At 45.4% G+C, this 72089-nt stretch overlaps 1 protein-coding gene across 5 annotated transcripts; it reads right to left on the bottom strand.

Moving 5' to 3' along the window:
• Nucleotides 1–3308: 3308 nt before the first annotated feature.
• On the bottom strand, nt 3309–51569 carry LOC139054263 (protein naked cuticle homolog 2-like). Of its 5 annotated transcripts, none has more exons than XM_070530997.1 (8): nt 51205–51569; nt 41824–41936; nt 22627–22705; nt 21085–21209; nt 18686–18781; nt 17207–17467; nt 16211–16395; nt 3309–10790 (listed from the first exon to the last, which is right to left on the bottom strand). In XM_070530997.1, the coding sequence occupies exons 1-8, from the start codon at nt 51227–51229 to the stop codon at nt 10430–10432; spliced, it is 1245 nt and encodes a 414-aa protein (XP_070387098.1). In that variant the 5' UTR covers nt 51230–51569; the 3' UTR covers nt 3309–10429. The 5 variants fall into 5 exon arrangements, with proteins under 5 accessions (XP_070387098.1, XP_070387099.1, XP_070387101.1 ...); XM_070530998.1 differs by having other exon boundaries at nt 41839–41936; nt 51205–51567; XM_070531000.1 differs by lacking the exons at nt 41824–41936; nt 51205–51569 and adding an exon at nt 33385–33617.
• Between the last annotated feature and the right edge of the window lie 20520 nt (nt 51570–72089).

A 72089-nucleotide genomic window follows, 5' to 3' on the forward strand; every position in this document is an offset into this window, starting at 1 on the left:
TGTAGATTATGAATGTGCGAATGTTGGACACAGTCTTGTAACAGTTCGCTTTTTGAACTGTTACTTCAGGAGCGTTCTTTCTAGTAAAAAAAAAAAGTCTTCACAAATCCTACATTGTTTTAAATGCTGTTGTCGGTCATTTGTCAACGTCATCCACAACATTTTTACTGACACCTCATTGATTGGGTAAATTTATAAATTTCGCGAATTAAACATACTCGTGCTCAATAAATGAGAAATATTCAGTGGCCACCATGAACAACACCCATCAAGGTACACTGAATGCTATTCGCGTAGTACTCTCTGATAATTTTTAATTCTTGGCGACTGTCAGTGAAGATAGCAGAATACCGCAGAATTAATGCAAAGTGACATACTGGTCATTGCACATTTGCCAATATTTCACATCGCTTGCCGACAAAGAACTCGAAGATATTTTTGAAAACGGTAAAGAGATAAAAATGTTTACTGGCCTTCCAGTCTGCGTAATCGACCAATATTTTGAATAAACTCTATTATTCAGGCTTATTCTTCGTTCTGCAATAAGTCTGTCTTGTGTGTTCCTTCTTTGTCCCTTGTTTTTGTGCGGTTACTTGATGCATTCCAATAACGACCACCAACTAGCCCGCTTATCCCTGTTAATAAAGTGCCATAAAGCCAATGTACAACGTCGACCGATATTCTGTGCACCAAACAATGGTTTATGAAAATTTTTTGGCTCGATCTGTGCGAGCCACGTCGTGAACATCGCTGCCGAAAACATAATTTTGGAAGCTTGCGGTTTCACCAAACGTTTCATTACGATCACAATTTGGCCGCTAAGCTTGACTAAAAAAATATGGAGGACGCTTAAGCTTCACCTTTAAGAGTGGAATTCAATAGCATTCAAAGATCCACGACTGCGTCTTACACTTCCCATTAACTGCAGCTCATGTAACCTTAATGTTTACCGGGAAACACTGGTGGCGAATGCTATGCACGAAGGCGAGCTTTCTGGTAGAAACGCGGCCTCTTGCGTGGGCCGCGATGCGGTGGAAGCGAGCACCGTCTCGAGGTGTTGCAAGGAACCGGGCACCGCTTTATGGCCTTTGAGATTCACATGTGCCGGCGCATGCAAATCTCGGAGGCCACGGCCACACTATGAATGGCAGAAACGCTGGAAAAGGGGTTTGTGCTTTTCAGAGTTTTCGCATAACAATTGTTTTCTCATATATTCAAATTACAATCTGATGCTATTATGTCTGTAGGTTGTGTGTAAGTTGTACTTTTCCCAACATATCTTACCTCAAAAAATTCAATTAGTTCAGTAATTGCCTTGCGCTACATGGAGGGCCTGCATGGTTGGGTATGCGAGGTTCGAAACTCTTTTTGCTGAAACGACATCTGATGCTGGACACCGACGCTGGATTTTCAGTGACACGAGGCCCTTCACGTTATCGCGTTAATATGAACCTTTACATCCTTGGCTTGCATTCTGCGGCGGCAATAGCCCAATTTTGTTTGGTGTGGCCTCGCAGAAAATGATGTAGCCTGTGTGCAAATTTGAGTGACGATTGCAGTTACCATATGATATTTGTGACCAAGAAGTTTCATGAAAGCAAGCAGGTCATTTGTTAGCGTGCCGCACTATCGTCCTGGTAACCGGACGTGGTGCACGTGTGAAATACATTTAGAATGTCACACACTTAGCGTTTGCCCATTAATCGATGCAGCTGTATCAATAAGGTGCATACTTAATAATTTCGCATGAAAACAACGGAAGACACCGAGTTTGAAGGACACACAGTAAACTCGGTGTCTTCCACTGTTTTCATGCTGAATTAATAAGTATGCATCCTTTCCAACTTTTCCATCTTTCTACCTTACTGCAACAGGGCACAAAATCTAGTGCTAAAAGATGTAACGAAACTGATCAGCTACATGCTGAGCAATCTGTACGACCTTTTCATTCAGCGCAGCTTTCCTCCCTGAACGCCCCACGATCCATGAAATGAGCGCCAGTTCAAATAATCTTTAGCTGGTCCGCATATACGCTAGTGCATAAAACCTTTATAAAACATTAGTAATGCACTGTATAGAACAAGATGGCTTTCATTTTCTTGTGGCCTAGTTACAATTTTGCGTCCAAACAAACCCACACTCCAAAGACACTGACGCTGAAATGAATTGCTTAGGCTTGGATTGCAGGGCTAGGCACTAGCCCACGCACATCTATGACTGTGTGGTTGCCACCGAACATGCACATCCTGCTAAATTTGGCAACTTCATTCAAAATTTAAGTGTTTTGGGGCAAGTTGGCGCAGCGCGATGGTTGGGCGCAATATGGCACAATTAGCACAGCACATCCATCCCTGCAATCACTCAGTTGTTTCAAGAGCAGTGTTGCCAGGCAAAGCTTTATTCTGCAATGCTAATTTTATATTTGAGTACTGTGAAACCAAAAAAATATTGATGCCAAATGCATTGTTAGGCAGACTAGGCCACAATATGCTATTTCTGTGCCAAGTTTGAGCACCGAGAAGCCAGTGGCAAACACTAAGAATTTATTAAGGCTGTCAAAATAAACACGCAGGACGATATATGCACATTTGAAAAGTGCACGCATTTCAGTTGTAATAACATGTCGAAAGCACATCATTTTGAGACGTCACCAAATCAAAATTTAGGAGAGTCAGTCTAATCCACTTCTTAGTATCTCTACTCGGGCAAACAGCTTTTGACAAAGAATTTATAAGCAATGTTAAAACGTTGACTGCACAGAAATGGCAGTCAGTAAATATCACCACAAGAGATTATATACTACAACCAATGAAATGACAATTGCCCACTAAATTTGATTCGAAGTTATAACATTTATTCAGCACACTCAGTACAATGAGGCTTGCTCCCCACTTGTGACTTACAAATGTCCAAAGTGGTGCAATAGCCCTTACTGAGGTCCTTGGTGTGACCAATGCCCTCAATGCAGCATTGACATGACATTTGGCTTGAGGTATGGAATTTTATGTACAAAATAACTTACACACAATCCACAGGTTGAAATTATGGCAGAATAACACAGGTGCATCTAATATCAATGCACCGTCACAGCATGGCATTACAATATCTGTATATGTATATATTTATATAATAGCAAAAATGTCCACACTTTATACACAACAAATGCAAAAAATTTCAGAATGTTTGCCCCGTTCTTATTTCTATGATCCCTGAGACTCCTTGAGCAGTTTATGTACAAGCTGAAAATGTTAACAACCGAGTATTTAGTGCAATCAGGATAAATGTGCAGGGTAGGAAGGAGACTGATATAAAGATAAAAGGAAAATGTTTATGTTTTATTGCCATGAATTTACAGAAGCAAGCAGGCAGGCATTTGAAGGGGTGCATTTAGCAGTGCATAATAAAGGCAATAACCTATTTTATATGAGGGTATATTTAACAACTCATAGTCATTCAGTTAAAAATAAAAGTTTTGCAGTATTTCTGCCTTTTTAAGTAATTTCCACTACTTGGTTATTATACCAATTAAACTAACCAGTAAACTACAAAGCACCCAAGAGTGGAAACCAAGGGAACTGTGCAGCCTTACTGTCTAGCTTCATAGCATACGTTCATGCAGATGCTAATCATTCCTCTGTAAAAGCCGTTTCATGGGCTGCTCCAAATTAGGGGGAATTCACGAGGTTAATTTATAAATATAAATGCCTACCTGAGCAATTGGCAGCAATAGTCTAAAAGACAAATGACTGGTTATTCCTGCACTGCAGAAAGGCTCATCATTGGCAGCTTTCTTCCAATTATGCACTACTTCATTTACTTTTAAGTCAATGAAGAAAAGCAACGGAAGACTGGACAGGTTTAACAAGATCTAGCAAAGCGAGTGTCACAATACACCACTACCGTAACTGCTACAATGTAATTTTTCTATCTTTGTAATAAAAGTTGGCGAATACTTTGACAGTAGTGAAGTATAACCTTAAAAATCCCAGTGATACACTTTCAGGTATAAAAACTGACCCATCAAGTACTCATGTGAAGATTTGAAGAATTACCTTCCACTTCCTAAGTAGTACATATGTTACTGAGTATGACGTCCATGCTCTTTCAGTCCATCTGCATTACTCATGTAATAGAAATAAAAATACCTCAATTTTTCTTCAATTCAAATCAAAACTTAGCAGCACACGGCAATGTGCAATTTGAATGGTATACAACTATAAATGTAATAAACAATTAGGCCACTCTTCACATATAACTGCCACAGCCCGCTGTACGCAACAATGCACCTAATACACATATTAGAAAGAAGTCTGTAAAAACAGATTCTTCAGTGAGGTTTTTTTTTCTTTTTTTCCTCATGTGGGCGATAGGAGTGCAGATATCAACACACATTCGATGCAATATCACCAAATCCTGCACAAAGCACTGAAGCACAGATGTAGTCCACAATGCAGGGCATTAATGCACAACATGTACCGCATATTAAATGATTTCCACTGAGAGAGGAAATGAGTTACATAATATAGTCAGCAGTTTTTAGAATATACAGGGCCAAACTATCTTGTAGAATTATGTTTAGCTTTCTACAACAGAGCATGTCCATCTTACATTTACAAGCTTCTGCATGTGCCAAACAATATAAAAAGAATATGGTCCCTCGAAACATGCTACCTATACATAGGAATGCTTGTAAAATGCTGTACTAAACACGGTCACATAAATAAGGTTTTTCCATCTGCACAAAGGCATAATGAAAAGCTCACAATTATTTGGGTTACTTTAATGTACTACATGCACACAGTATACAAGACTCACTGGTGAAATCCTACTATCTAGTCGCAGCATCTTTTAAGAAATCTCAAAGTCAAGGAAGATTGCCATTATCAAGCAGTGCCAAAGCATAACTAATGTTTTCCCAACTTTTCATCACATGGTTGAAACAAGTTTCCTTGTAAAATTACAAAGCACACACAGTCTGATGAAACACTTCTTTTGAGAACAATTTATATCCATCCATGAAAACTTACATCCATAAAAAAAAAGAAAAACGGTGTTCTATGAAGAATGCATATCCAATAGCCTCTCCTTAAGCTCAATTTTTGGGATAAGCACAAATGTTTTGAAACCTTTGTTTGGTTTCCGGCAGATGCAGCAAACTTGCATCATACCAAATGTGTAATGAACACAGTCCGTTCAAGTTCATTTTAAAGGAAGTCTTCTGTTACAAGCATTGTATCATGCTATAATGATCCAGAATAGCAGACGACAAGTTGGTAGCAGTGACATAATCACAGGGGTGCCTACTGTTGATTCTTTCAGATTAATTTATATTTACCATTTCCTTGCCAATTTGTTTACAACACACAATAGAGCAGACGCAAGCCTACATGTCAAGCAGCATACCGTTTTATAAATGAATTTTCATTATCCCCGCTTGTACACTGCACCCTCTTAAGAGGAAGCTTTAGGTCGGGTGCTCCTACCTAAATACATGTAAAAGGAGAATTCGTTTTCCTCGGCGACCACTGCACCAAATTTCATGAGGTTTGTTGCATTTAAAAGAAAAACTTAAAATCTAGTGACTGTTGGTTTCGAATTTTTGATTTAGGTCGTAGAGTTTTTATTAAAATTGGCAAAATTTGAAAATTTTCAAGAAACAAAAGTTTCAAGTTTACAATTCTATATTTCAGCAACCCAAAATGATAATGCAATTCTGTGAATTGCATCTAATAGAATATCTAAAGCGGACAAAATTGATATGTTACACATGAATGCCAAGAAAATTTTGTTATGTGGAAATACAGCTTTTGTAGAACCCTTGTAAATAACGTAACAAATTCACGTAAGATGTAAAATTACATATTGAATTTGTCCGCTTTCCATAATCTAATAGGTGCCATTCACAGAACTACGATATCTGTTCTTGATGCAGAGCTATGAGTTCGTAAACTTCGTGGTTCTATTTTTTTCAAACTTTCGCATTTTTGAAAATTCTTGCAATGAAATTCAAACCCTAAATCGAAATTCCGCTTCCAACAGTCACTAGAATTTAACTTTCTCTCTCAAATGCAACTAATTTCATTAAAATCGGTCCGGGGGTGATCTCGGAAAATGTTCTTGCGTTTTATATGTACTTGAATAGGCCGCGTCGGAGTTGGGCCCGAGCTAAAGCTTCCTCTTAAGACAAGACAACAGCTCCTAATTTGTGGAAAATGGTCGTCCTACAAGCAGCCTAAACAGTTTCCAGATTTGCTGTGACAGTGGTTGGGTTTTCATTTGATTCATAAAGCACAAAATGAAAGTAAATTTGAAAATCTTCTGCTCAAGTGAAGAGTTTTAAATAGCACAAGTGAAGCCTGATATAAATTTTAATCAGTCAATATTCCAGACATGAAAAAGGTTGGTCAATGATTAATTACAATTATTTGCTTTTGTGATTAAAATATACTAGCACTGTCAGTGTCTCATTTTAAAACGAGATGTTAGAACAGTTCAGAACGCACAACCCGAAACAAAAGCATCAAGGCCATCATCCCAAATACCAAACAGGACTAGCTTTTAAATAGAGAACAGTGTCGTAATGCCCAACAGCAACAAATATTCTAAAACAGAGCGTTCCTCAGCAGGTTATCATCCAGGGTTAGATTAATATCAATTCTCTTTGCTACATGTGCACTAGATCCTCGAAAGGAGTCACTCAAGACTGCAAACTTTGTCAGGAAGCATATCTTCATTTTCTTTTTCTTTGGCTAGGAGGCACAGAAAATAAGTTTTTGGCAGTGGTGTGTTGATGTACCTATATATATCAGTACAAGACCTTGCAATTAGGGCAGGCAGTAACGAAAGCTTGGACTCCAAAGTGCTAAAATTGTCTGCCGTAGCACCTTCAGGTTTTACAAGGCACATATTTACAGGCCCTTTACCAATTACAGTCGAGCCCGCTTACAACGAACTCCTTTTAATACAAAAAGTGCTTACTATAAGGGTTCATTATACCATGTTTGTTTGAATATAAGTAAACCTTTTTGTTTCTTTTTCTTTTTTTATGTTGCCCAAAATGAGCTATTGACCTATATAGTCCTGACCAAAGCATCTTGACCTACATTCATTAACTTAGCAAAAGTACTGAGCTAATAGAGTTCCTCCATCATGCCCACTGGAGATTATCCAGGCTGGCCTTAAGAAATGCTGCATATCCAATGCACTCAATGGCACTGAGGACAACACTGTTTTGGGTGCCAAGGAAGCCTGTGATGCGTCTGACAAGGATGCAGCTTGTAGCATCGACTAGCGAGAATTAGTAGCTGAGCTTACAAAAAAGAAACATGTCATGCTCAAAGTCTTTTGTTTTCCTAAAAAGACATGGGTGGACTTATATTTGAATCACAATTTTTTACTTCTCAGCGAGTTCAATATATATAGTGGTCAACCTGTATTCGTGTACAACCTATTTTCGAGTAAATACGGTAATTGTAAGATCCTTTTATGAAGCTAACAAGGTACAGGTTTAACATTTTGTGCAAAAACATGTATTGCAATTTTTACACAAGCATGATAGTGAGCTGTGCTGTTCGAACTGACCAAGCACGGTGACCAAGTCATCGCAAGTGGTCAGCCTTCTCTGCACTCCTTGCAAATTATTTTGGGCAATGAAAACCTGTCTGTACTAAATGATAAGTGGGGCCGTTATAAGTGAGCTCGACTTTACTGCACCTCCAACTCAAGGTTCACATTCGTCAAAGTTGCTTTCAACAGTACCACACTGCAAATTACCGTATTTACTTGCATAATGATCGCACTCGTGTAATGATCGCACCCCTAAATTTTGTCGTCAAAATGCGATTCTTTTTCTTTCCCGCGTAATGATCACACCCTGAACTTGGCGCAGCGATATGTCATGTGCCAAGTACATTCTTAAGCAGATGTGTCATTTCATTCCTTTCATCACTTTCCGCACTTCGATGAAAAAAAAAAAAAGCTACAACCAAACTTGCCTTGGCTTTATTATTTGTAGGCTCTTTAATGATTATGGTCAAAAACAACTACAAAGGCTTCTTTTAATTCCTCTCGTCTGCACTCGTGGGCACGCAACAATCGCCGGCGACAGCGATAGTAGCCATGTTTACACCGATACGTTAAAAGTGTACTCTATTCATACGCCAACGCTTGTAACACAGCTAAGACATTCACCCACCCTTAGCGGAAACGTGCTGTATTAGGATAGTAGTGAAGACAATTGCTGCAGTTTTCGAAGCATGCATATCGTGTTTATATGTCACTGGCAGCTAAGCATGCCATATCTCTGTGTTTGTCCCCTCAAAGGAGACATGGCTATGTTATTGCCGCGAAGTTCCTGATATTAACAATATTATTCATTACTGATACGGAAGAAATTGTTTCAATGCATGTAATGTACTTGGGAGAAAAAAAAAAAAAAACGCGTTCGGTGTGTTCGGCTTACTCCGCCGGCCGCCATTTTTGTTTTGGTGTCCTGCACTGTCACAGCGGCAGCCACCTGTTTGTTGTCCTGTTGTCCTCTAGCAGCAAATGCGGGATGAAAATAAAATGTTCCTCTTTTCGCGGAAAATTTAACCCGCGTAGTGATCGCACCCCTGAATCTGTGCCTATTTTTTTTACAAAAAACTGCGATCATTATGCGAGTAAATACAGTATGCTTGTCGGCAATTTTCATTCATCTTCATTTTTACAGTACATCAATAATACTGGAAATTAACCTCAGCACTAAACTGGTTAATCAAGGCTGGTAGTCTGCCTTCAGTGTAATTTTTACTACCAGTGAGTGAGCAAAAGCATACATTTACTGCATTATAAACACATTGAGAAATAAAAAATGTTTTTATGCCTAGTACAAGACGTGCACCCCCTGATCTTCATCATCATCATCAGCCTATTTTATGTCTATTGCAGGACGAAGGCCTCTCCCTGCGATCTCCAGTTATCCCTGCCCTGAACACAAATTCTTTGTTCATATTCCATTAACGGCTACACTACCAAATTCAAAAGTGCCTTCTAGTATAATCCAAAGGTAAGCATCCTTGCGGACAGCAAATTTAAGAAATTGTATTGCAAATTATAAAAATCACAGGCTCATTATGTTATTTAATTTGAACTAGTTGAGATCCACTCGAGGCATGGAAACTTGTATTAAATATTCCTGCCAACCAAGTCATCTCGATACACTCGCTCTCAAATTTTTCCCTTTTAATAACACTTTCAGGATTCATGGAAGTGGGCACTAGGCACATGTCCAACAACCATGCTGCAGTTTTTCACTCGTCATGACACTTGGCTATTGCAGAAAGCTGTATGATGTCAACTAGCCAAGCACCTATACATTTATGCAGCATTCCTAGGAATTTTAGTAATTTAATGCTATAAGGACGCGAGCCAAAAGTGGAAAAAAGTACACATATATTGTATGGATTAAAACATTTTAGTACCATCCCTGATATACATGAAGAAAACGTGAGCAACCTGCCATGCATTTTGCTGAGCAAAAATGTAGAAAAGTATGCAAGTGTTGACAGCTGCACCAAATGAAATCCAAGTAGATTATTGCATTTAATCAGATGCACCTATCAGCAAACAATGCAGAGCAAAAGAAATGATGCTAGAGCTATTAATTTCTTATGCCTGCAAAGCTTATCAAAACATGGGCCAGATACACTGGCTCTGCTAATTATGATTAATACCATCACCGGCATCCAACTACTGGCATGTGACAAAATACTTTGAACACACTCTAAAAGCATCAAACTAACAAATACTAAACATTCTCCACAGAACACTTGCATGCAAATTACAATTGCAACGGCCTATTCTGGATGTGTACATGTGGGTGTAAATAAAATATCAGGCAGCATGTATCTTTTACAACCTGTTAACTCATTTAGCTATCTTTCACCTCACTCTTTCTAACTCAAGGAACAAAGTTCCACCCTTTAAGGCCTAGGAAATGGGGTGAACAAACCATCTTCCCAGCCTCATTTCATGGCACGCCCAATTAATTTTTCAGCACAGTAGAAAACCCACAAATATGGGGACAGCTTGCCCTGGCAATGAAACTACCACGGACGAGTTTGTGCTGGAGGCCTGATGGTGTGGAGAACAAACAGGCTAATCTTTCGGTGCAGTGGTCCAGTTAGTGATGAACGCTGTGCACGTATGGGATGCTGTAGATCCAAATGCTTGGCTCCATGATGGCAGAACAGTCTTTCTCACTGTCACTGTGGTCAACAGGGTCAGGATGTGTACATCTGTGGTGCTGTGCAGTGGATGCGTATTGTCAGCTGCTTGCTGCCACTGTGTCTGTGTTTAGAGAAGCAAGAGCCTGCTTTCCCAGTCAGCGCACTACATCATGCTCCCGGCCAGTGTACGTACAGGCAAGAGCCAAAGCATGGGCGCACTGTCAGTCAACGTAGTGATGGTAGTGATGATGCACATGCTCGTGCAGATGGTGGTGCTCATGACGCTGAGCAGGAGGGGGTGGTGGGCCGGTGAGTTGCTCGCGTTCAATCCAGCTGGCCACCTGGCGCATGGCACGCTGGCGCTCCAAGTCTCGCTCTCGGTGCCGGTAGTGGTGGTGCCAGCCGCGGCAGGGTGGCTCTTCTTCATGCGACTTTGAGCGCCTGTGTTGACGCCGCTCACACTGAGGGCTTGCAGATGCACCTCCACACTCGTGGCCTCGGTCTAGTAACTGATAAGGGCATGGTGCTGCTTCTGGCCGAGAGGTGGCCTCAGCTCTGCGGGCTGCTGCCTGCTGCGATCGCCTGCACATTATGAGAGTTCGTATTGACATTGTAAGCCAGTGCATCAGGTTAGTGGCACACAATAAGAACGCAACCACAGATTCGACAAATATTTGGTAGGCAAAAAGCTTTCTTGAAAAGCATTGTTTCACAGCTAAAAAAAAAGCCATCCTGGAATATGATTCAGTCATACAGCCAATGCAATTAGAGTTTAGGCATTCAGTATCTGTGATAATCAAGAACCTCGTATGACAAATTGAAGCAGTGGAAAAAAGTGCAAGGCTTGCAGTGAAAAGCTGCACAAGTTCATGTAGACAGTGATGAAACAAGACTGCAGGAGAGGCTCCTCTCAAAAAGGCATGATAGTTCTGCCCTCTGTTCCTCTGTGCTTCAGAAAATAGTTCCCCGAAAGATTCCAGTGGCACCAAGAGGAGGAGAAAACTGTGAGTTGTTCCATAACAATGAGAACCCTGGAGCCATGCACCAAACACAGAACAGCGAAAATTAGTGGGGATGAAGACAGCTGACAGCTGAATGTATCACTTCAATAGGTGATTATGAGAGGAATCTCACTGATTTCCTACGTACATAGTACCCCTTAGGCAACCCTCCCTCTTGTGTGGGTGCGCATCACAGCTGAATACACACTATGAAAAGCTGAAAGGCTCTACTGACCTCACAGTAAATGTTTATATCACTCGTGCCTATAGGGTGAGGATTTTCATGGCAAGAAAGTGCCTGAGCTAGACAAAGGTGAAGACATGGATACAAAAGGAAGGACAGTGAGTTAGGACAAGGCTATTTGGTAGTGCATGAGTACATTCCCTTTGAGAAGCATTTACTGCTGCATTCTTGACCAGTCACTGGCTACACTATACAGTCTTTGTGGGTAGAAACTTTACCGTAAGCATTTATAAACAATATCTCTCAAGAAACCGAGCAATAATTACAGGATCAAAAGTACCAGCGTGTGTAGTAGAGATCAGATCGAGAGCAAAGCTTCAGTGTGGACTGCACCTAGTGCTAGCAACTACCATCGAATAACACCATGCAAACACGTGTACCAGCATCATCACCACCTGCCAATGCCAAGACGCCGTTTGTTTGCCGTGATGTGGTGATTGGTGTGGACAAGATTACAGTAACATCATTCGCAATAATGGCGAGGCCAATGGAATAATTGCACTGAAACAACGCAGATTGCTTTCAGTGTTGTTGAAGTACTTGCAAGCTACCTTTTTATGTTAGTTTTTATGTTCCGACTGGCTGCTAACGTGTTTCATAGCATATCCACGAGCAGAAATTATGAACAGAAGTGAATTTTGTCCTTGCTCAACAATCAACTGATATCACAAGCAGTTTCACTACACTAATGCTGCAACATGCCTGTACGGTGCATTGTGGGCCCAGAAGTCCCCGTCGCTGCTGGTCTCTGCCCTCGTTAGCCTTTGTATCAGCATTTCAGCTGAACATTAGGCGTTTTTTTTATAGAGTGATTCGAGCTTCATGTGCTGTGTGTCAGCATGCTTTAACAATAGCAAGAGGCATAAAGGCATAGGATTTTACAGCTTTCCAATAGAAAAACAACAGCAGGAAGAATGGATGCAGAATATCAGCAGGGCTGAGAAGAAGCAGATAAGGTGCTTTGTTATGGGCTTTTTCTTGCTTGATTCCAAACAGATGCAAACTTATAATTTTTTGCGATATATAGAGCAGTCGTCGGTTTAAAGAAAGAGAAAAATGCAAAAGACCTTGTCAACACCACACATAGAAAGCTCGCAAGCACTTGATGCTCATTCACTCATTGCGTGCACTGCGTGTTGTGAAGAGAGAGTGGCAGCGTAAGCAGACAGAGAGATCCAGGTGAGGCGAGGCAAGGTGTGGTTCTCAGAGGCTGCGCGTGGTTGACTGTAGTTGCCAGGGGATGGACCAGGTGGTCTGAGTGCGGTGGTGCAAATGCAGTGGCATGAGGGTGGCAGTGAGAGAGGAAGGAAGATGGCGGGTGACCTGAAGTGTCGAATGGTATATGGTGTGCGTGGATGGATGGCGTGCTGGGAGAGTAGCGGAGTACGGTAATAAAGGTTGCGACGGACGTCTCAGCCTGTTATCGTTCGTAACAGTGTTTGCAGACTTGTGGTGGCCTGCATTCTTGTTCTAACTATTTCAAAAGACTTAGCACTTATCACTGCTCTGTCTTTACCCAGACTTTGCACCAATACAGCATTTTTTGGTCTGCATCGTTCAATAAAAGAACTAGAATCATTTACTGGTTTGTACTTGGCAGGCAGCGAAACTCTACCAACCCACAGAAGCTCACTTTCACGATGGCGAGTGTGCTTACGATGGTGGCCTAACTTTTTTTTTTGTACGTGCTGTATAGATAAAAATGTTGAGTGTTCAAGTGAAACAATGCATACTTTAAAAATGCAATCTTGCTGCGAAATTTGAATAAAAACAAGGAGGCAGTGTGCGCTAACTACCCCTTTGAATTTGCTAGAATGGAGATGGATGTCATAGTATATCTCATCGACACATTTTATAAACGATAGAGCTACCTTAATAATACAACTATATTGTATTGACACACAGGTGTTCATACTACCAACATTTTTTTATCCGACATTGTTGCAACGCTTCAGATCTTGCAAAGGGAACCCAATGAAGAGTGCGGCTAATGAAAGCGTGTAAACCGGCGCCAATGCGATCAGAGGTCTACTAGCAAAATGGTGGTTCGTAACCTAGCGAAAACACACGTGCACGTGAGGACAGGTGATATTAGTTCATTGGTGTTTTTCATGGCTCGCTGGCAATGTTCGCATGCCACAGGACACATGCAAATGGTGAATTATTTTTCTGGAGATGTATTTCTTTCGCTTGTCACAAAAGCTGTAAGTTTATACAGGGTGTTTCACGTAACTTGAACCAAGGGTTTTTAAAAAGTGGTCAACAGCTGCTGAACGAAATCTACAGCATATGGTTTGCCGTCATGTGGCGCTCTTCAAGAGTATTCTTTACATTCTGCTTAATTAGTTAGCCAAGGTGAATTATGCAAAATGTTTAGTATTCCCTTTAGGGCCATGTGCGTTTCGTTGCATTGTAGAGAGTGTTCAGAAACGATCAATCCAAATTTTTGTGGCAACATACATGCTGCGTGGCAATTTTTTTCAGTGTTTAAAGAAAGCCCACGAAAAATGAAATAAAACCACGTGACCGCACTCGTGTACTATCGTATTGCAGCACTCTCAACCGTCTATCGAGCCTATCACTTATCAAGGTTGATGGCGCTTCCCTTTCCGTGTGCTACCGCCAAAGATGCTGATGCACTGTGAAGCCGATGCCCAGAGCTGCGGCCGCTCACTTTGCCTAGGTCTGTACACAAGGTTTTTTCGCATGAGGAGCAGTTGAGAGCGCTGCAATATCATAGCGCATGAGTTCAGTCAGATGGTTTTATTACATATTTCGTGGGCTTTCTTTAAATGCTAACAAAATCACCATGAAGCATGTACACTGCCACAAAAAATTGGATCGGTCGTCTCTGATTCCTCTCTACAATGCAATGAAACGCACTTGGCCCTAAAGTGAATAATAAACATTTTGAATAATTCGTCATGGTTAATTAACTAATTAAGTAGAATATAAAAAATATTCTAAGGAACACCACATGACGGAAAGCCATATGCTGTTGGTTTCGTTGAGCTGCAGCTGGCCACCTTTAAAGATCCAAAGTTGCGTGAAACACCCTGTATATGCAGTGCACATGGACTTCATTAAATCGAAACTGCGGAAGAAAACTTTGAATTGAGGGAGAAAATACATGGTTTTCAATGGAACTAAGATTGGGAAATAAAAAGAAAATCTTTGGTGCACTGTGGATTTCATTATTCTGAGGTTTAGTATACTGTGTTTGACTGCAATTAATTCCTTATATGACCTAGGCACAACACACTACAAAGCAAAAGCAGAACTCGCTAAACACCCACGTGTTTGATTACAAAGCAGGTTCATGCAGACCAAACATTACTTGTTAACACCAAGCAAAAAAAAAAAAAAAGTCACAAGATTTCACAATGCATACCTACCAACCTGTGAACTTAAAACTTAGTAAAAATCCTAATGACATGATAAGAGGGAGGGGAGTGTAGCAGGAAGTGTTTTGTAGTTTTTATTGTGATTGCAATTATATGGACACTTGAGGTGCATTTCTGCCGTCGCTGTGATGTTCTGTATAAAGTCCAAGGGCGATAACATTGTCGCTGTATGCTGTATGTGCGAGTGAAAGAGTGCTAGGGTGAGCCGACGATGGCACGTGCAATCTCACACGTGCAAAGGAGGAAAGCAGGGAGGAGGCGCACCATCTTCTGGCAGGCGCAAGGCACCGAAACGGGGAGTTCTACTCCAGCGGCAGCTACGTATGATGTGGCCGTGCAGATCCTATCTTGAAAGCAATCTGCGATGGGAACAGAGTGTGCAGAATGCTGATAGCTTCGTGTGTGCTGTGTACTTGCCGCTCAGGTCGCGCTGAATTGACAGGCAGCATGAAGGTCAATTCACTCACTGCAGCTGCCACGCTTTCTCACTCCAACATTTTGACAGTGAGTGTGTGCGGTCACAGAGCGAGATGTGTGCATGTTTTCTTGCGCACGTGTGGCACCATGTTTGTTAATTTAGTTAGTACGCGAATGTTTGCAAGTTTATACAACTGATAAATCTACTATCCTTACCTCGTATAGCTGTCTACTAATTTGCTATCGCAATCAATGCTTCGCCTTTCGGACAAAACTGAAACATTTCCTTTTCTTTCTTTTCTTTTCTTTTTTCCCTGAGCGCACACAATTTCTGGGATACATATGAACTTTATTTACAATGGTTCACCTTAGGCACAGCACACAAGCATCGGCAAAACAGAAACGGCAGTGACTGAGAAGCAACACATCTTTTACATCACAGTGACTCTTTCAGCAAATTTGCAGTTACTGATTTCAACTGCTTCAGGAACTCGTCTAAATAAGATCCCTTGAACAAGTACCCCTCTGTAACATGGTGTCCTGCACTACCATAAAAGGGAGCACATGTTCTATCACAATTTCTATCTTGTGTGCATTTTTTTGCAATCTTGTTCTGCCCCATCCTTTGAACCTTTAAAACTTTTTTATAACCATCTATTTTTCATAAAAGTTGATGTGACATTTGCAATATTGTAGAAGTCCAAATTTGTAAACTTCACAAGAAGTTAAGGAGAGTTGGCAGGTATGACGATATACTCGCGACAGTGAGTTATTGGTTTAATATAAGTTGCTACCACTTAACTATCATGCATAATGCTTTATACCAAACATGCTACACAAACATGTCCAGACAGCAACTACACTTGAGCTTTAAATTTTCTTGCAAATTTGGGGGTATGATGCATTTAATTTGCCAGTAGTCACACACATCCTTACCTGTTGTCTTCTGCAGCAGATGACTGATGGCAAGCCTTCTCTGTGCTCTCTTTCAGCCATTGTAGCAGCTCATGTCGCTGATGAACACGAGGCTTAACCCTCCGTGAGCGACTTCCCAATGGTGATGGTGGCACTCCACCAGATGGGTGTTTGCACCTGTTTCCTGCCGAGGGAACATTTTCTGCCTGCGAAAACCCAATGAGACTGATATGTACATTTCCATTATTTCAGTCTCAATGCCTGTGCTACTCAAAGCTTAAGATTTTCAAAAAGAAATACCTACCACAATGCTTTGCACTGGCTTCAATTGGCTTGGTTAATGTGCAAGAAACTAGCAGAGTCAGTTTATAACATAGCGGTTCTCTGAACTTTCAATATAACACCCAGGGGCTTGTTTTCAGAGAACATAAGCTTCCTTTTTTTTTCAGTAATACTTATCAGACATGGAATAATATTAGAGTTATGTGCACATGAAACAGAAACTGGTGCCATTGCCTTCAACATGTTCTCTTGAGCTTGGCACTCAATACAACTTGCAAGGTGTGGAGTAACAGTCAGCATACATCCTGCGGGCTGCATTTGACCCATGAAGCTTCTAAATGGTGCTTAAATTTGAGATTCCCGGTACAAAGGTAATTGTTGTAAAGTGACGTCAGCCGAAATCAGACTGCCTTGCAAGCGCCGACGGCGTGTGCGATTATAGTTTGATAACTTTCCCTTGTTCTCCCTTTCCCCTTGCCCCTCTCTGTTTCGTATATACATGCTCCGAGACAGAAGCAATTAAGATTCATGTTTCAACCTTCGAACTGCGTGCTGTTGTATACGGTAAGACACACCACGTGTGTCGTAACTATGTAACAGTAATGTACGTTGTGTGTGTGTATGCACTGCAAATATAAATAATAAAATAAATAATAAATAAAATAAATAAAAGTCGCCAGTATTTGGCCAGTCAGTAGGAAAAGAAGTCAATAGGTATCAAAAGAAATTGCCAACCTGAGGTGGAAACTTTCTGTGCACAGGAACTGAAAGGCTCTCTGGTGCTCTGCGACTAGGAGGTGGTTCATCTGTGAGCAATGTGCAAGCTGTTGGAGCACTGCTGCGTGCTGAAGACTCTGAAAGTGGTCGAGTTTGCACTGGGCAGCTGTCCTCATCTGGCCCAATGGCAAGTCGCACCTTGATGGTTCGACTACCCGACTTTGGCAGGCTCTTCTTTCCCAGTGCATCATAAATTGAGCGGACAAGGCTTGCAATGTCCTAAAAATAAAACCAAAATAGTTTTACACACAAGCTCCCCCAACATTATGCATACATTAGAACACCCAGTTGCAGGCATCAGCAAACAAATGGTCCACTGCACATGCACGCATGCAAACAAGCTTGAAATCTATGCACTGCCTAGTACCATTTGGCACAAGCTGATTGTGACAGTGCACAATTAAAGCTGTTCAATGATAGAACCACAATGTGTACAATATGAAATGTAACAACCCAATGTAACAGCTGATGAATACTGGTTAGAATATTCATTAGCAGGTTTACAAACCATTACTTAGATGTTCTCAAGAAACAAACTTCAAAACACTGAGAATGTATAGAAGTGCTAAAATTTATAAAGGGTGGCAGTGCCTAAGATGCATGAAATCACAATACAGAACTGGTAATATTCACTATAAGAGCATCTGCTTTTAAAGAGACACTAAAGAGAAAAGTTGAGCTGTATTAGTAAATTACGCTTCTACAGCACCAAAAAAGCCCCAAAAATTAGATGAAAAGTGACACTGCCTTGAAGTTTCCACACCAGCTCGCCATGATGCATGGATTTTGATGGCATCTTCTCGTGTCGAGTTAATTGTTTATTCGTAAAAGTGGATTACAATGTATTCTAATGGAGCCAAAGACTTAACAAAGTTATAGAACTTCTACTGCACCACACTAGCCTAAATGCGAGAAAATAATTTGAAATACAAAAGGTCACATTGGTGTATCGGCATGGAGACTCCAGCGTGAAATTCAAGAAATGGAAATTTATCCTTAATTTTCTCTTCTATTATTCAACTCTTACCATGAAATCAACAAAAATATAATTTTAAAAGAACACCTTATCAATCTAAACTGATTCCGCATTCATATTTAATAGTTCATTTAGGTCATAGCGCAGCTGGAAACAAGAGCTGCTTATGAAGTTAAAAGTAAAAACATAAAAGTATTAATTGTGGGGTTTAATGTCTTGAAACTGCACAGTCAGTTATGGGGGGTGTTGTAGTGGAGGGTTCTGGATGAATTTTCACCACTTGTGTTTTTTTAACATGCACCTATTTAAGCACACAAGCATTCTCGCATCTTGTCCCCATTGAAACACAGTCAAATCGAATCTGTGACCTCATGGTCAACAGCAGAACGTCATAGCCACTGAGCCACCTCATAGGGCATAAAAGCATAAAGTAAAAGCACGGAAACAACTGGCCCACTCACATCTTTTGTTACCTTGCCATGACCATTGAAATCGTAGAGTGTAAAGGAAAACTCCTGTTTCTCTTCACCATGGTGGGATTTATTGCAAGAAACATCCTGTATGTATGAAAAGACATCAAGTGTATTTATTACTTCTCTGCTTCTATTTAATTATCACTCCAAATCCTTTTCAAAAAGTGCATTATCTTCCTATTTTTATTCTTATTATTATCATTATTATTAGAGATTCAGCAACTGTGTGCACATTTATTACAAAGGATAAAAAACAATTCTGTGTACATGTAAACACGCAAACAACAATTACCAAAAAAAAAGAAAAAAGGAAAAAAAAAAGAAAGCATGTAATGACTTGTAGCAACAGCAGGAATGGCATCATGTCAAATCCCCAGCTGCAGAAGGTCTCATTCGCAAGAGTGTTGGTGCTCTGCCCAGCACATGCCAGCACCGTCTAATGTACGGCAGATTAAATTTGAAACTTGACACACAGCTGACGTGTCCCAACTCCTCTTTCAGGGTCCTATTGAGACCTATGGTTACACCCAGTCACTTGTCACCACAGATTCAGTTGTCCATGCTGACAAATGGGGAAACATACGAGACGGTAGCAACCATTCATGCAAAACATAAGGCACTTGGAGACTTTACATCGGTTTCTAGTCATAGGCTACCACTTGTGGTATAAGCTTACACTCATCTAAACCATATTAAATGTTTAGGCATTTCTAGACTTTTTCAGCCCCTTTATCACCAACCCGAATAGCATAATAGTTGCAGGAAACAGTATTTTCTTACTTCTTAATGTCTGTATATGAAAAACTAACTGCAGCAAATTGTATAGAGAGCAGTTTTTCTGGAGCATTGCCTAAGCCAAAAAATATCTTTTGATCATCTACAGCAGGTATATTGCTGTAATGAACATTTTTCTTCTTTAGCTGCGACTTTTGACATTTTTGTTGTGCACTGCACACTACTTTTAGATTTATGTTTGCTATTTTAAATTGTGCGCATGCTTACCACGTGTTGCTAATTGATGTGTATCTTCTCCCACCTGTTGATAAGCCAAGATGTTGCAATTCAAGATCTTTAGGTGGTCACTTTCCCTTCCCCAGTCACAGTTCTTAATCATGTATATCAATATAAATAAAGCTACAATTTAGAACAGTACATTTTTCTGCAACATTTGCCTGATTCTGTTTGTATCTTTAGTAATTACTGCATAATCAGGTATGATATTAATACTGACATCACAATGAAATGTTCCGTGTATTATGATGTAGACTTGAATGCACAGACAGCTCAGCCTCGGTATTATATCCTCCTAGCAATGCTGGATATGCATGCAATAAATGAAAAATGAAAACATCAATGTTGAATGTATATAAAATACAGTGAACATAATAAAGATTCTCAAAGCTTTTAGGTACAGTGGTGCATGCCATCTGACAGGCACCCGAGATATATAGCAAGACATGAATGAAACAAATTTTGAAGGAGTATGAACAAAATTTGTCATAGGTTTTCTTTTTTCTTTCTTCTTTTAATAGATAGCCATGGGCTCCATAATTAGGGTATGAGGCCTAATTATTAATGAGCACAACAAATCATTTTTCATTTCATTCAACTGCGTGTCTTCAAGCATGAAGCAGGCCTCGGGTAAAGTCATGGCTACTAGAGTTAGTAACGCTGTAGTACAACACACAACTCATGCATGCAGATGGCAGCCTGCTGTTGTAGACGCAGATTGCATGTCACATTACAACCGTGAGACCGAAAACTGAATGCATTGAGCACAGGATAACCGGAAAAGTGAGAGGGGCACTTTGCCTTTAAAAATAAGAGGAAACAAAGTGCCACGGTTAACCAGTTTTGAGTGCTATATACAGAGTGAATGGATCAAAGGCTTTGGCTACATGGTCAGAATGTGACTTCTGACCACTGCAACAGCTACAATGGCGCCGTGTATCAGTTGTCTGTAATACCATGTGACACCACCTTTAATTTACATTGAAGTAACCTGTGGCCGGCTTCCCGCCCAAATCTGCACTGCACTTGGCATGCGTTTTGAACTGGCCACATTAAAAGATGCTATAATTAACAATTTGTTGTGCACATAAGCAAGAGAGGCTCTATACCATAATTATGGGGTTCACTATCACTTCAGGAGGGGAGTGCAAAGAAACTCATTTAAATGCACAATTTGTTGTGTTAGACGAAGTCGAACAGGTGTCTATGGTATGGACCATAAATACACAGATGGTAGTCAGGCGGACCGATGCGAGTGTCATCCTATTTTCGAAAGGTACTGGCATTAATACATATAACACATTTGCATTCATGTGATAAGAAGAATATAACATTTTAAAGTAACGCTAACTCTAAGGTATCTGGCCAGAACTAACCGTCGCGTTAAGACTTTCTCCTCGTTCCTCCTTCTCACTCCTCTCTTCCTCAGCTTTCTCTGGTCGCTCGTCATCCTCAGTCAATGATGCTGTAGTCACCTTTTCTGTGCTGCCTGTGCTGCCGTCTGAAAAAAATTTTAATGAAACAGGTTTTGTGTACCCACCGTGACCAAGTCACATGCAAAATCGTGGAAGCTTTTCACATGAGCAAAAATGGCGACCTGTGCATAAGTCAGCTGTCCATCGCCCTCACTGAGAAATAAGCAGCCTCTTTAGACATACAATAATTTGTTCCACAGTACTATTACACTTCATTGCCCCCCCCCCATGCCACGTGATAAGCTTTGAGCTGGTAATACATCCTTTCTCTGCACATGTACTGCCGTTCATCGTAGGGGTGCTGTTTGTTTTCAATGCTCGTTTGTGTGTTTCTTCTGTCCATGTTCAATTTGCACGGCTTTTCACCATGAACATAAACTAACTTGCCCAACTTTCAGCCTCAATGTTGAAGCCAATGCTTGACTTGGTCAAGGATGCCTGATGTAAACATACCCTAAGAAAGGCAATGAGCGTCTTGGGCTTGTTCATGCTAGGCGTTATATTGACCACAAGTCAAGCATGGGCTTCCAGTTAAGGCACATTTCTGAATATGGGGGTAAGACTCATATGCTGACACAAGCTAATATCACACTGTTCCCATCCCTTGGCATTATTGTTAGTATTGACTCATGGGATTTAACAAGACAGCAACCCTGGGGATATAGAATGCTTCGAAATTTATTGTGTTCAGTTGCGGTTCTTAATGTGACCTAAATTGGCACACAAGCACTTTTGCATTCCACCGTTGTCCTAATGCAACTAAAGCACTGCGGCTGGAAATCAAACCCACTACCTCATGCTTAGCAGCAAACACAATACCCAATGAGCCACTGCTGTGAGCATTACTGCCGTGACAACTGCAGAAAAATTATGGAGTGCACTTTTAATTCAAGAAAATTTGACATTTCTTTATGCTCTTAGTTGTATTCACCCGTGAATACTCTAGAAGCATGTGGCAACAAAAGCATGGGGCAGAAGGAAAAATGGGTACCTAGTTGATTAAGAAGTTGTCTTCAGAAAATATGAACGCAAAAGCAGCACGATGATGCGGCCAAGCAATTTACTACCTTCAGTAATTTCCGTAGTATGACAGGAGATATTAAAGTTGGCTTACAGTGTTGCATTCAAGTCATGGTGCTCCAATCTAGAGGTTATGAATTGATACTGAATTGCAGGGAGCATGCTTGATTTACTTCTGCCTGCCATCTCAATCATGTTTCACTACAGTAGAACCTTGTTAAAATGAAGTTGAAGGGGGAGCCGCATTTACTTCATTATATCCATTATTGCATGTACTGCACTATGAACCTGTATGGGTATTTCAAGGGAAATCTTACTTAATTTGTTATATTCGTTACTTTGTTATATCCTATTTCGGTATAATGAGGTTTGACTATATCTTGACATGTCACGTGCTTTCGCCTCCCGGATTAAGTAACTCACCATGATGCAGACATTTCTCTTCCTCAAATTGGTCATTTGGTTTGCAGCTTTCATCATCACAAAGTGACAGGGACAGCTCCTAGAACAAAAGTGGACATTGAAGAAAATATGATGCCGATTGTGAACAGTCAAGGCAAATGCAAGACAATTTCAATTTCTGCGTACTGCCCACATTTAATCATCGCAATTTTAAAGTTCACGTTCCCATTATACAGCACAGTGCCAACAGTGTTGTGCCTATACAAAACAAAGTCTTTATCGCCTATATACTACACATAATACTGTTAACAGGATCTGCACATATTTAATGAGCTAAACACCCCTGCAACAGCCTTCAGATAAAATCAAGATTCATATTTTGCATGGCGCTACCTAATGAATGCCACAAGAAACGTAATAATAGCAAGCATCAGCTAGCTGCAGTGTTTCTTTACAGTGAAGAGTAGAGAAATTATTTTCACGCAGCAACTGTGAAAGCCGACAAAGGCAAGAGTGCAGCGGCTTGGTTGGTGTCACAACACCCAGCAGTGCAGCCTATGTTGAAGCCCCAAATTTGTTTTGGAACGTAATAATCAATGGTTATAATGTAAAAGTTACCTTGCACATGCCTCACTTGAATAGGCAACAAATAATTCTATAGCAACGAGCTATGGAAAGAAGAATGATGGGTGTAACGTTAAGGGATAAGAAAAGAGCAGGTTGGGTGAGGGAGCAAACGCAAGTTAATGACATCTTAGTTGAAATCAAGAAAAAGAAATGGGCATGGGCAGGACATGTAATGAGGAGGGAAGATAACTGATGGTCATTAAGGGTTAGCAGGGGGCGGCAGAAAGTTAGGTGGGCGGATGAGATTAAGAAGTTTGCAGGGACGACATGGCCACAATTAGTACATGACTGGGGTAGTTGGAGAAGTATGGGAGAGGCCTTTGCCCTGCAGTGGGCGTAACCAGGCTGATGATGATGATGAATTCTTTGCCTGGTATTTTAGCCAGTCATCAGTAATTTTTACTTCTCATGTTGTGTTTTACCATCTCCACATTGGAGGTCAGCTAGGAGGGGCCCAAATCAATAAACATTTTCTGAACATTGCCTCTGGGCCTTTTGACTGAGAACGATTTTAGTGTCTGTCCTTATTTATTTATTTTAAAGAAAAAATGTATCTCCATACAAAGCTCAGATACAGTGATGCATATCAAAAGGCAAGGGTGTAGAGAATTAATTGCATCAGGTATGGTGAAGCATCTGCAAATTATTGGGTAGATGTTGGGAAGTGACAAAACAGACCCCTAGGACTTCCAAAGGGTGTGAGAACTCCCTTTATACAGAGTACAAGCTTTGCTTAGAATGGCAAACATTTACAATGGGTTTTTCCCTTCATAAGCTGTGCTGGCAGTTTACACTTTCTATCAAAGGAAACTTCAATCCAAGGCAGGTTTTGTCCCTCCTTCCATACTACATTTTTTCTACAACCAAGCTAAAGGATTTGTGTGCTGAAAAGTGAGTGTGTCGAGTGTATGAACAATGAAAGAACCCAGAACCAGAAGTTCAAGGAAGAAGTTTACTTATGTAATTATGACTTGTTCATTGAGTTGTCAAGCAGTTTTCCACAGTAATTTCCACCATTCAATTAACGCTGTCCATGCTGTTATTGTGTCGCCGAGGCACTGTAATGGTATATGGTACTGCATTTTGCCTTTCAACATGAATAAAACTATCAGATTCTGATGGAGCATAAATGCAAGCATATAGATCTCAACTTTGCTAGCATCATTTCTTAGAACAAGAGTTCAGTTGAAAACAAAGGCCTATTGAACATTGCCACACCAACCAAGAAGCTGTATGGACAAAACTGCTGAAGTTCTATTTCATATTTTTATTAACTCTGCTTGCACAAAAATGCATTACAGGCTGAAGGGGATTGGTGAAACCAGCCATAAGTGCAAAGCAAAACATTGTCTTATGTGCAAATCTACAGGCACGAAGCACGGGCAAATGTTTCAAAACTGATTGCTCATTCGAGTCTGTTGCTAAACTCCATAAATATACTGTTTATGATAGCCTCTCCAACATCAGTATTGAACAGGTGAACAGCACAACACCATGCTAACCCATTCGGAAGAGTGTGGGGACCCTTCCCCGTGTGAAATGTGGGCACCTGTACACGTCTGTGCACAGGATGCAATTGTAGTACGAAACTGTGCGCACATGGCCAACCTGAACCTTCGACTAAGCTAGTTAAGGTAAGCATGAGGGAGGCAGAGTGCTTGAATAAGGAAAGCAGGTGGGTTCTTCCGCACTTATAGCAGACATTTTGATTCAGGAAGAACACCGCACAACATCGGGTTGATCTGCCGCCGTCCAATGGCAACATGGGGTTCTGCATGACTGAAAGCAAAGGACTGTGCTCTGCTACTTGTGTCAAAGCAAGAGAGTGATCGACAATACTTTGGGTTTTGTTATGGTCGCCAAACACATTCCATGCCTTTTACACTTCAGCATAGGTAAACAAATATTAGAAAATTTTAAGTGTTGCACATGTGATTTCCATTGAATGAAGTCTCATGAACCTTAAAGACTCAAACTCTGGAAGGGTAGCACAGCTACATCTGGGGTTTTTAATGTTCAGTCAATCTTGGTGCATATTGGTTGCAAAATATGTTTCATGTGCGTGCATTTCAATGCTGTAACTTGACAATGCCTTGCAACATCACTTGTGATGCTTTGCAGATAGTAGGGGAAAGCTGTTCCGAGTTGCCCCGATTCATTCCAAAATGCTAGTACAAGCAGCGCATCATTGGCACTGCAGCTTCTCAGTGAGGATTCTTCAAGCTAATTATGAAGGAATATTGAAAGTGATGACAAATGGCCATCTCCCCATTTAGGCTAAAATAGCACAACCCACTCAACTGCCATTAATTGCAGTCAAATGCCTGCACAGACAGAGTAAACTTCAGATGGTGGCATAGGCTAGCACACACACCCACATCCATTTCAGCGCAGTGACAGTGAGTTTTAATTTTACCAGCTGGCATAAAGAAAGTGTTTACAAGTCTAAAAGGAAAAGTTATAGTCAGGCAAAGCAAGGTAAGTATAATCCAATGGTTTTGAAAGACAATTACTAATGAGTGAGGGTGAGAACTTTATTCATGAGGATGGCTTAGTGGCCTAAGCAAAGGAGCAAGTTGTGAATGAGAAATTGGGAATGGCTGCATGTCTTACAATCAGGATTACCACATTATGTGCTGACAATCTTTCTGTGATCCTTCTAGTCAATGGGTGTAGTGCACTGCAAGGTTCTCGAGGCTGATGTGACCCACAGCCTTAGTCATGCTGCACACAGTAAGCTGGTGAGGCAGAGTACACAGACATGTGGCCCTTACTGAGATATGAAGCAAGGTATGCTATCCATCGCAGCACAATCAACCATCCGCTCCTATTTTGCATCTCCACTCCCAATGTCGAGCCAATAGATTTTATTGCCTACATCATCTCTCTCCCTTCACACTACAGCCACTGCTATGCAGAGTCAGCTAGGCCTCATGAAATTCTTTATATGTGCTTTCACTACAATGCAACTTACATATGAACATTTTAGGAAATGGAGCGGGGTTTGACAAACCTGCTTGGTGCACAGTCTCCACTGCATCTCATGGATGCTTTGAGAGAAGGCCACAGGTCAAAACCAGATTAGAATTGAAATTAAGCTTGGACACCATAACATGCATTTTCTGCACAATAAAACCAATGTAGCTTTACAGTGAGGTTGCACAGCCTCACTATGAGCAGAAATACAACTGTTTTTCCAAACATTCATAATTATAACAACAGTATAAGAACATGTCATTAAAAACTCTGTGGTGTTGTATAAATTTCGTAGCTTTGGCATGTCAAAACATGAATGCAAGTACATTTGTTTCACCCTCTGCACCAGAGACATCATTTGCACAAATGACGTCTCATATTTACGGTTGGTGCATGGAAATTGAAATTTAGCACCGCTACATAGTACTGCTATTTAGTACCCCCCCCCCCCCTTTTCTTTCATGAAAATGGTGGGAAAGTTTTAAAGGGGGCAATCTTTCCATGCAGCGTAGCTTGCTATTTATAATGGTTTCGTGTTTTTTGCAACAATTCAAGGTACCTTCATCAAGGGAACATCAAGATTCAAGCGCACCCTTCCAATTCGTACATAAGGGCAAATGAATCGGTCTGTGAACTCTGTAGCAGTCTTCTGCATGCCCGAGCTGTTTCCGTCTCCCCTCTTCATAGTCACAAAACACCTTGTTTTGCCCAGCACTCGCCATGGTGCGTACCGAGCTACAATTAATGTGCCTTTGACAGGCTTTGGCTGTCTGAAACAATGATTGGGGAGACAGCCTCAAGCCACAGCTTGCCGACTGAGAGCAGTTCATGGTATCCCTCCACTCCCCTCATATATGCTTCTCTCCTATATTACACATTATGAAGCTGTCAAAATTGCCATAACTTCCCTTTACTTCTTAAACCACACCCTTTCCAATAAAGAATCACTTTTACACAAAAGATGGAACGCGACGGCGTAATATTCCTCGCAGCAGCACATACGATTCCGTCTCTCTCTCTCTCTTTTGCGTGTGCATGCGCACGCGCGGAACGGGTACTTCGTCCAACCTTTTCTGCGCAAATTCATAACAGGGGGAGTCAGGGTCCCCCAAAAAGCCACGCCAGAAGCTTCCGACCTTTGACACGGCAGTCGTCCTCGCCCCAATCGGCACGAAAGAAACGCACGGACTGCCCAGCTGCCGACGCTGCTTACGACCGCGGACCTCACACGACGCGACTGCCGGTGCATTCATCTACTTAGCGCATCAAGTCTGCCTTGCGGTTTCCGAAAGAAAGCTCTGCTGGCAGCGTCTCCAAATGGTTCACAGAAGCGCGGGCAGCACCACGAACGGCTAGGAATGGACGCCATTCCAGGGACCGCGGGTACACACACACACACGACTGATCGGGGGGTGCATTGCTGATAGTTCAGACACCGCAGTGTTCCTGTTCCGTGGTTCAAGCTGGCGACACACACGGGTGTCATTCCTTCAGGCGCGACTGCGAACGTCTCTTTAGCTGAACAACACGCCGTGCACACGCCGACAACCGCCGGTGGGAGTCTCGCGAACACGCAGCCTTCGAAGAAACGGCTCCCGCGGTGCATGCCAAATGCCGGAAGTAAACTGGACGCGTAGATAGCAAATCAGCGCAGTCACGGTGGCCCCGAGACCCAGCGCGGCCCTTTTGTGGCCAGGCCACCTGCGGGCTGCCGTCATTGACACGGACGACAGCGAAAGTAGCAGCGCCTGAGTGTAGAGTGTGTCGCTCGCCCCGGGAGACGAGAGAGACGCAACCTACGCGGCTACACGCGCAGGCTATGGCCGACTGCGGTGCCATTGCGCGGCTGACGCGCTCCAGAGAGAACTGTCCGTCGGATAGGTCGGAGGTAGCGAAAGCCGGTAGAGCGGCTGGTATCGGCAGCGCTGGAAATAAGGACATGGCGGAAGCCGCGTGAGCGGCACAAAGGAAGGGCCGTCGAGAATCCGGCGGTCGTGAGCAGCATCAGCGACCTCATCAGCGGCGCGCTCGTCGCGCTCGTCATGCAGGGCCCGTCCGAAATTACAGGGCACGGGCGAAATTAAGGCCTTCCCTGTGTATTACAGCAGGAAAATGCACAACGCAAGTGGGGGGCCTACCCATCCTGCTCGGCCAAACGGGAAGGAGCCCCTCCCTTTTCACACACACACACACGCAGCGAGAGAGAGAGGAGGGGGGCGCACAAGGGCGAGTCGCAGCCCCAGGCGGCGGCGCAGCCAGCGGGGCCCCTTTCATCCTGGCCGCCCGCCGCGCATCGTCGGCGCCCCTCAAGGCGGCCGCCTCGACACGCGCGCCTCCGCCTATGTGCCTTCCGGGCACAAAAGAAGAGGGAGAAAAAAAGTGCTCCCCACGACTGCTACTAGTCGCCCGAACAATCTCATCGCGCTAGCGCGAGCAGAAACACTACTCTTCGGACTGCCGCCGCAGCATCTGAGTTGAGCGCCAGAGTCAATGCGTGGTTGCTGACCGACGCCGCTTCCATTTGGCTGAATATCGTCGAAATGAGTACTCCTGAAGAGAAGGCGCACGAACGTGCCATTCGCGCAAAAGCACACGTTCTAACCCGCCGGCGGAAACGGACCTCAAGAGCTGCGAAAAGCGGTTTCGATATGGACACAAAGGCGATAAGCGATTTAACGTACATACATGCCGTAGCCTGTAAAGGCTGAGCGGAATCATAATTATCCCGACTTGTATGGCTCTAAAGAACAAATGGAACAAAACGGTCACGAAAATTTTTCATAGCGGCGAAGGGTTTCGTCACGGCAATTGGCAGGCCAGAAATGATTTACTGGACACACAAAATCTAGCACATCTGTTCACACACTGAAGCGAATGCGCATAAATAAAAGCAGCTGGGAGCGAATCTCTAAAGGCTTGCAAGGTTTTCCAAACGTAATCCAAGGTTTGCTGCAACTTCGTTAATCACAGGCTTTACAATTCACCAAAAAACTCTTAAAAGTTCCGCTAGAATAAAACTGCATGACAAAAAGCAGCAAGCGGCAGTATCAGAATGAAATATACGCAATATCAGTATCAGAAATATACGCAAGTACTTGCTGTTATAAAGATAACGTTTATAATACAATGAGTAGTGAAAAGAAATTGAAGCATACAAGTCTTTCGGTGACTATTGCAAGAAAATGATTCCTGCGCCACTTTGCTTAAAAAAAACAAAAACAAACAAAACAGGAAGCGCACAATAGTTTCAAACATGCTTCCCAAAAGAAGTTCAGGCACAACGAAACCATCATGAAGCCGGATAGAACGTAGGAGTGCATAAGAGGTACATAAGCGTGCAAGAGGTACATAAGAGGACCTTCATATACTTTTCAGGACATTGCGAACTTTTTTGCAGAACGAAAGAACAAAATTAAGAACTCAACGCCCTTCCACTCTGTAAAGGATGACCAACGAAGCTGTGTATGTGGACCCCTTAATGGCGAACTGCACCTCCACCGCGGGTCGGTCGGTATTTGCACTACCTTCGGGATCGGCCCACGTATGGCTCACGTATCAATTTAGTTCGCTTTAGATGTACTATCAGATGCAATTCACAGAAGTGATATCATTTTTCCTTGCCGAATCACAGAGTTGTAAACTTAATAGTTTCGTTTTCTGAAAATTTTCGGGTTTTGCGATTCTTTAATAAAAAATTGACGGCCTAACTCAAAAATTCGAAACCAACAGTCACTAGATTTTAGGTTTTTCGTTTAAATGCAACAAACCTCGCCAGATTTGGTGCAGTGGTTGCCAAGAAAAACGAATTCTCCTTTTACATGTATTTAGATAGGAGCGCTCCTTCCTTTCAAGTTAGGCTGCTCCTTGATGGGGCAGAACCTGCGTGGAACTTTTAATTTACTGGACAGGTAACGTGATGGCGCCGCCGGGGGAAGGAAATGATAGCTATAAAACGGCGCGACGAGAGGCGAAGGACGATCGCTCTCTTATTTTCGAATTGTAACTTTTGCTTGTTTGATTCTTTTTCCTTCTGTATTAGCCTTAAAACGTGCACAAACGTTCACTTAAGCTTAACAACGAAAGCGTCGCTTCTTCGGACAGCGGGGACCTCCGGAGACCGGTCCGGGAGAGAGACATCGAGGCGTACTGGATCGACTCAGACCTTCCTGGCCTACATTTACAACGAATGCCCCGAGATGCTTCCATGTGGCACGGACTTCTTGGAGTACAGCTACTATACTTCGTGAATTATCGAGCTTCGCCCTCACCGCACCACTTGAGCTTGAGGGCGCTCTTGTATTAATACAGTAAGCCCGTGCCGTTACAATAGATGGAAGGTCAAAAGGCTCAAGCATGAAGACAAGCACCGTAAATGCGATGAAGCATGGCTGGCAGCAAATATCGGTCGCAAGGATAAACCCTAAATATGTGTAAAACAGGGTATTCGTTGGTGCTTGGTGCGCATCGACAATTTCACACACAGGGCCGGGAGAACACGGACTATTACGCAAAACAAATTGGGTGAGCATGCATGCCACAGGCCGCGACAGCAAATGGACGGAGGAGAGAGCTCTGCTATTGGGAACACAAATGCAATGCGAGCATCACAAGAAGCCGTGTGCTCGGATTATACGTTGGGCTACCACCGAGGACCTGCTCTTTTGCCGGAGCATCTATAGCTACGCGAATTTCACGCGCTTACTGAGCCAGCACACTCGGTTCACGGACGGCGTTTTACAGCAGCCGTGGCTATGAGATGTAAGCACACTGCTTGCTTCCGCCGCTTGTCGCCGCACTTGCACTACAGCCCAATTTGGCTAGCGTTAAGCCTGTGCGCTTGTCGCAGCACTGAGCACATTTAGGTGGGTCGCCTTCCTTCGCTACCTGCAGAAAAAAAAAAAAAATACCTCGGTGCGCTAACCTCAGCAAAAATGGTATACGATGCGCCAATATGAAGGAAAACACGCGCTTCTGTTTAAAGCCGTGTATAGTTTTTTTTTCTGCACCAAAATTTAATAGAAAAGTTCCACTGGGAGGGCATCTCCTACACGATAACTACATATAGCAAATATCAGTAAGGGAGCTTCGCACTTGCACGTTTACAGGAATCTTTGTTCGAAATAGTGTGCACTTAGACGCTGCTTATGTTATGCGAGACCAATGTTGCAGATAAGTAAAAGTTATACTATGACATGCAGTGATGCGCGAAAACACGCACGTGCCAGCGAATGCTTATAACTTGTGTCAGCGTGCCAGCGAATGCTTATAACTTGTGTCAGAACAAAGGGTTCGTTTGCGGTGTGGCAGTAACCGCTGTTGTTTTGCTGTCGTGCACCAGTGCACTAGCACTGGTGCGCTACTTCCGGGGGGATTTCCACTTTTAACTATTAAACAGGTATACACATCACCTTTGAAAAAAGTCGACGTTCAGTCACAACACTACATGAAGCATTGTATTCAAGCTGTAACAGCACAGCCACACTCTCAATTCAAATACGAAATTTCAATGGACCACGTTGGCTTGTAGAAACAGGCCCCGTTGCTTAAAGCGCAAGGTAGTTATTACAGCATTCAGCACAAGTGTCTGTCGTTTATTACCGCGTATTACCGGAAGACTGTTGTTACAGATTTATTATTTGCACAGACGGCCAATTTATGGTTATGGCTGTATTCGTCTGATTCCTTAGACAAAAGTGCCGCCGCAGGTCGTTACGCGGTTTTATTGAGGAGAAAGAGTATGAAGCATAACCCTTTCCACTTCCCTCCATACACGGTAGCCAACAGCACACTTCGCTCTGGTTCAATTCCTTTTACTTTTACAAGACGGTCTCGGAATGGCTTTATGAGCAACAATCGGCGTGTCTGGAGCTTGACAGGCGGCCGCAAACCAGAAACAAAACAGGACTTGACATCATTGCACACATCGTTATCTCGCCTTTAATTTCCCGTTTCCACCCTTCAACCCCTACGTAGTTGTATTTATTAACCAGCACTTTAGTTCCCTTTAGTAACCAATGCATAATGATCCATGAGGGCTCCGTTAGGCAAAGCAACAATCGTCATGACTAAAACACGACGGGCAAGCCAACAAACATTGCTTATTCTATTTATGGATGCCTTTAATACAATACGAGCGTTACATTGCTCAAGACTGCTGGCCAGTTCGGTTGCCGTTCAAGACATGGCTTATCCAATCCGCATTTTTTAGGAAAGCACGGTACATGTCCATCGCATGCCAGGCACACTGGGAGACCACGGTTGCATGCCGTTACTCGCAACTACTGGCGCATAGTTTTCTCTCACAAGGCACACACGCAGCTGGGCCGAAGATGTTACATCGCATACGTTTCGCCTTCGATCTACATAGGGTTTAAAGGGTTAAATAAAATACGCGACATGACCAAGCACACAAGGCATGCAGTAAGCCTCCGTGTAGGTGCACGCCACCGTTGCAAGCACTGCTTCTGGGCTACGGACACTGTTCTTCACTGCTGCACCAAATTTTCACGTTGAGCTTTACGGGCGATACGATACTTCGCATAGTTCAAACGTAAGTGTAACTCCCTTTAAAATTGTGGAATAAAGAAAACATTCCTTACGGCCGCTTATAATGGTTTATGAAAATACTCCAAATGCTTCCCCAGAGATTTTCATTTCCATTTCAGCTGCTTATAGAGGAATGAAGGGCAATGGAACCTTGCCGGCGGGTGTCAGACGCCGGTAATCACCGCTGATAAAAAAGTGACAAGGATACATACCTTCTGATCAAACAGTAACAAAGCATTGAGACGGCAGTAGTGAAAACGTTCCGCTGAAACGTCCTCATCAATACCGCCTCATCAGCTCTTCAAAGATTAATACAATGCAACTTTAGTAACGTCAATTATTGGGCTGGTTTTGCACAATTCCACGTTAAGAGCGCGACTTTTCTTGACGAGAATGAAATAGAAGAGCAGCGCTAGTATTTTGTTAAAAAAGTCGCGCTACTTTGAATCGTGCAGCTTTAGAAAGAGTATTTATGCTCATCCGTATAAGCTTACGGCTTCAGACCAACAAATATGCTATTCCGGTATTCTGTCAGGCACAGGCGAAACACAATGTACATATTATAATAATAATAATAATAATAATAATAATAATAATAATAATAATAATAATAATCTGTAGAACGCTCACCAGCGGACACTCGGATAGCGACCTTTCCGCTTTGCTGAACGCCGAGCAAAACTTGACGGTAAAACGAGGCATCTTCCTGAGTATGGTAGCCATGTCAAAAAATGTCATGTGCGGCAGTCGGCGAACGAAGCACCCTCAAGCAGTCATCACCACTGCCCGCAACCACAGCCGCGCGCACTCGTCGGACGCGCACGAGAACTCGGCGAACGACGCGGCAGGAGCGCGACAGGCTGCACAGCTGGCACAACGCGCATGCGCGGCGAGCGTAGGAGCGGCTCATTCGCCTTGGAGGGAAGGCCGGCGCTTGCAATCTGCCTTGGCCCCTCTCCGTGCTGGACAGCGCGAGGGCAACGGGGGCCAGCACGAAGGGGCTTCCCCAGGACCGGCACATAAATGACCGTGAATGTTTGCTGCCGGCGCCACCGAGCACACGCGTTCCCTTACTACCAACTAGTGCGGGCGTCGTTGTCTGAAGAATTCTTTTACTAGATGCACATTTACGTATCAGCAATGCACGCACAAGGTAACACAAATCATTTCAAGATGAAGCAGGCAGCTTATTCAGCTTGTTCTGGAAGGTCGAGGCCCTGGAGCGAGTACGAATAGCGTTTCACAACTGACGCAGGTTGTACGACTGTCAAGTGTGTACTTGAATGCGTTTACATACGTGAACATTTTAGCGTTTTATAATGAAGCTTTCCAGAACGCTCTACAAACTGCTCCCTGAGCTACACACAAGGATGGTAAAAACGGAACTCTATATGTTGCATATGATAAAGCGCCGCGAATTAACAATGGACTAGAAACAGCTACTTGAGCCAGTACATTCACTGCCTGTGCCTATGATAAGTGATGAGATTTAAGGCCTCAAATCAACTTCTCAGCAGAGAAACGGCTGAGATGGCTGAGGCTTTCTGCGTTGAATATTCTACACGCGTATACGTATACTGCTGTAACCGGCCTGCATTTGCATATGCAATCAAATTTATGCTCTCGGGCAGACTTTCGAGAAAAAAAAAAAGAATACATAAATGCTTTTGCTTTCAGCCCCCGTTTGAACGTGGACGCCGCAGTCGGAAATCGAACCGCGACCTCGTGCTCAGCAGAACATAGCCACTAAATCACTGCGGCGGGTTATTTCTCATTAAAAAATAAAGAAAGAAAGAAACACTACGAAATAGCTGTGCACAGCCTCAACGGCAAACATACAAGAGTTTTGCACACGCGCGTTAGATCAGAGATGACACTCTTCAAGGACCACCCGCTGAATCTACAGTAAATGGTATGAATATGTGAATATTTCCTCGGCACGAATCTGCAGATGTCTCCTAGCTAGCATAACCCACAAGTTAGCGTACCACCACGTGAGCGGCACCGAAGCTAGGTAACAGTAAACGAAGACTCTCTGCCACGATCTCAGGCTTTACCTATGCATTTAGCTGCGTCAACCCGTGCACACTGCACAGAGCAGTGCGTGACATCCATAGCAGCGACGAGTAGCCGATGCCTTCAGAGTAAACTATTTCCCACGTGTGCGCAAGAAAACATTAGCAGAGCGCTCCATATAACTATAGTATACACATGAGCACCGCTGACTAACGCAGAGGCGCTTTTGTATGTTTCAATATACATTTTGATTGCACAATGCGTTTACGCAGGGTACTTCGTAACCCAATCGCCGAAGTTGAATACAAAGTGAGTGTTCAGCAGGTGTTGCGTCCATGGAAAAGACGCGCAAGGAAAGGAAGCTTTATGAACCTGGGCTGCATAAACCAATACAACCAGAAAGTTGGGATAAGAATCTCAGCCATCCGGCCACGGATAGATTTTTTTCGTTCTTTCTTGTTTCGGCAGCATGGACCCGAGTGAAACTTCCCGCAGAAAGAAAAAAAAAAAGACTTAGGGAAAAATCGGTTGTACGCGTGCTCCTCGTGCTGGGAACGGGGTTTTGCGCGAGGAGGCAGCGCGGATCTAATCGACCGCAGCAGCCACTGTGGGCCAAAAGGAAGGAGCAGCCGGCGGCTTTTAATGGGTGTCCGAGGGTCGCCGGGTGCTGGGCTCCGGTCTGCGGCGGCCATCGGAGGGAGCGCCGCTTGAGAGAGGGAGCGCTCCTTTGGTCGAGGCCGCCGAGAGGGCTGCGCCGATCTTGGCGGGCACATGTCGGCGGCGCCTTTGATGTCGAGGCCTCGGCCGAGATGCCGCCAGCGGGGGCCGTCCAACAACGCCGGCTCGCCGCTTGAGCATTGTTGTCGACCGGAGAGACCATTGCCGCGCGCCAGCCAGCGTGCCGCGTCGCTAATCGCTCGCAGGCTTTGCGGGAGGCGCAAATGAGCACGGCAAGGTCTCGCCCTTCCCCTGATGGCAGCAGCCCCCTGTCGCGATTGTGCTCTCCATTAAACTCCCGCCGCCAGATGCATCCTTTGACCGTGCGAGGCCCCGGCCACAGATTCGAGGCAAAATGCCGCCATGGCGTTCAGACGACTTCAAGAACTTACAAAAGGTGCCGCGAAAGGCGATGGTATGCCTCGTGTGATTTGATTGGTGCGCCCGTCACCCGCTGGATACGTGAATACTTTAAAACCGGCGCAACGATACGGATCACATGTGCCGGACATGTTTTCGTTAGCATTCAAGCTTGAAACCTGGGATGTTCAGCGCGGACTTGCATTACGCAGAATGGCACAGTTTCTGTAAAACTCGCGGTGGCAATGCGACAGAACATGCACTAAATGAATTTAAATTGCGGATGTTCAACACGTGTTACTGATAAAGAGCCTGGACACAGGCCACATAAATAACCGACAGCAGGGTCAGAGGGCATTTGACAAGTCTCTATTTTGCACGAAGAGCGCAGTCAGTTACATTACCTTCGATGTCACGCTAAGCTGTCAGACATGCTTGCCATGAAAGCGCACGACGGGGCCAAAATGTCACTCTTCAATCCACATCACCTGAATTTGAATTGCTCGACCCAGATGAGGTCACCAAGAAGGCGGATGCGGTCAACTTTCGGTCTTTTCATCGATTCCAACAACCCTGACGAAGCTAGGCAACACATCTGGGAACCCTCATTGGGATGCAGCAGATGCCTCGAGCATATACGCGGCGCATCGAACATAGGCTTCCTCCACACTAATTCCGTCTCCACTGTTTCTATAGTAGAACAAAAACGGGAATTGCCATGGAATTAAATGCGCTAAAAAATAAAGGTATAATAAAAGAAAAGCACGTGTTCACCGCCTTCAAGTTTGTCGTGTGCTAAAGAATTGAAAGGAGATGGGAAAACAGGATGGTATGCCGTGATCCAACTCCACTGAGCATCGGAATCATACTGCGGACAGAACGGAAAAATGCGTGAACGATTGATGAAGTCGGGAGAGAGGCGTGTAGCGCATTATGAGCGAACGTGCGTCATTTTTCTAGAACAGGGCCGCGATATCTGCAGAATAGGAGACCTTAAACGTCAGTAGTTGTAAACAAGGGAAGCTTAAGCAAATTTTTTTACCACAACGGGAGTGTTTAATATTAAACTATTTGCAGAAATCGGATTTAAAGAGCGAGAGCGGGAAGGGGGAACCGCGCACTGCGATACGCATGAAACTAATAAGAAAAAAAAAGTTATCGTTCTCTCATGCTTGCCATTCTTTCTTTTTTTTTTTCCTTTATAGGGACAAGGAATGGAATGGCAGAAATGAAAGTTATATCAGACGTAAAGGCGAGTTGGAGAGCGAGATACACAATTTTTCTGCGTGCAGATAAACCATGGATGGGGACGCGAGTACGTGCACCAGCAAATAGAGATCTAGACGTAACTTGCAGATGTCGGGCTGTATCCCACATAGCTGCGATAGAACGACGGACATAGGGGGAATCGAAATGTGATAAAAATCTTTATTATCTTACTATTCAGTCATGGTGACATTTGTATGAAAAGTGGTATGTTACCGCATCAACGGCGAGGCTCGCCAACGCTGCAAGTTATTGCACTTGCGTTACACGACCAAATAAAAAGGAATGTCACAGCAAGACTTGGCTTTTCATAGAATGGACGAAGCAATAGTACCAGGAGGCTATCGGCGAAGTGCAACATGCGACCGCTCTCCTGTCTAGCCGAGTAGTTAGCAAGAAGATTAACCGTGAACGAGGCCAAAAACAAAGCCCTTGCGCAATGACTTGATGGCGAGCACCGTGGTGCGCAGGGCACCAGATTTCTCCCCTGTTGACTTGTACGGGTAGATAGAAGCAGCGTTATAAAGAGCTCGAAAGGAGATCCTTCTCGATAAGGCCGCAGGATCAGCGGGTTTGTTTACTCAGCGGGCTCCCGTGAGGCGTGGGCGGAGAGTGGTGGGAGGAGGCAAGGGGTATCGCGCGCTATCGGGCCGGGCGGGCACAAGTGCTCGGTGGCGCGAGGAGGGAATCTTCCTGGCGGCTCCCTTTGAGCGTTTGTCACACTCGGCGCGGCGAATTATCGGCGCTGCGCGGCGCTTTTGATGCTCGCCGGCCGCCAGGCGGCGCTCGCCCGGCGGGCTGCTCCGTGGGGTCAACGCACACGCGCGTCCGCCGCCGCCGCGGGAGCGCGCGTGACTGCGCCGCGCAACGGCCCGACAGCCACTTGGATGGAGGGGAGGGTCGGCGGCGCCCGAAGTCGTCGTCTTGGCGCGCGTAGCGGGCACTCCCTTCGGAATGCACGCATGCTGCTGCTGCTCACTCACTTCTGGCGGGAACGCAGCACGAACGCGTGAACATTCGTGTTTCTGCGGAAGCCTTTTCTTGCATATCTACTTTGGCGCTTCAAAAGCGCGCTAGCACCACTGCATTTCAGGTGCACTGCCACCGAACACCACGGCGGACGCACGTGCGCCCCGACAATCGCTTGTCCACACTCATCGCCACTCACGGCCCCTTTGAAATGCACTGTACGAGTGGGCCGCTGAAGGGCGGTACTTCGGGAAATGTTTTCCAGTGATCTTCCCACTTACACTTTCGTCCATTATGAAAGGTAACCGCGGATTTGTGCTCAAATCCGGTAATGTTCCTTGTGTGTGCTTGTAATGAGGAAATGTTCCATGAGCAGCATTCTTAAACCGAACAACAAAGTAACCAATAGCAGTGGGCGAGGTTTTGCACGCTTGCAAGAACCGCGGTTCGAACACATGACGCTGCGCCGTGCTCCCGCAAGGGCTGCAGAAAATAGCGTCAACCTTTCCTTATCCCTTAAGAACCACTTCTCTTCGAACACAGATGAGGTGTTCCATTACATAATGGACGAGGGTGTGTGTACGCACTGCGCGGCAAGGCCACTCGCGCCAACGAACAGCCTCTGCGAAGCCACTTGGCGCCGCATAACAATATGCGCGAGAAACCTGAGCTTCAACTGTGGGCCGAGCCCTTGCGTACAGCTGCTTTGAGAGGTGCAAAGGAGCGGGGTGACGCCACCTGTACCGCGTGCAGCCAGCAGGCGTGAAGAAGGGGGCCATGGCAGAAACGGCCGACGCAGTGTCCGGCGGCCAATTAATTAACGGCCCCAAGCGGCGCGGCCGCCGCCTGCGGGCGCCCCAGCAGGGAAGCCGCCGGAACCGCTCGAGTGGCCGCCGCCTTTGATGTCCGCCGCCGCCGCCGCGCACGATACGGCGGCGCCGCCATGTTGGAAATTAAGATTTGCGCCCCGCCGCAAGCGCGCCGTATGCGCCGGCGGTGGCACAAAACCGACGATGGCGGCCCCTGGGCAACAGCTCGGCAAACCTCACTGTGGAGCACACAGGAAAGAGCTTGTTCAAGCGGCATGGACCGCTCAGTTGGACGGAAAGCACGAAAATATTCGGGATAAAAAATAATAACAGTCCGGTCAATCAGCATGGCAGAACAGAAAGGTCAGACGCACCATGCTATTTGCCGAACAATCACTGCTCCGTTGTTTTTTGTTGTTGTTGTTGTTTTCTCCAGCACGGAACGCACGGAGGCAACATTTTCTTGTGCCCATGTATGGAGAACCCGGAGGAATATTGCGGAATATTCGTTGCTTAGAGCTGCGTAGCGTGTCCACACAGCCGCTTTAATGCTTTCCTAGCGACAACTAGAAATCTGTAGCGGTATTCTCATTGACAGCTGTACGCCTAGCGTCCACAGCAGTATCACCACAGCGGGCAGGTGATCGTATGACTGACGGGGAACAAAAAAGGTCGCGTCTCTCTCGGAACAAACGAACGGACCGTTTCTTTGCGCATTTCATGGCGGTGGCAGATAATGAACTACTCGTAATTATATTAAATCTTCAATGTGCATTTAGCAAGGGCTCTGCGAGAAAGATGATTTACTGATGGGGTTTAACACTGGCAATCGAACTCTAGACCTCACGATTAGTAGCAGAAAGGAAGAAAGCTGCGTTCTAGTTATTTTAAGAAAACTGCTCTCATTTATGTTTCCCCTCTTGTTTTAAGCATTATGGTTGCGGTGCGTCTTCTAGCACGTACATCGAACCACAAATATTTTCGGAGCACGGGATTTGAGAAAAGCGAAATTATTTTGCAGTCACAGCATCCGGCCCCGAATCGAAAGATGCAGCGGACACTTCCCGAACGGTTGCCACACTGTTCGCCGATACCCTATATTGCGGCTATGTGGCGAAGTCGCGGGGAAATTTACGTTTCTCGCGAATTCCGTTCTCCGAGAACTTCTTCCTCGACTGTGTTCTATAGACAATCAAGCAACAGTTGCGCGTAGAACTTATACAAAGATGTAAATACGATGCAAGCGATGACTGCTGGATTCATATCATGATGCCAATAACGATTTTATCGACGCTCCGTATATAAACGACCCTGAGCTGATATCACGTATAGACACGCGCTGAGTAATATTTTCTTAACCAAACTCGGGATTGGCCGATTCTGGAACGAGATTCAAACGCAGCTGCCTTTCTTTCCAAGCCGCACCGTGGGTGTATAATTACGAGCATCGGCTGTCGCGCAACAAGCTTCAATGGCGTTTCCTTTCCTTTTTTTTTCTTTCTTTTGTGGAGACGACCCGATTTACTATAACCGGACTGTAAAACGGGGGAAGAGCAAAATTCCGACCAGACTACGAAGCAATTCGGATATGACCCAAATGCTCGCAGAGACTAGACCTTGCCAAGTTTCTCTCTCTCTCTTAAGCATTAACAGCCGCTACAAAGCGGATTTCTCAGCAGAACACGGAAGTGTGTAAGCCTTGGTGACGGGCATGTGTGTTACCGCTAAAGCACGCGCACAAACACACGCACGCACACACGCCGGAGCCCTCACTTCAAAAACGCTGAACCGATTATGATACAGACACCTGTTTTTTTCTTTCACCCCCCCCCCCCCCACCGTGCCTGCAAAGCAAACAGTGCGCTCCCTGAGCGCACAGTCAGCAAGCAGCAAGATGGACCGTGTGTTAGACAGAGGGCCGCTGGGCGTCAGTGATATGGCAGCATTAGCAATTTCTATATTGCTAATGGGTAATTAGGAGCACAATACAAAGCTTGTAAACTATTTTTCTATAAACTGGCACACATTTCAATATGCTGGAAAGTGTGTGTGTGTGTGTGTGTGTGTGTGTGTGTGTGTGTGTGTGTGTGTGTGTGTGTGTGTGTGTGTGTGTGTGTGTGTGTGTGTGTGTGTGTGTGTGTGTGTGTGTGTGTGTGTGTGTGTGTGTGTGGCGCACGCGCTGAGGGAATAGGTCAACGTGCACGTAACATTACAGGCTAAGTCCTAATGAGTGTCACGTAAAATGCTAAAGCCCGAAGTTAACAATGCTGTAAAGATCGTCATAAGCACGGGCAGGCGCGTTCGTGAGAACAAAACCTTCACTGACCTCCCATTCCAGACGTCACAGGAGGTCACTTTCGTAAACATATTCACAGAATATCCTCACAGGCAGAAGATTAGGGGCATCAAGGTGAAGAATCGCAGATAGTGACAAGGACCTGTGTAGATATTAGGGAGTCTATCGACGCGTGTATCTGGTACAAAACCCTAAAGCACGCAATCAGTTAACAAAGTTGCAATGGACCTTGGTAAAGAAGGCTGCGGAGCCACTGTAGCTCGGCGAGGATACTTCTCAAATCTTTATAACGGTCTTGGTGCACTTCTGCAGGCTCGAGTGACCTCTTTCAAAAGCGCAGCATTAACTAATGATTGCATCTGGAAATCCTGGTGCCTTCGGAAGTTCGCCCTGAGCTAGACAATGCTACTTATGCGTGCCTAATAAGATTGTGCATGTATAGATCTGCAAACCGTTATCCCATTTTTTCCCGCTAGATCGCGACGGAAAGAAACAAACGCTACATTACTTTTCACTTTCGTGAGGTTCGTGCGGCCGACGCTGCACGCAAACTGATCAACGGAAACACTATAGTCGAACCTTCAGCTATAGTTTGCGGACGCCGATACACCTTTGCTAAAGCCGCATGGCACTAACCTCGCAGAAACTTACCGAGCAAGCGAATGTCTGGCTCTGCGGTTTTTGCCGCGGCAGGTCGTCATCCAACTGGCAGACAGGGTTGAAATGCGCGTTCACAACGATGCAGTCACCTGCCAACGAGACAAAACATATCCAGAGTCACACAGTGCATCCGCTTAGGCGCCAACCATACAAAACAATATAGACGAGACAATCGCATATACAACAGGCGGGCAGTGTACGCCAAGGCGTGGCTTCGCCCGCCCAGCGAGTTTGGCTCTTGATATAAACGGTTTCCGAACATAAAACGCGTGGAACGCTCCGCACAGTCACGTGTATTTGTACTTAGTAGAATTACATTTACAGAACATGTAACCTGTTAGTAACATATACTTGAATTAGAGGACGCCGTGTCCTTTGAGAACGCGCGGCTGTGTACTTTGACCTAACTTGGCCGAGCAGCATTCGATTAATATAAACAGTTGCCTTGTTGGAACGCATCCCACTGTCGGACTGCGAGGAAGCAGCGCAATCCCTAACAGTAAGTATGCAGTTCATAATTTGACGGTTTATTTTGTTTCTTATAAGCTTTTTCTTATTTTTCGCGGTTTATACCGACGTTGCAATTTGTACCTGAACAAAACCAGCTCTGAGAGGAAAAAGAGCGCCGCGTGGCGCCAAATCCCTTGCTGACCAGCGATCGCGACTGCAGACACCACGTGACTGAAGCCTAACAACCAAGCACTCTCGCGCATTAACCAAGGCGGATTTGCATTAACCAGGCAAGCACAGTTCCTACTCGAACGCGGCACGACCAAAATCCGTATTAACTCTACTTCCAGACATAACGCGCCGCGGTTGCTTATGGCTATGGTGTTGCGCTGCTAAGCACGAGGTCGCGGGATCGAATCCCGGCCACGGTGGACGCATCTCGATGGGGGCTAAATGCGAAAACAACCTTGTACTTAGATTTAGGTGCACGTTAAAGAACCCGGCCAGGTAGTCCAAATTATTCTGGAGTCCCCCATTACGAAGTGGTGGCTCACAATCAGATCGTGGTTTGGCACGTTATAACACACAATTTAATAATTCCCGACATAGTCGAAGCAAGGTCTTAGTTGAAGCGCCAGAAGGCCGTCAAACTTCAAGCAGGCCAAGGCATGCGGGTTTTCTCGAGGCCGTGTTGTAGAACCACGGTATTGTTTTAAAGCTGCATTACAGATGGTTGCACCAGGTCGACACAAGCGATGGCAAAGTTGGCTTCGTGAGCATGTAATACCAGCGCACAACGATACCCCATGTTCGTCGTCGGCAGACGTGACGCCCGGCAGAACGGAGGGGGGGGGGGGGGGGGCACGATGCCGCGAGAGCTATTTCACATAGTCTGCGCGCTTCCAGCGCGCGGCGAAAAACAAAGGGAGCGGGTGCCGACGTTCCAAAACTCTGCGCGGCTCGCACTCATGTTGCCGCGGGATTAGTAAAGATGCGCGGAGGGAGGGGAGGCGCTGGGTCGCCCGGCGGCATGCCTTGTGTCGCCGCGAAACGGGAGCCGGCGAGCGCTGCTTTGGGGGCCCCGGCGCCGCCGCTGCAGAATGCGGTCACCCGAGCCGTGCGCATGGGGCACCGAGGCGGACGTCGCACGCCGGCGAATCGGTGCTCGCCAAAACACGGGGCGCTACAAACGCGTGCCGGCGAGCCGACACCTGCGCTGCTGCCACAATCACCGCGCCGCGCTGCGGAGGAAGCGCTACACGCAGTGTCACACGCCGCCGCCGCGGAGAAGACAACAGGAAAGGGTGTCCGATACTGTCCGGAGAGCTGCATAATCGGAGGCCCGCGACGGCCAGCTATCCGGTGCCAGCCGATGCGGCTCGTACGAAACGAGCGCACAACGACGGTCGTCCATTTGGAGCGCCAATTCAGCCGCTTCATTAAAGACTCTGAACTGCCCGCCAGTGTGAAAAAACAGCCTATAATATAGGCTGCGCCACAAAGGGGAGACACGCGGATGCCTGCTGCATGCGCGTGGCATCGACGGCAGTTGCAAATAGCCATAACCAAGAGGGAATCCGCGTAACGCAGACTTTAATTTTCCTCTCGTTCTTGTTTTTTTCAGCCGGGACACCTGACTTGTTGCTCTATACCTTCGTGCAGTATACATATGCTCACGCACTTTACGCAGCGCGTGTTGTATTTATACACTGTGTGATCGCAACAGACGATGCAAAAAAAGAAAAAAAGAGCATAGGGGATGTTATTATTTTTTCTCTATAACTGTAGAATTATTTATGCATGAGAAATACATTTTCGATAACTTACAAATAAAATGAAGCAGAAATGAAAGTGGAATTTCGTTCAGCTCCCACCGTTCGCAAGTTGTCTTTCATTGTGTAAAAGTAATAGTTCGTCATTGGCCCTCCGTATTCTCTTCCTAATCATTGGCCGAACACCGTGGCGGGAGTCGTCAGTTGAAACCAAAATGAAGCGAGCAGCAAGCATCCTCCGTCTCGACGTTATATCGTTACCCGCCGTAGTTGCTCAGTGGCTATGGTGTTGGGCTGCTGAGCACGAGGTCGCGGGATCGAATCCCGGCCACGGCGGCCGCATTTCGATGGGGGCGAAATGCGAAAACACCCGCGTACTTAGATTTAGGCGCACGTTATAAAGAACCCCAGGTGGTCGAAATTTCCGGAGTCCTCCACTACGGCGTGCCTCATAATCAGAAAGTGGTTTTGGCACGTAAAACCCGATAATTTAATTTTATCGTTATATGCTCAAGCTCAGGAAATCATCTCACCGTCACCTCGCCATGGCTGCGTGCTCGTTACATCTGAGCGGCGCTTGTTCTCGGCTGAACCACCGCGACGGATTTAATAGCGGCGTGTAGTGAGGCAGTGCGTCGAATTTAACTATACATCTAGCCTACCAAAAATCAGTGCCCTTGCACTATGTGAAGGATGACCAACGAAGCTGTGTATGTGGGCCCCTTAATGACGAACTGCACCTCCGCCGCGGGTCGGCCCGGCATTGCAGTGTCTGAGGGATCGGCCACGTATGGGGAGTGCTTAAACGCCTGCTTCACCTACGCCGCGGGTCGGCCCGGCATTGCGCTACCTTCGGGATCGGCCTACGTATGGGGAGTTTTGTGCCTACACACGGACACGATCCTGGGGGAACTAGCCCTTAATAGCTTCGCTGTAATTCGCTGTAAAATTGGTTACATGTTCGTGGTTTTTAATTAATTAATGACGACGACGACGAACGCATGAGTGGCACTATAGCGCATTCGCGCGGTAGCGCCAACGAGCCAGCTGTGGAAGACGACGACGACGCTGGAGCCAATCCTGATGATGACAGTTTTGTGTCTACACATTTATTTTCGGTTCACATGCTGCTAATGTGATCCGTGTTTACAACTGCGCCTTCGTACAACAGCTGACCTAGCTGAAGCCAGATAGGCAGGTGGTTTCCGTCTTAGTTTCCACGATGTGTTTATTAACAGAGTGATGAGCATTTCAATGAGCGCTATATTGGTCGCAATTTACAATAACCCGCCGCGCTGGGTCCGCAGCTGTGACATTCGATCTGCTGCTAAGCACGAGGTCGCGGGTTTGGCTCCCGGTCGCGGCTGCCGCATTCCGATAGAAGCAGACTGCAATTCAGGCACGTACCCAAGGAGTGAGGGGGAGGCGCCCCCCCCCCGTAATTAAGCGGCATACTCCCCCCCCCCGCCCCGCCTCCCCCCGGCCACGCCACCACTCTTAAAGCGCCGCCAAATCAATCTTGAGACTTGACAGCTATTCGGCGGTCAACACTGGGCTGTTGTTACAGTATTGTTATGGCCGAGGCGTAGAAGCGATAGTTGATCGGGTCAAGGGAAAGGACACTGAACTGAGGGCGTGAAACAGATTGGTATTCTCCTAGCTAAAAAAATGCGGAACGTTTCCGCCTTTCTCATTATTTCGATGTTTGTTTCGAAATCCGAAGGTGCTGCCGCTAGAAAGGCTCCTCTGATATCTCTTCAATGATCCACGTTTCATAGTCATGCCTAAAAATTTCAAAACTTCAATCAAACCCTGCAATAACCGCTGAACCCATAAGCAATATGAATGTCACCCGTTACCTCGTTTTTTCCCCCTAATTGTAGGGCACTTTTCGTGGAAAAATGGCGACGGGAAATACGAGTCGCGAGTAAATTGAAAAATTAAGCGATCTACGAAGGGAGAGATCCGAGGCAACAACCAAACAGGAAGGAAAAGCAAAAATTAAGAAATTTAGCTGTTGCTTGTGAAAATATTTATGGATGAAAATCTTTTTATTTAAAAAGGAAGTAGAGAAAACGCCGCCGGAAGTGGAGAATGACTCCGTGTGTTTTGAATGGCGCTTCTACAGGTAGCAGTTGAGCCGCCCGACGTAGGCACTTCTCTGCTGTGCATATGTGGGTGTTTTTCTAACCTTCCGCGGTGGGTGCAGTACGTCTAGAATCACAGCGATCTACGCGGTTGTACGGGACTGGCGTCTACGTATCATCACACAACTTCCAAATAACTATACGAGTCGGTTTTGGCATAGAGTTTCGTACAATGTACTAGAGGGAACTCTGGCGCTTCAATCGTTGAGCCACCATGGGAGTGATGGGAAGTACCTTCGTGCTTGTGGATTAGTTTATTACGCTTTGTATGCGTTCAGTGTCGTAAATTTCAGAGCAATGTATACTTATCTAAGGGCAGAAGACGCTGCGAACACAAACAATCGATACTAATTGCAACGGTTCAGCTTGTCGAGGTGGCCAAATCGAAACGCGCCTAACGTCTCAAGGCACTGGCGTGCCCGCGATAAATTCGTAAGGGCGTTATATGTCCCATGTCGATGCATGTGACCGTGGCGTAATGGTTTCAATATTGGGCGTCTGTGCCTAGAGGTCCTGCGCTCGGACAATTTTAATAAAGTTTATTTAATAATTTACTGCGCTGTACATTGTTGAAAATGAATTTGCAAAGCCGTATGAAGCCGGAAGCACGAAGATTAGGCAAATCCATGTAATTCCCATGCTGGCTCAACCACTCCCATTGCAGCTCCCTTAGACACTACCGCCACAGTTCCTTCTGGTAATTATTGTATAAAACTCTATGGGCTTTGGCAATTCACTTGGTGGAGTAGTAAACGAGACACCCAAGAGAACTGCGATTGTTCAGCAAATATATCTTTCACTATAATTCATCCAGAGCTCATTAGCAAAAGACCAGTATAAATTAGCAAGAGACCAGTATAAATCTTCATTTTGCGCTTGTTTACTTGTTCTTTGTTATGTCCTTCCTGCGCGAGTCGATTTGACGTGGTTCCTGGTTTGCTAAGTAAAGCAGAGGTGTAATCACAGGCAGACTTGTCAGATATACCTTATTTCATTTCTATTTTGCGGGTTCACGCGGCTTCATAGCGAGCGGTGGGAATTATTAACGTTTGCACTAGTAAAAGTAGACCCGCCTCTGATTTGCATAGAAAAATTTACCTTGGAGGCTGCCCCCCCCCCCCCTCCGAAAGAAGATCCTGGGTACCTGCCTGCTGCAATCCACTACCTTGACTCACCTTCTAACATACATCTTTCTTACTTTTAGTTCGACAACACTTACTCTCCAGCCGTCCTCAAGCAGAAACTGAAGAACTTGCGGAGTTTTGAATATTTCCACAAATAGGTTGAAAGAATGGACACAGCAGTTTTAAATCGTGCCCATAGCGGCAGCACAATCGCAAGTTCTAAAAAAAAAAAAAAAAAACTGCGCTGCAGCTCTGCCCACCACCAGTGACGAAAAGGGAAGAGCAAAAAAAAAGAAGAAAGGAAGAAAGAAAGATGACAGGAGTGCCGTCTCCGGCCGGTATCGCCAGTCGGAGGGAACGAAGGCCCCTGTTTCGACGTCACGGCGGCCCTGATTAAAGGGGCCCAGCAACGGCTCTCGGCCGCGATGGCTGTTTTTCTGCTTTCCCTCTCCTCGCATCAGTGCAGCCGCGTTGCATCGCACCCGGCACGTGCAGCGCCCGCGATGCTCGACCAGTCACACGCAATCATGCGGCGTTCGCCCACCGTGCGGCGTCCACTCCGAGCGCTATCCAACGAGGGCTCTCGTCTGCCATGGCGCCGCTGTGTGCGCTCTGGCCTGGATATGCACTCAAGATTTCCAAAGAATGGAAAGCAGGCAAACGGTCGGCAAGGCTCCTTTGATTACAGCCATCAGCCAGACACTCCGCGTTCCATGCAGCAGTAAACTTCACTTTCTTCAAGAATAATGACGCTTTCTGTTGATTCGTTGGAAATGGGGGGGGGGGGTATTTGAAGCGATCTTGGGGCTCAGTCGCCAAAAAACCGCTCGTAACTGTTCTTAGATTTTCTAATAATTGCCTCTTAATTTTGCATTCAGCAAGTTCCCTGCGATTTCGCCAAGCTGGCGCTACCCTCTTGCAAATATTTACACCCTTTGGGGCTTACCTTGTCCCCACAACAATACACTCTAAGTTTACACCCTTTGAGTCGTGTCTTGCCACACATCGATAAACGTCATCTGTCTTGTCCGCATTTCCTTTCTTTAACGCTGCGAGCCCGGTAATTCCTAGTAAAGAACGGCATGCGCGTTATCAGCATGACAGCATTGCCGACAGGAAAGTAGCGGGCTCGGCGACTTCAAGAAAGGAAACGCAAGCAAGGCAGATGACGATTATCGTTGTGTGGCAGATATACACCCCAAAGGGCGTAAACTTTTTTTTAGAGCGTAATCGTTATCTGTCTCGCCCACATTTCCTTTCTTTAACGCTGCGAGCTCGGTACTTCCAAGCCACGAACGGCTTGCGCTTTATCAGCGTGATACAGCATTCTCGACAGGAAAGTAGCGAGCGCCGCGTTTTCAAGAAAGGAAACGCAAGCAAGGCAGATGACGATTATCGTTGTGGGAAAAATATACAACCCAAAGGGTGCAACCGTTTTAAGAATGTACTCGAATAACCTGTAGACGAATGTCACTTGTTGATATTTTATTTTCTCAATATAATGAAGTTTTCCGCGTGTCGATAATTCCTAATTACATGTATAACCGTCCGCTCTTTGAGGTAGCCCTGCACCCACAGTAAATCCGTTGAATCTTTAGAAGTCGTCCGGCCGCGGTCGCAAAGTGCCCATTAATTTAATTAGTCTGTCTAGAAAAAAACGGACAGTGGCCGTGGGCTTCACAAAGAACCGACTATAAATGAACTTGCTAAATCACGCTGGCCTCACTTTGATAAATTCAAGCATCAACGATACTGACTCACGACCATTCACTTTCTTTATGGTCACGTGCTCGTACGCGACGCGATCAATAGTGGGCGAATGAGAGACCTCAGCCCAGGCCAAAGTATTGACAAGGGGGACTGGACTATCTTTGTCAGGACCAACAATTCGACAAGGGTTTCCCAGGTCGAAACGTTGGCTCCACGTTGAGACTTCCCTTGCTCCATCACTCTTCTTGAATTCAAGTCTGTATCTTCCGTTATCCCTTCGCCTTGTTTGGATTCGTCCATCGTAATCCGTCACTAGTAACCTTTTACTTTCTACTTTCCCGCATCACCCAATGCGGAGCGGCAGCCTTGAACAACCTACCTCATGCAGACGGACCTCCATTTTCTCTGCGTTCCGTAGCAAAAATTTTCTGCCGTTATGTTGGACGTTGGGAAATATGTTGCGAGTAATGCTTGATGAAGCTGCCTTTTCATTATTACAGAGTGTGAATGTAAGGATCATTTGGGATCTTTATGCCGAAGTGACTCCCTTGTTCTTCCGTCTGAGCGCGAATAAGTGCGCATAATTCGCTAACATTGACTTAAAAAATGTCGTCTGAGCTTGCCAGGATTACTACCAGGATGCTATACCAGGATTTTCGAGTCGGTAGTGGTGAGCAGCACGGCTCTCATTGCCTAATAGTAGAGCATTCATTGTTGTGAGAACGTACGCTGGTCACTCAAGAATTACGATATGTTTCTAATTGTTATACAACTGTATGCGCAAGTGATATTTTTTTTCTTTTTCACGTCGATATAGGAGGACTCATAAGCAGTATATGCGTTCAGTTTCTTTTTGTACTCAGTCCCGTAAAAACAGCACGTTGTTACATCATTGTATATATATATATATATATACTGGTCACCTCGCCCATCACCTATTGGCGAAAATGAGGCAGCTAGAGGTGCACGCAGGTTGCGTACAAACAAGTACAAGGGAACGCAGCCAGAAAGAGTACCCTGCAGAAGACATCGCAAACGGTTACAAAACGGGCACCTAAAACCTGGCTTCTAAATTGAACGTCCGCCAACAAACACACGCACACACGCACACACACACACACACACGCACGCACGCACGCAAAGAATAAATAAAAATGACTAAAATGAACCTGGCATGAAAAGGTAGCGTCGAGAAGCAGGCGGCCGCCCCGATTGAAGCCGCGAAGTGCGCTTCCCTGGCGCAAGCAAACAGGGGCAACTGAAGAAAGCACGCCGCCTGCCAGGGTGACGACACAAGATGTATCGACGCAGCTCGGAATCCACGGCGCCCTCTGCGGCCCTTCTGCTTTCGCCGTTGGTGATGGATGGCACCAACTTAGTGGAATCGCAGCTCGGGAGTCTGTGAGGTTCTGTTAAATGATCTCCCGCCTAAACGGCGGCCAGCCGCTCATTATGCCAAGAGCGTAGTAGACATGCTGAACACTAGCCGTTTCTCTCGCACCTGCGGTGATGCCGGCAGTTCGTGCACGAAAAGTACGGTCGCTCATCTTTCATTCAGCTGTCCACGTCAAAGCCGTATAAGAGGTGCAGTAAGGGATTACGTGCAAATGTTTCGCGGTGGATTTCCGTGGACCGTATGGCAGTGGGTGCGTGTCGTCCTTCGTTTAGCGTAGTGCATGCATATTCGTAATTGCAGTTTCAAGTTTCGTAAAGCGCACACAAACACCACGTGTTGATGATCCTGCGAAGAGTAAGCAACCATAGAATTTAGAGCCAACCACCCTCCGTGATTCGTGAAATGGCTTGGCCACCTCCATCAGCTCACTTGCAACGACAGCCACCAAAAGCGTCCCTTTACCGATGGAAAACATGTGCGCGGAGTTGAAATCTAGCGTTACGTCAGTGCAGCGACGCCATGCAGATTTCATTATTCAGCGCGGTCGTGACCGTGGACGGCACGTCGCTTCGCGCGCCGAGGAAGCGGCAGTGAGCGAAGTTCCATCACGGCGCGGCGGCGGCGGCCAGATGAAAAGCGGCCGTAGCAACGGCGGCGTCCCTGTGAGACATAAAGAGCAACAGCGCGCACCGCGGTAGCATATCGCCGCCGCGGCACTCGGCTGCAACTAGCAGGAAGACGTGGTTCAAAACACTTACCGTGCTTACTCTGCATCTTGCCCATGGTGGCGCGTAGGAAAACAGCGCCGTAGCATTACAGCCGAGCCCCGAACGTCGACAGTGGCGGTAAGCAAGAAGACATGGTCGCCCGCAGAACTGGCCTGCTGTAGTACACTTTTCTTTCTTTTCGGCAACGCACTCAATGAAGAAGCCGCCGCTTGCCGCCGCTCCGGTCCCCCTTCCCTCGGCTGGCGAGGCCGCAACGCAAGGCGAAAGCCGTCGCCAGCCAATGGGCGCAGGGACGGCGCACTTCGTCCTCTGAGGTGGGGCCGGCGGGCAAGCGAGCGCCTGCAGCAGCCGCGGCCGCTGTCGCCCTCGGCTTGAACCGCGCCCACTCGACTGCTGCGGTGCCTGCGCTTTGACTGGCCGCAACGCGCACGCCGCTGACTTCCTTCTCTGCCGCCTTGCGAGATTTCGCAACAGCGTCATTAGTGGCGCGAAACGGCCTCAGAAGTTTCGACGCGAGGAGAAGCCCGAAGACATCAGCTTCTCACGTGCCTTACGGCCTTCCGTCACTCTGACCTCTTCGGCTCCTCTCTCAGATATTAATCAGTTTTGACCACGGTGTACCGTGGTTTTTACCAACCGTTCAATTTTCTTTTTTCTTTGCTCCATTGAACAAATTGAGACTACGGTGGGATGTGATTGTCTTCGTTGGCGCATACTTAAAATTCATATGGCTCAAATGGAGCTCATCCATATGGTCGAATACACTTTACACAGAATTAATAAAATACTTGCTTTATGAATACACGGATGTTACATCAATTTACCATTGGCAGTAAGTGCAATGAACCTTCACGTAACGTGTCATACAGCAACTAAGCGTACCTCTATGCAGTGGGTGATTGCTTTGTTGCAGTAACGGCCTGTCACAACTATAGTGTATTTACGTATTATGCGTAAGTATTTATTGCATTTTTATTTACGTTTCCCTATCAGATTCTTCTTCTTCATATTTTTATTTATTTTTATTTATTTTTTTGCGAGCATGCAATCACAGAAATGGCGTGCGAAAAGATTTAAGGGTCGGCAACTGCTCATATTGAACGATAAGTTTTCATGTTCAACCAAACCCATAGCATTGTGGATAAGACAAAACAATGTCAGTAAATTTACACACGGAGAATAACTGTACTGCTGTGCTGCGGAGTTCCCGACTCCGGCAATTTTGCGCTCTCGGACATTCCTGCACAACTATCCGCGAAAGTCATGCACACTATCGCTACAGCCCACAACCTACGTGCATCAGACAAATATGAGGCAAACCGAGTATAACACAATCACCTTTCAGTTTCCTTTTCTCTCTCTTGCTTTCTGAATGCACAAAGATTTAAAATATTTCGTCTGTTTTACGCCGTGCGACATTGAACTTCCTCAATACTGGCAAGTAGGGGTGCACGAGTAGTGATTTTTGAGATCGAATCGAATACGGATCGAACAGTGCCAAAATCTAAGCGAATATCAAATACTTTTCAAATGGTTTCAAGTAACGAACAGCGGTTGTCACAACTTATATGAAACGATGTTCACATCCCAGTATTCTTAATATTAGCAAGATTCCGTCATTTCTGTCATTAAACAGTATGTTATGAAGCATCGTTTATTAAAAGCACAAATGGAGCATTAGAAGCAAACAAGTGGTTTCTTCGTATGCACAGGGTTATTTCATAGAGATCGAATTATCGCTGTATGACCTGTAAAGTATGGCTTCGCGGGATCGAATCCCGGCCACGGCGGCCGCATTTCGATGGGGGCGAAATGCGAAAACACCCGTGTGCTTAGATTTAGGTGCACGTTAAAGAACCCCAGGTGGTCAAAATTTCCGGAGTCCTCCACTACGGCGTGCCTCATAATCAGAAAGTGGTTTTGGCACGTAAAACCCCAAATATTATTATTAAAGTATGGCTACCTAAATGGTGTAGCCTGCTTCACTACGCAAGTTCACGTTTTTTGTCTATACTATGCCTGCGGGAGTGAAAATTTACCGCACTTTTGCTCCAATTTTATGCTTATTTGGGTGCATCTGACGTTTTGAAAAGTATTCGAAAAGTATTCGAGAAATATTCCCATTTACGAATAGTAACTATGCGATTCGAAGACCGAATTGGATAGGACACTATTCTATTCGTCATTCGAAACTTTCGAATATTCTCAGAGCCATTGACAAGTGATCCGGGTGCACAAAAATTGGATTAAGAGAATAAGCTCGTAGCGGCTCTATATATAGGCATATACACATCCAGCATCCGCATACGCTTGTTTTTTCCGCGGTATAGTATAACTAGCATTGTAGTGACTAGGTTACGAGAAAATTCAGCTCAGGTTCAGATTCCGCGGGCTCAGCGAAGGACAACAGGTGGTTGTTTTGCCCGTGAAAAGAGTGGTGCGCTGATTGACTTACAGTCCAGTCTCAAATATCGTGTTAAGCTAGAACACGCATACAACGTCTTGGTCCGAAGTGTACATAAGCCATTAAAGTAGCTGAGGAAAGCTCAGCGTGCATTCCCCACACCTGCCCGCGCCATCCAATCGCAGCGTGTCACGCTTTGTAATTGCCTCCTGCGGCCGCTATCTTTGTACGAATAAGCATATAAGAATATCTGCAGACGACGCGCAGACGAAGCGACGAAGTGGAGCCCGAGTCCCGTCAAACAGTCGTTCGTATGCGCTCCGCGCTCTGCCGTGAGAAAGTCGCCTCCACGCGATAACTCGGGTGATAGTGGCGTCGTGTGCACCGTCTCGTTGTTAGCATCCGCGCTGTGATCTCGAGCCACCGATCTAGCTCCTTTGCTGTTCTCTACTTTCCCGTCAATACTTTGATAACACGACCACAAGAACACCTCCCGAACACAGGGAGGAAATCCCTCAGTGGTGCGTGCCATACCGACGAGTTATATTGAGCTGCGTGAAAAGCCCGTTTAGCATGCTACGACTGGAGCGAATAAAAAAAAAATCGGTGCACTCGCACGCGTCGCAGTGCGATTTTCAGTCTTCGCGGAGAGTCTGCGCGGTCCTCCTTATCAGGTGCGACCTCGCGGTGGGCCTGCAAGGTGGTACCTCAGCCGCCGCCGCCGCCGCCGTCGGGTGCTCGGGCCCGCAGCTGCACGCCACCAGCGCGGAGGGGAGGCGGCGCTGGCCGGTGCCATTGTGCGCAGGCCACGTGCACGTCGCCGCCGCCGCAGCGAGCGCGCACGCCCACGTGCGCGTGGGCGCAGCGCGGAAGAAGACGGCGACAGCTGGACGGCGGGCGGCCGAGGGAAGCCGCCGCGCGGGAAAGAGAGAGAGGGGGGGCGCGCGTTTATTTTTTACGATGCCCCTTTGAAGTCGCCGAAACGCGTAAAATGACCCCCAGCCGACTTCCAGAAACCTATCATTGGGATGGGCGGGCACCGCGTTGCATGACGGGCATTATCCGCCGCCGCCGGCAGCCAGGAGATTTGGCCGCACGGGGACGGACAAGTGTGAAATCTTCCTCCTCGCCGCCCCGCGCTGCCGTTGACAGCGGTTTCCGCGGCTCGCTTTCTGCTCGGCCGACCGCCGATGGCCTCTTTTAATTCATCCGATACGAACGCGCCCTCTTTTTATTATCGTCATCGCCGCGTACAAGCGGCGGCCCCGGTGCCGCGCCGTGCGCGAAGCGCCGGCCGGAGCTCTCAGTCCGAAAAGGCCCCGCCGATTCTCTGAGACGCCATCACGATCGACCAGTCTTCCACGCCTGGCTGGCGAATCCATTCCTGCGACCTAGACGTGTGTATTGTTTCGATGGCCTTATACGAAAAAAAAAAGAAACAAACAAACAAACAAAAGGCTGCCAAATGAGAAAGCACTATACCGATGCTCACGATATGACCAATGTTAGTCCCCTCTCGGATAATAAACGTCTCCTCGTAGTTAGCAGTGCGACGCTGATTCACGGACAGAGTCTTCTTACAGGAATGTCGCACATATCTATGCCATAGAACTGTAAGGTTGAAATAAAATAAGGCTTCGTCTCCGAGCGTCTGCACATTACGCACGCATGGTCTGCGTTATCTAACGGCACAGTCCTTGACACACGGTGAGCTTATCTCGACTGAAAGTCCAAGCAAAGATACTTTGAAATTTCTCATAATACAGATGCAGATACAGATGAAATATACTAGTGGATTAAGTATACCTGACTGGAGTGTTACGTGCCACGGCCGTGAGTGTTACGCCGCGGCCGGGATTTGATCCCGCGACCTCATGCTTAGCAACGCAACACCATAGCTGATAAGCCACCACGGCGAGTTGTGTCTTCGATACATTAATTCCTCATTATGTTTGCTTGCAAAGGCAGCTTAAAAGTTACAATACTTGAAAAGTTCTTGTCTCCTACCAACGGATATTCTTTCTTTCGACTTTCTTCAAATCAAACGTAAAATCTTTCAGGAGTGCTATATCGCCATTCCGCAACCGTCTATGGAGCTGGCACGATTTGCATCAGATCAACGCAGGTGCGCTGCGCAATTAGCGATTGTTTCATGCCGCGTTGTTTAATCGGTACGATGTACTGATACCGTCCAATCATAAAACGAATCAGCGCCGTATTTTCCTGCTTGTTTGTTTGTATTCTATTGTATAGTTTCGTAATCCTATATTAAGGTTCGGTGACTGATGTACAGATTATACGCACTATACAGCGCATATAAGAATGTGTATGAACAGCACATCGGAGTATACTTTTTCTTCCAAGGCGACAGGAAACGGCAGTGAATGTAGTCACGGTATAAAGGTAACCAGGTATTAAAAGAAAGATAACGGAAAAACGAGCCTGGGTGGCATTTGCCACCACCCCGTTACACTGCGGATGCTCATATCATAATCATCACCATGACAACAGCATAGTGGCTTTGCACCATAACTATACATAACTAACCAAATAACTAACTCGGTGGTTTGCGCCATTTGCAGAGTGCACGTAAGTTTAAAGGACCACTAAACTAGTCTGGCTTCGAATTCTTTTTTTGTGCTTTCTTTTATATAGTGGCAGCTAACATTCTAACAGCTCTAATAACATACCCGCTGCGGTAGCCGATTGGATATGGCGCTGCGTTGCTGAGCTCCAGATCGCTGGTTCAATGCCTGCCGCGGCGGTCACATTTCGAACGGAGCGAAATTGAAGAAAAACGCTCGCGCACTTAAATTTAGGCGCGCGTTACAGAAGCCCAGGCGGTCAACCCCATTGTGGTTTTAGCCCGTAAAGCCCCGTAATCTTTTTTCCCGCAATGAACATGTAGCCGCGAGAATTTTCTTGTTGTTGTTGTTGTTGTGATGACGTAATAGCAAAGTTAAAGGCGTGCGATGAACGACTACGTGGCCGCCGCGCTTTCCTCTCGCCTTCGCTGCCCTCCCCACGGGCGATCTCTCCTCCTCATTGTGCACTCTCACAAACTCTATGCAGTGCAACGAAAGCTGCGTGTCGCATCAACACATCAGAAGAAAGGCTCCTTCACTGTCCGCCCCTAATCGCCAACCACGGATTGCCGACTGCGTGGCAGTGTTGTCAACCGTATAGCGTAATTACATTACCGTTTCATCGGGCGAGGAGGATAGGGCTCGCGGAGAGACTTTCCTCCTCTCTGGCTTGGGCGATCCGGCGCGGCGCTGCTTGAAAGTATTGCTGTCGCGTGCTGCGGAACGATTTCGAGATGTTTTAGATCTTACTTTGTGAAATTTACGCCATGTTCGTTCATATAAGGTCGTCAGGGAAGCCTTTCGGTGCATCGGTAACTACTGTAGGCAGAAATATGTCTTGGGGGCGCAAAAATGTGACTCGCATAATCAGCCGCGGTGTACGCGCATTATCAGTCGCCCTGCGTGTATGTGTTGTTTACTATTTTGCTTATATCTGTTTTAATTCAACAAAGAAAACCGGCGTCTCTGTATTACCAGCATTAAATAGTAAATCAGCTCACTGTCTGATCGACTGGCGCAGGGAGTAAAACATAAAACATAAGAGCGCACGCTCGTGCACGGCCAACCTAAGGCCACCACGAAACATTGGAGTGGCAGGCGCTATCAAATATTTGTGATACACTAACGTTGTTCTCACGCATTTCAAGTCTAGTATGCTTGAAATTATCATATGTCTACGCTAGCCTTGCTGCATGGGGCCTATGGCGCTGCTCAACACAGCGATCACTGCGGTTGGTGAGCCAGCACGATACATATATAAGCTGTGTGCTTCGGCATTGCCTTTTTGGCCTGTATACAACCATAATATATGAGGGGGTTCGCATAAAAAGAATGCGATGGCTATTTCTGAGCGCCAAATTTCCGTAATACGTGTGAGTGCGTCGTAGAGAACTGAACGAACACAACGGAAAAGAAAATTCGGTTATCATCCTCTTTCTCTAAAAAGCAAGCGAAAACGGGCTAACGCCGCGCAACGTTTATAAATATATGACCGCTGATGCCGTATGCTTGGACCATGCGCTATATAGAACAAAGATATCTGTAATCCAGCACCTACTACTGCTAAGGACGCTCGCGCAGTTCGTAAACGGTCACTTTGCTGGACAAGCTTAATTCAGACTGTAAGGTATGCTGTAAGGTATCTAAGGTATGTAGCCAAAACTATTTTATTCATGGGTGGAAACTTCATCCATCCAGCCAAGTAGTCACGCAATGTAACCTGCAGCGGACAGTTTGAACGCTTGTCAAAGTCACAGTAGGTCGTGGTCAAAGTATAACAGCATAGCTCCTATCGTAGCAGAACGGTACCCACGCTGTTACGATCGTCGCGTATGTTTCATGGCTCCTAAACCGCAGCTTAGAAATAGAGGATAATGTTGCAATAGGTCGCATTAGTGATTGGAACATTCGGAAATACACAATTGATCTCCGAGACTGATTATAGGCTCAAATGTGCTCGCACACATCACGCTGCGTGTTCCGTCCACCTCAACGCCAGCAAAAATTCCGGCCATGACGCCTTAAACCACTTCAGCACGTCTCACAGAACCGTTTACCACGTAGAAGACGCACGTCATACTAAACAGACCGCACGACCGCGAAAACAAACGCCAGAACCTACCGCCGAGCGTATACCTGCCATGCCAAAGACCGCTTTCACCCAAGCCAGCATGGCGCTGCTCATAGGCGGCGCCACTGCGTTCACAATATGGCGGCGCCTACGAAAAAACGGTGACAACTTTCTGTGGCTATCAAGGGAAAGCTACTGAGGTAAAGCGCGCACAAGTGAGAGCGCGTCTGGAAAGAGTCCTGCGTTTTAATCCACATTGGATTAGGCTGGGGAAGACAAAGCATAAACACCTTATCAGCAACAGTTAAATAGGACAGAAGACGCCACTGAGTGTAGAAATTTACTTGTCTTGCGGCTTTTCCCTTCCGCGTCTGGGCAAACGCGAAACTGTCGCATGTGGAAGCTGTGTCGATTCAGCATCTGTTCCGAGCAACCAAGAGCACTGTCAAATGCTGCCGCACTACCTGGCGAGGTAACACATGTGCAGTAGCTCCGCCCCCGCAGCTTTCCTTTTATAGCCACAGAAAGTTGTGCGCCTTCGGCAGCCAATTTTTCGATCAAATGTAAGGTATTTTGCCCTGCCCGGGAACCTCGGAAGTAAACGCTAAGAAGCTTCAGAAAACGCACAAAATCTGGCTAATATCGTACTCGTGAGAGTATTACGTGAGAGTATTACAGTGAAAGTATTGCAATGTTTACGACGGTTTTGCAAAAGTCCCACCCACCGAGTAGTGGTGTATTTTAATAGTGGTGGATAGAACACATTTTTGTCCCCTTCACATGTCTCAATAGGCGTAATTTACATAATAGTGGTACTGAGTTAAAAAGTTGTAAACTTAATGCTTTTTTATCTTTCATATTGCTATCTCAACATTTTCGTAAAAAATTATGGCTTTAATAAGAATCTCCTCCCTGCAGTCGGTAGATATTAATAGTTTCGTTTAAATGCAATCAACCTCACCAAATTCTGTGCCGTGGATGGTGAAGAAGACGATTTCTGCGTTCCATGTATTTAGATAGGAGCTCCTGAGGCAAAGTTTCCTCATAAACTGGCAAGCAAGCTGAATTGATCGACTTCCAAGTTCGTTACCAGTTCGTTTATGAGAAAGCTGCCACCGATATTCTGGAAGGACTGCCGTCCTCTGGACAGTTCTTTATGAAGTCCAGTAACTGTTGCTGTTAGTCTGTAGACCAGAATGAAGCTGTCCATATTCCTGAAGCATAATGCTCACTTGTTTCCTAATCTAGGGAGAGTTGAACACGAGGGAAAAACGTTGCCTTCCTAATTATGCCAACGACGAGAAAGCCGGAGTCCGTGGCCTCATTCTGGACAAAAATCAGAGAGGGAAATACATCAGTGGAACAGAAGGGGTCAAAATTATGCCCACGTTGAATCAACGGAAAGTATTACATACACCGCACCTCTAACACTCCGACAGAAAGAACTCTCTCCGGCATGAGGCATGTCAAAACAAGAAAAGCTGCATAAACTTCAGTTGAAAACCTGAATACCGCCCTTTTAAATCAGCTTTCGCTGTGACTGGTTGGAACTGTCAATGTGAGCGCTGATTGAGCAAGAAAGAACATATTATGCTCTACCGAAAGAAAATTTATTGAACTAAAGCATTTGCTTAAGTTTTAGAAATTAGTTAACAGGCAATTTTACTTTCGTGGTATGTTCATTACGGTCATGCAAGAGTGCATGATTTTCAAATAGCTAATAATCACTTATTGGGCCTCCTCCTTTGTTGCCATACTCACAAATTGATCATATGTATTTCTTCCACTGCAATTCTTCCACCTTTTCAGATTCCTTGCTGGTGAAAGCAAAAACCCAATGCCGGCTCTGAAATGCGCGAACTTCAGGCATAAAACGCTGCTTAATAAATGTACATGTGACGCAAGTTGCAAAAAGCTTCATTTATTAGAAAATGTTGCTTTCTAAAATTATTTAGCTGGTTTTTTTTTTCGTAGTTTCTTTGTTTCGACAGCCTGCCGTTTATTCTCAACATTTCTGTTGTTTTGATTTAAGTACTTAAGTATTTGAACGAGAACTTCGTGCGTACGAGGGTCAAACGTAGGGTTAAAGCGAAGGCTGCGAAGGGGTGTATTTAGGGTATGTAGGGTATTTTTTTTTTCAGGTGGAGCGTAGGGATTTTTTTAAAAAGTGGTTGGCAACACTGCTGCATGGCAACTTCATGAAAGAATAAGTGGCGCACAATGGGTGAGCCCACCTCCATTCTCAGAACACTCATGAAGTGTGCCGAAAAAGAAGCCGGAGCAACATCGGAGGGAGCGTGGACATAGAGAAAAAGAATAAAGAAGTTAGAACTGGTGACATGATTCTTGTTTGATATGTGCGGGCTTATTAGATATTTTGGTTCGTTCATATATGTAATATATGAACGAAGAGGTGGGTGGCTTTTTTCGTGGAGAGGTACAACGACGATGTGGTATTCAAAGGGTACGTATACCAAGTCCAGGAGGATTCTCCGGTTGACCTGCCTGGGGACAGAACAACGGGTGAGCTCCCAGATCTTGCTCTGGATCGAGCTTCCGTGTCGCCCGAAGAGCTTGCTAAACGAAGTTCGGCGAAGGTCAATATTCCAGTGACACTGTTTAACCAGCTGGTATTCGAACGACCGTTCGGTCGTGCAGCGTCTTATGACGAGAAATCAACAATTCTTCAGGCCATAGCGATGCAACAACAACAATTTTCGCAACAGAATGTCATGGCGGAAACCCTCTTGTTGAAATTTTACAGCCAGAAACGTTTGATTGATCTTCTGATAACTCAGAAGGATGGATAACTTTTTGTGAGGCCGCAGCGAAATACAATGACTGGCTGTCTGACCATGACCGAGTCTTAAACATGCGACAATTTCTCAGTGGTGTAGTGACAAAGCGGCATGAATTGCGCTTCTTAGAACATGTTTGCGAACCTTGGTGCCTGTGGGAAGAGCTTCCTCTCAACATTCCGAAGAAAACATTCAGCGATGGGACCAGGCGCTGTTTCATCGTTTTAGGTCTTGTTCCCCGCTTGACTGCTTTTTTGAGAAGCAGCGACTGCTTAGACTTGCCGAACCAGAGTTGCCATTAAGATCAGTCTTAGTGCTCGTAATTCACGGTCTCCCAAGAGATTTGAACGACATGCACAAATAAAAGGGCCGGACACTCTCGAAGCTAGAACTGTTACAAGCATTCCCTCATTAGTCGTGTGAGAGGAGCTGCAAAACGCGGTCAGCTCTTCAGGGACAGTCAGATTCTCAGTCCAGTAACTCAAATGTAAGGTCACCACAACTCAAAAATAGTGCAAATAGTAGACTATACGTGCGATCGACTAACGACCCGGTGACACCTTGCAGTCATCAACAATGTTCAAACAGAAACAAATGGCATCAAAGTCTCAGTGTGTTCAAACGAAGCGAAACGATACCATCTTACTGATTTCTTCAAGTTTACTTAACATACAACTCGAAGTGAACGAACAGAACCTGCGAGCTCTTGTCGACAGTGGAGCTTCAATATCAATACTCAAGAGAAGCAGCGCAAATTCACAAGGCATATTTACAGGCAGATCAGCCATTGTACGAGGTTATGACGGTCGTGAAAAGGAGCACTGCGAATGGATAAGATTAAGACTAAGATATCAGACGCAGTACGTGGAAGTTCTTGCCTTGGTGAGAGAAGGCATAGAACACGACTTTCTTCTCTCTCGCCGGACATCAAATCTTTGAGGCTAAAAATTCATTAGGGATAGATAAATCTAAACCTGGCACTGATGCAAACCAAATTCGCAGGCCGAAGAATGAGGGCAGCGTTCTGCATGGGAGGCTACATTCCTGGTACCACCAAGTTTGAAGTCCCCTTTAATTTACACAACACTATAGTCAGTAAAAAGCCATGTAACATATCGAGAGAAAATAAGACATGGATAAAAGAGGAGCTTCAAAAGATGTTAGATGCTGATATCATCCGTCCATCTGTATCGCCTTTTGCATGGCCAATCACTGTCTCTCCAAAATAAGACGGTAGCTTCAGACTGTGCAGTGACTATAGAGCTATCGACAACCTCACTCATCTGACCCCATTTCCAATATGCCTCGAATAGAGAGCTTCATTGACGAAATAGGAGGGTGTACCTGGTTTTCCAGGATAGATCTGTGCAAAGGCTTACCACGCTGTCTACACCGACACCGCCCTCAGTGACGAAGCTCAGCCATAGCGTACGTACTATTGCCCACGTACCGCCACGGCCTACTTCTCCTGCCACCCTACCTGCAACGACCCATTAACGGCGGAACTAGCTGCGATATCCTCTGCATGTGACGCCGTTTTTAAGCCTCCTTTGGCAGCCTTCACGCATCACAGTGTTTACACAGTGTGATGCGCCCTGCGCGCGGCTGGACTCACGCAATGGTGCTGTTCGCTCGATACACCGGGCGATGCGAATCGCCGACGAGGCTGGCCACACTGTCCGCCTCACATGGATACCAGGTCACGCTGGGGTCACTGGCAACCGAATGGCCGACTCTCTGGAAAGGGAGCTTCTTTCCTTCCCCTCAGAGACTCAGCCACAAGTGCCTGACGACTCATACCCCATATACCCAGGCACAGTCCTGACAGAAGCGAAGACGGCTCGAAGGGCCGCGCTCCGCAGCATCCTCCCCAAAAGTCCTGCGCCTCTGTCGGGGAAGTTTACCCGTGCTGAAGCCATACGCCTGCGACGCATCGTCACAGAGACAGCAGTGACACCAGCGCGCCGCGCCAGGATGCGCCTCCAGACTTGGCAATCAGCCATTTGTCGTTTGTGTCCAGGAAACCGCGGCTGCTGGATCAGCAACAAATACTATGGGGCTGCTTGGTTCTTGCCAAGCACCGTATAGAAGAGCGATAGCCACACTCCCGCCTACTCTGAGGTCTCAGGATTTGGACGCCTGGCGCCTTCCCACTGGTCCCCCCGAGAGCCGGCGCCTCATATTCCAGTCATTACTTCGAGTTCTACAAGACTAAAAAATGATCGACAATATCTGAACTGACCACCTCCTTCGTCCATCACCCCGCCCTGATGGACCCACTTCCTGGGGGCGGAAACTTTTTATGGTTATTTTAAAAACGTTTTAACAACAACAAACTGACAAATGCCACTTCAAGAAGAAACCAAGCAATACACTGCCTTTGTGACTCTATTTGAGATTTATGAGCATAACTGTCTTCCATTTGGTTGGAAAGACTCGCCCAGCTTGTTTCAGGAGATGACGAATACACTTCTGAACCCTTTTATTGGTCGTTTCTGCAATGTACATGTAGACGATATCATTCTCCAAGAGTGAGCAGCAACATGAAGAAAACCTTGCGCATGTTTTCACTGCCTTATACGAAGCCATGTTAAAGGTTAACTTCAAGAAGAACGAGTTCTTCGAAAACAAAGCCACTTTTTTAGGCCGAGTATTGGTCCCTGCGTGGGAGACGTCCACTGCGCGCTGACGTGCGTCCTGCAGGACGTTCATTAAAGTTCGTCCAATCCAACAGTCCGTGACGCGCATCGCTAAGCTTTGTGAAGCCATCTGATGTCCATTCGCTCGAAGTGGGCCGCCGCTCAGCGCAGCTCCAACCTCAAGACACAAGAGTGGGCTGTCCAGCAAGCCCGAGAGGCGGCGACGAGGCAAGGCCTCGAAGTCCCCTCATGGGAGACCTGAGCCCGGGTCGTCAAATTTGCCGGATTCAGAATACAGTTGTTTCCATCCATCCGTTCGCTCCGCGTGGTTTTGAGTCTAGCCGGTTATTTCAGCGACTATATGCGAGAATATGCTATGAAGACACGGTGCTTAACAAGGCTGACGCAAAAACATGTACCTTTTCGATGACAGAAGAATGCGATCGCGCGTACAAGGAGCTGGTACAGATAATCCCATGTGCTTTGCCTTCCGGGCTTTTCGCTTCCATTTGAACTAAATACAGTTGCATTGCGTTATAGAACGGGAGCGGTTCTATGTCAACGAGACGTCACACGGGAAAGCAATCCACAGCTTCGCGTGGTGCGTTACTACAGTTACACTTTTACCAAGACGGAAGTAAGCTACACAACCGAGAAAGAAGCTCTCGCTGTCCTCGCAGTATCGTCCCGACACGTGACCTCTGCCGGGAATGTTTGGTGCGTAGTGTGTTAATCGATGCGCACTCGTTCAGCTGCCCTACAGCCCCTCCATACACGTTTTCCAAAAGCTGCGGCGGCCCGTCGATGGAGGGGGCTGCCCTGCCCTAGCTCTGCCTGCGTAGTGGGAGCATTAAAACCTACCGCGCGCTCTGACGTAACGATCACTTGTTGGGCCGATATGTTTGGCTTCAATTGCTTTGCGGAATGCTCTCTCTATAGTTGTTCCTACCTCTATCATCTTTAACGGTGCAAAATTCAGCTTAGCTTATGATTCTTTTACAGCGTGAGCTGTTATGGGCTCATTCCAATAGCCGTTTCGGTTGGCGATGATGTCCGCCGCTGCCGCCGCCGCGGTGTCCGGTGCACGTAGCGACTGTCGCCAGGCGCCTTCCTACTATGGAGGTTTGGCCAAAATATGGCTGGATTGTCTTGAGGAAGAAAAAATCACAGGCCTAAGCCATACACACATGAAATACATGCACGGCATACAAATTATATCAAGCAGGCTAGATGACTGTCACCGTCCCGTTTCAAAGGGGAAGACAAAAAAGCATAATGAAATCATCATCATTAGCATCGTATCGTGCCAGTTGTCACGTGATGTGAGATGCGCGCCGCGTAGCGCCGATACTTGCGCACTCTGCATTGCATTTGCATATTATTACACCAAGTTGCACGCCATATAGCAGTTGCGTAGGTAGCGGTACAAGGTTGTTGGGTTTCCTATAATGTATGTGGCTCCTACCACTTTGGGGGATGGGTCAAGAAATGAATGGATTGTCTTGACGAAGAAAAAAATTAAGATGTGTATCAATACCAGAAAGAAAAACATATGTCTAGCATACCTGGCTAGGTGATTGTCATCGCCCCGTTTCAAAGGTGATGCCCATAAATCCTCATAATCATCAGCATTCAAACGTGCCACTCGGCACGCGATGTGACGTGCGCGTCGCGTAGCGTCGATAAATGCAAATTTTGGATGGTAGTTGCGTTGTATTACACCAGCTGTCCTGACATGGGGGGGTGACAGTTGCATGTAGCTTGACCTGGTTATCTCAAGCAGGCTAGGTGACCATTTATCACCACCCCGTCACAAATGGGATGTCAATAAGTCATCGTTATAATTATTTTTATTTGGTGAATTAAAAATATATGCAAATGAAGCACCCGGTAAAAAAAACACGACTCAAACATCTAACGTGGACATCGAAGGCAGACATTGCCTTCCTGGGCGCATCAGAGCGCCATGTGGTTTGTTGTGAAGACTGCACTACCTTTGGGATCAGTATAAAATTTTGGCCGGCGCTGGGTGCACGCACGTGGCAGCAGACGACCCCAAGTGGAGTCCGCTGCTGCCACGCATGATGACGTCACAAAAAGAAAACTTAGAAAAAAATACATGAAATGCTAACGTTATCGTTTTGTTGTTAAATACACTACGCCTAAATAAATAAAGCATTTATTTTGTGCAGCGTTTTAAAATCGAAAATGACTGTCGGCGCCTACACGCGTGCACGCAGTGGGAGGACCGTTGCGATTCCTTGTGGCTGTGTGGTGTGTACAAATCACTGTGTAATATCGGCGAGTACGAATAACGTTGCCGTTACGAAGCTACAGAAGCTTCGAACGAACTGTGCTGCATCCACGAAACAGCACGACATGTCGCATCATTTGGACTGTCGGTTTCGAAGAGTCGTGGTAGCACAGCGCCGACTGCATATTGGGTCACTGTGTAATATCGGCGAGTACGAATAACGCTGCCGTTACGAAGCTACAGAAGCTTCGAACGAACTGTGCTGCATCCACGAAACAGCACGACATGTCGCCTCATTTGGACTGTCGGTTTCGAAAAGTCGTGGTAGCACAGCGCCGACTGCATATGGTGCCGACACGGATCATGCATATTGCAGGGTGTGTCGTATGTAGCGATTCTTTAAGTTGTGTGTACGCCTTCTGGCAAAGTCGGATGCCTATTTGGCCTTGGACACCACGTCGACACACTGCTCTCGAGCTCGAAAACGCAGAAGTGGTGCGCGTCGGCATTGACGTCGATGTAGGGTGCATACACATTTCCAAATCGCTGTGCAAAGTAAGGGCGCCTTTTGTCGATGAGCAAAGTGCGTTCAAACATTTCGCGTCGCCTTACGCACGCAGAAGCCTAGTAACGAAAGCCTGGACGTGAAACGTGAATCTAACAGAAAGGCCTGTTCCCGCCTGAAGGCAATGTCAGCAAGTGTCCGTGACGAGTGTCTCTCGAGTGCCGCTGCTTCAGTCTGGCCAGGGCCCAACCCGCTTTCATGAACCATTTGAAATGCCCAGTGTATTAGTTGCTATAGATTGTGGTGCAGCGAGACAGCCATTCCATAGCAGCCATGAAAATTACCTGTGGAAGTAATAGTAATGCGATAGGCTTTCGTGGTGATTGTCATTATGTATCACATGCATCGGAGTGCGATCATTTACACCCTGTGCTTGTGTTTAGATGAATGCTTTATCTTCTGGAGATACGGTACAGCACCTGGATCTTGAGTGGATCTTTCACTGTGCAGGCTATACCAAAACCTCTCTACCTTTGTGTGCTTCATTTTTGCCAACTGTCTTTGCTCCACAAAGAAGGCCAAGTTTCTTTCACTGAGTTTCACTCACTAAGGGAACAGGCTTGTGCGACTTGCACTCAACAGGGGTCAAACACATGTGGTAGAGCTTTAGTTGTACAATATTCAATTGGGTGCCATTGTACATGCACCCCTAGGAAATCATTTGCTATGGCAAATACTAACGTAGTGGCATTTCTTTTTAAAATTTGTATGCCTTATTAATATTGTTAAAATATAGAAGTATGTCTGCAAATTTAATAAATTTGGAGATCCTGACGTAATTCCTAATGCATGTTGGTACATTATATTATTCCCAATGGATTCCTCAGTATCGCTGTTATTTCTCAGCATTCTCCCACAACAGGTATTCTTTCATCTCTGAAACAAACGAAAGTCCTCCCGCTTTTCAAATCTGGTGACTAAGGCATTTGTAGCTATATATAGATTGATCTTCTTAGCACCTTATTCAAGTAAAATGTTAGAATACATAGGTTATAAGCATACTGTTGAATTCATTGAATCGCATAATGCCCATGTAAGTTCTAACATGGTTTTTTGCATGGATTTAGTATGATGTCGCAGTTAACTCACGACGTCACTCATGCTTGTGTTTTCTAGCAATGTCAATCATGATTAATAGTTTGCACTTCATTTGCTTGCTTTTTTTCACATTGCATGGTGTGTGCATATTATTCTTGTATGTATACCTGAATAAAAAATTCAGTTGCAAGTCAGTGCTCCTGTTGCGTTTTCACTGTCCTTCATACTTTGTGCACTGTTTCTACTCTTTCAAAAACGCACTAACTCGTCCAGCTCTCAGTATGGAAGCTTAAAGTCAGCTGTTAAAATGAGAATCCAATAAACATGGAAACTGTCTGTAGGACAATAGCAATGATTTTGCTGTTTGCAACATGCAGTTTGTACATGTTGGTACAAGATTTCAGAGAGATATACAGAGTGTTACAGTGCGTAAGGTTGAATGGTCCCGTCCCTGCCATGAATACTGCAATATCATCATAAGTGTGCACAGGTCTTGCACTGCAAGCCAGAGACTTGCTCCAGGGCTTTCTTATTTTATTAAGTGTCAGCTGCTTGCATTGATAATGTGGTTGGTAAATTGCTTACCTATTTCCCACCTAAATTCTCTGCATTTAATTCTGCTGTATTTATCTAATTGTTTTCAGCACTGTTCTTTCAATGACATCAAGGGTTACATTCATTTTGTGTCAAGGTGTTTTCTAATGCACCAAGATTAAAGATTCTGACAAGTTTTCAAAGCTGACACAATGGCAAAAATATTCTCAGCCATAAAGTGTGCTCATTGAGACACCAGGCACCCTGTCCCACAAAACATCAATCAATTCTATTTTTAGATAAAAGCACATCAGTTTCTTACTTGTCAAGCTACATCTCTAGGCACCACATGGTCTTTCCAAAAAGAAGGTTGCACAAGCATTTAAATGCACTGTTTAAAAGTTTACTGTTAAGACTTGTGTTTCCTTCATTTCAGTTGCAGTATGTGAAGTAGGTAGCAAGAGTGTTCAGCTTCAGTGCATCTGCTGTTGACAGAGCTAAGCTTACATGAAGGTGAAAGGGCATCCCTGCATATATCAACCCAATGTAAAGGTATGGCTTGATACAGACATGTTGTGCTGGAAAGGTTAATTAAAGGTCAGCAGGATTCTCTGGTAATGTGGCATGCACAATACAGCTGGGATACAATATGCAGATCACTTTGCAATTACTCATTCGCTTCTTGCTTTCTTTCTGCAGCATAAGTCTGCATGCCATGGTGTTATTTATCTTCATAACATCATAAAAAAAATTGCAATTCATTGCTCCACCAAAGGCACCACAGCCAGCTAAGCCATTCTTGACATAAAGCTTCTCAGCCTGGTCTCTACATATGTTAGCTTTGAGAATGTCTTTTCACACAAACTTATCACAGGAACTCTGGAAAGGAGGTCAAGAACGTAACATAAATCTTTGGAAACTGATTTGTCCAGCCCAGTATCATTTTACAGTCCTGGCTTTCTTGATGCCTGTTTGGGACTTAAGAAGCTGCAGCTTAGCATGCAAGGTGTCGAATTATATATATTTCAGAGGAGCTAGACTTGAAAAGCCATTTTATTATCCCCCACATAAAGGTCCAAAAGGCTCTACATGAAAACTATGAGATAAACTTGCGTAAATCCCACGCAATGTGAAAATTGATGTTATGTGAAGTATTTTACAGGTAGTTGGCTATGCCAAGGTGAGGTATTGCTATCGGTGATTCGAAATGAACACTCGTGTGAAACTTCCTTTTGAATTTCAAATGGAGGTGACCAACAACGGGTAAGTGTGCTGCTGCTGAGACACCTGAATCTTTTCATGTGAGCCATCTGGTTCCAACGCAGGTAGCGTGAGAGTCGCATGACAAAGCTGGAATGACGACAACGCAGCGAACACGATGGCATCACAAACATAACACATCCACACATCTAGTGGCACAAGCTAATATACAACTTGGGCTACTGGGTTGGCATAAAAACATGTAAGAGTAACAACCCCATTATTGAAATCTTTCAATACAAACTATAACAAAAAATTTTGTGCTGTGTTGCACCTATAAAACTACATCAAAAAAACGTATACTAACATAAGCAAATACACAATAAAAAGTCCATTACAGCAAAAGCAATATTGTATTACTTATGCGTATTACTTTATTGATGAGGCCATGAAAGTAGAAATGCCAGGTGATAACACTTGCCAAAGCTCAAGCAAATGTCTCGTTTAGTCCACTTCCTGTTTGGTGGACTTTAATTTGCTGGTCATTGATGCTTGTACACGTTGACATAGCTCCTGCCAGTCATGGCAAAAGCTGATATTATTGTGATTATGGCATGCAGTTTTTAAACTCCAAGCCCAGCTGCTGCTCTTTTTTTTAAGCATAGCTTCCTTCAGCTGCAGCAATAATATAAAATTAATATGTGCTGGGCCAATGTACAGATATTTCTGTACTCTTGCATGTCATCCTATCTTTTTACTTCTCCCATTTCTGCCCAGAATGATGCAGTTGATTCGATTTCCAAGGTTGCTTTTGCATTGCTTGTAATTAAGCTTGGAAGGCAGCATTCTCCACTCTTTTTCTGTCCTTGCTGGATTAAGCAACAAGCGAGAATACTGCTTCATGTGGCCCAGTGGTTGCTTTATTTTGTCCTCCAGTGTAATAGCAGTTGCTACGAACTTAGCAAGAACCTGGTCTAGATGCCAGCAATCCTTTCTGCACCTTCGTCACAGATGTCTGACAATGCACATTATTGGCAGAAAATTTGCAGATCATGCACTTCAACTTGCTCACCAGCTTCAATGCATGTTGCTATGCAACGCTTGCAGCAGTTTGTCCAGTTAACATATTCCACTGCCAAAAAAACTTGTGTGTCTGTATCAGCATCACTCTTTTCTCTCGTGTTTGGTCGGATGAAGTTCTGCAAGAGAAGAATCTGCCAGTCATCGCACGAATTCTTGGGTATACATTAACCAAAATATTAATTGAATTGGTTTAAGCAATGTAGGTAGTTGGGCGAGTTGGTTCAGCATTGCAGGCTTGTAAATGTATATAATATACAAGGACAATTAAAAGAAAGCACAAGAATCAGTAGTGCATGTGCTATGTTGTCCTTTCTTTTGTACTTGTATTTTAGGTGCATTTACACGTCTGAAATTGTTTAAGCATGTCGCATCTTAGTTTCAACAGGTATGGCTGACTAGATATTGTGTGGTTTTTTGGTTTTTCTGCATGGGGTTTACATCTGAGAGAGAAAGAAAGGAACAAGGAAGGCCGGGTAAGTTAACCAGACGTACATCCAGTTGGCTATTCCTGCATGGGGGTGAGGGTATGAGGGTTTAAAAGAAAAAAGGGAGGCAAGTCGAGACAGTTCACTCGCACAAAAGACAGATGGTGTCTATAAGTATCTTTTCAGATTCGTTTATTTTAGAAAGTCATAAGAGCATGTATGCATAGCTTTCTTCATTAATATGGCCAAGCACCCAGGATCCTAGCCTCTGTGAAAGGTCGACTATCCAGTTGTGTGGGTAAACTCTAAAAGGGCTGACATTGGACATCAAAGACTGACAGGGGAGGTGTTCAATGGTCTTTTTGCAGTTACAGTGGTCACATTTAATAACGAAGGACAGTGAATTTGTAAAGGCACTTGATCAAGTATGCCTCTAATTACCAGGGATTACAAAGAAGGCGCAGATGTCATAAACAGTTGTAATAGAGCTTTCTCTCACCCCGAAGGGGAAATGGTGATGTTGCAGCACGTGCAAATATCTTTGAAAGTGGAGGCTAGTGAGTAACAATGGTTCTTGAAAATGTAGCCTGAGAGCTCACCACTTTCAAGCAAACGAGATGGTACTCCAAGATGGTGGAATGTTGAATATGTGCTCTGAGCCCTTTAGTATGTATAGCTATGTAGGCCGAGATTAGGTCTCTCTGCTGATTGCAATTGTAACAATTCAACTGTCAACAATCGTGAGTGTGTTTTACACACAGTAGATTCAAGAAAATGCTACCTCGAGACGTACCATGGCTATCACCAATTTGACCACTTCAGAGCTAAACTTGCATTTCAAAATGCTAAAGGTCTCGTTAACGGCCATGTGCTCAAGAGGGATTTATTTAGAATTATTTGTCTAGCATATGCCATACATGTACCCGCCTGTTGTGTTAACTAGGACAGGGACCATTGATTTATATTTGCAGAGGCTTTGTAACAGTGAGGGCTGTCTTTAGGAATTCGCTAGCCACACAATACACGATTTGTGGTGCAACTAAAAATATATGTGAGCTGTGCTCCACAAAGGCAATGAGAAAATCACTTTTGCGATAGTGCATTTCGCACGGATGTAAGTGTAAGTCAGTGTGCTTTTTTTCTTTTTTTTGCTCACTTCCTTTCTTTAGTCCCTTGCCGTCTAACATGGAGAATAGTTTTCCCAGCCTGGGGCTGGGGCTTCTCTAGATGCAATTAAATTTTATCTCGAAAGAGAGAGAAGAGCTAGACGTTGAAGATTTCACAGCCACTGACAGTCCACAGTACACTCTAAGAAAAGT

The sequence above is a fragment of the Dermacentor albipictus genome, chromosome 1 (assembly GCF_038994185.2).
Source record: "Dermacentor albipictus isolate Rhodes 1998 colony chromosome 1, USDA_Dalb.pri_finalv2, whole genome shotgun sequence".
In the NCBI taxonomy this organism is placed as follows: domain Eukaryota; kingdom Metazoa; phylum Arthropoda; class Arachnida; order Ixodida; family Ixodidae; genus Dermacentor; species Dermacentor albipictus.

Coding starts and splice junctions, on each gene's coding strand:
- LOC139054263 (XM_070530996.1), bottom strand. CDS start 28,149: ATGTCCTTATTTCCAGCGCTGCCGATACCAGCCGCTCTACCGGCTTTC. Junction 22,706..28,008: donor TAGCCTGCGCGTGTAGCCGC/GTAGGTTGCGTC, acceptor CTTTTGTTCTAG/GAGCTGTCCCTGTCACTTTG. Junction 16,396..17,206: donor ACAGAAAGTTTCCACCTCAG/GTTGGCAATTTC, acceptor GGGTTTTCGCAG/GCAGAAAATGTTCCCTCGGC.